We start from the raw sequence: 72,089 nt of genomic DNA, 5'->3' as shown, positions 1-72,089 counted from the left end.
TAACGGTTGAAGGGTGGCCAAATGGTCGCGCAGAAACGTTAGCATATCTTCGTACGTGGGCGCTTCTCGTGAGTTGTGAGCCCGCTCCCAGTGCCTTTGAGTTTCGACATCGAGACGCGTGTAGAGTATGTGAGCCAACAGGTGCGACCACCCCTTCGTAGGAAGCCCGATCTTCCTCAGCTGCAGTAAGTTGCGCTCGTACGAATCGATGAGATTCACTAGGGCATCGTACGATTCCCGCTTAATCGGCTCGGATTCCAAAAAACTGTTCATCAGCGCGCGTGAGATCATCTTCTTATTCTCGAACCGTTGTTCAAGCATTTGCCAAGCCACGTCGAAATTGGTAGCCGTCACTTCGATTGACTCCACCAAAGTTCTAGCTTCCTTGGTGAGCACCGAAAGCAGATAGTTGAACTTGTCGAGCGGCGATAGCGAGACATCTTTGCCGATCGTGTTCTGGAACGCATCGCGAAAGCTTAACCAGTCCTTCACACTACCGTCAAAAGGGGGGATTTTGAAAACCGGGAGGTTAACGCGGGAGTAAGGGGTTTGGCCGGGCGGAGAGGAAGAGGAGGAGGCTGCAGCTGTCGTGTTGCTTCTTTGGGACACCAAAAAATCTTTAACGTCGAAATAACGGTTCTCGAAATCCAACCGCGTCTTTCGGTTAGCGGTATTCATGTCCTTCTTCACTTGCGCATCCTTCTCTGCCTCTCCTGAGCTCGATGCTGCCAGATCTTGCTCTTGCCGTGCTTCAACTTTGGCCCGATTCTCGCGGAACTCCTTAAAAAGGGTTTCCAAGTACTCCAAACGTGAAGCAATTCTCGTCCGATCACGCTGTGGATCGAAATTGGCAACAAAAGATTCCACATTGACGAGGGAATCCAAGTACCCACGCTCAGCCTTGCTTAATTCGCGCAATGTCATACTGGCTAGTAATCGTGATAATTTTCCAAATCAAAATCCAAATCAAAATCCCAAAAACGTAGCCAGGTCAATTTGCCCAAAAAAGGTGTAAATCGCAAACAATTTCCTTATAACTAAAGAAAAACCCGCATGCAATCGTGTATTTTTAGTCGGGTTACCGTACCTTAGCCTCGGTGTACTCACGCTACCAGAGCTACAATAGCTCTATTGTAATCCAATCCGAGCGACGACGCCGCAAACAGAACGACGGTGGTGATGTGCGCTGAAACACACCGATGAAGCTCCGTGCCTGTTGGATGCTGCGTGCCTGGCCTTGACACTGGCCCGTTGAAATTGATTCGATAGCTCGATCGAATCCGCTATCGCCGATTGTTGAACCGACGCCTATAGACCAGCGTGCAAGCGAACAAAGCAACACAATGGTGCTGCTTGTGGTATTCACACACAAAAGATCACTTTTGAGCACTATGAAGCCACGTGTTGGCTACCGAGAACTCACTAATTCCCAAATCCGGATCCTCGAAGGACCATTAAATGTCGCGGAACTTGTTCCCGGATTGTGGGCACTCGCGACGGAACGTGACCTTTTGGAGGGGTTTACCACCGAAACGAAACGCGACCCAACGAAGCAACGTGACACCGTACTGCGGGCACTCGGATTTGTACAGCGAGCGAAAGAAATCGATGTTCACGGTATGGTGGACTGTATTGAACTAAAAAGGTCTACTGATCCTAGTGATCAATAGGGAGAGCTACAGTAGTGTGGAGAGAGTTCTTACAATAGATATTCGAGAGTGAGTTGAGTGTATATGAACAATTCTAGGGGAAATGTATATACAATGACCTATGCCTTAACAGTATTGTTCCGATTTTATCAAGCCCCTTTTCGAAAAAGCTTATAAATATTCTACAAAATCTAAACGCCTTTTCAATATGTTTTAATGTTGCAAAACGTGCCATAAACATTCATCTTAAAGAAGAGGGGAAATCACCTTGGAATGGTGCGTTACGGTGTAAGATTGCCCGTGTAGCTGCCGGCTTAGAATAGCACCACCTGTTCCGGGGGTAAAAGTCCACCAAACAGGTAACCCCAATCCAAGGTGTCAGGCGACCCGTGCTGAAGGATGAATGGTTGAGGAGGTTTAAAAGATGCTCGATCTTTAACGGAGCCCGTAGCGTGGGTAGATCGCCTTTTTGGGTTGCGTTGCGGTGATAGATCTACCAAACCGAAATCTAGTGTCGTCCTATTTTTCAATTTTGGAATATGCGTTCTGGTAATTCAAGGAATTATAGTATTTAGTCCTTACTACTGGCGTTTTGGAGACTTCCAGTTTTTGAATAAAACTGAGTTTATTAACTTTACTTTGCATATAGTTAAAAACCTCACCAACTGAGGCTAAACTCAATGCAAAGGAAATCAAATTGGGTTAGGGATCCATGTATGTACTAACTCTTCGAAGACTGGAAAGTGCTAGTACGCATAGGAGCATACTAGAATCCTTATTACTGAACACATGTTCCATTATTGGAATGATATTGCTGCTAATGTTAAAACCCGGGTCCTAAACTTCCTACTGAGGAGAATTTAGCAGTAAAACAAGGATGATGCTAGGTTTCCGATGCATGGCCTATATCAGTACTCTTGTTTTGTTACCCCCCTCCAACCCCCCAAAAGTCTACGTGGTTTATTAATGGCCCATTACCAATGTGAATCCAGATCTATGTAACTTGCTATCCCTTCCCTTCTAACAAACTTCCTTCCTGTGACAACCGTGGGGATGCGGAAGTACACAAGGTCTCTAGTAGCAACGGATGTCACACCAACATCCCTTCCCTTCCCCGATGACCGTAAGGACGTGGCCGGCGCACAAAGGTCCAATTTTGAGAAAAGCTGGCAGAAACTCAATTTGTAAACATGTCTTATATAGGATACAGTGTATTAAGAATTCATCCATAATACCAGGAGCACTAACTGGCATTTAAAAATTTTGAAAATATTGATTTTGTATCTTGTTACAGCACTGAATAGCTGCTGATGGAAAAAGTGCTAAATTTTAAATAAAGAACACAAACAAGTTCAACCACTACAAAAGTATATTGATATAAGTAATACAATTGCTTTCAAAAGTTTATTTGTAAGTTCGTATGTACATCAGACATCTGCAATGCAGCAAGAGATCAAAATAACACTTTTGGCTTCAAAATTGACTGTACATGTCATTAGTATGAGAAATTCTTACAGTTCGACTTCAAAGTGTCTTTCTAATCGCTCCCCGCTACTCCCCGCGGGGAGATTTCGTTCAAATGCTCGTTTATGTATGCAGAATAGGTTATATGCAACTGCCAAGAGCTTCCAAAACAATATCGCCATGATGATATGTGTATAGTAAAATTGTATGAAAAACATAAATTTTGTTCGAATTCTGTTTCTAGAAATCTAAAAAAAAAGCCTTTTAAATGAAATTGAGCGCTAAATCATGTTCCAATACATTCATATAGGCTAAAACTAGCAGACTACCATGATTTGGCAATTTTTGCCAGGTATTTTCAAATCTGGACCACTGTGCGGTGCCGGTACTAACAATATAAAGTTTTGAACCTTCAAAATTGCACATTGAGGATGGATTGCCCCCCCCCCCCCCTAAGTTGGCGCCTATGCCCAGGCCCCTTCCTTTTGGTTCCCTGTGCAATTTTGACTGTTCTGGTCAGTAACGGAGTAACAACTACGAATTGTACGGTCAACTCATGCTCATGCTCATGCTCTACCCAATAGTGGACCCCAACAATCCAATAGTGGACTCCACAGGGTAGGATAATTTGAGCAAGATTTGAAATGATTATTTTATGAGCAACATAAGGTGTTTTTGTACGGTTTTTGTGTTCAACAAATGTGATTCAGCCCAAAATTCAAGATAACGACGAAAATCCTAGAAGGCAACCCACAATTTAAATAGGTGGGTGTTTTAAGGACCTGGGTAGCATTTTCATGACCAATTAGTCTTGTAGATGTTTTGAGAACCATAATAAAACCCAATACCTTTTATTTTGGTTTTATGATGATTCCAAGAACCTCTTTTAGTCTGTTTTACTTAAAAATATTGCTTGGGTAGTGTGTCGCAAAAGCACTGGGCATAATCGCCCGGCAATTGAGTGAGTTCAGTACCACCCCAGATGACAGCGATGTGTGCATAGACATCAGATAGTACACAGCGTAGCGAACTGTAATATGGAGCATAAACCGATACAAACCGACAAGAACTACAGTTCTGCTTTTGCATGTGAAGTTAATACTAAATGAATTGCATAAATTTATTGATATAACTGCAGAGTGAAGTTATTATGATAATTATTCGTAAAGAGCCGTGAATGTGAGAAATCCAATTGAATTGTTAAACCTAGGCGAATTTCTAAAACACGTTTTTTTTTTCTAATGTGCTATTTAAATTTCAATCCTAAACCTATTTTAGCCAAGTTTATTAGTTCGGTAATAATTAGAACGGCAGTTAGTTATATCTTTATCAGTAGTCCCTACAATTACCAGTTTCATGTAAGTTATGCGTGCCACAAAATATATGTTTAATGAACTTGTTGAACCTAAGGCAAATTACCAACCCAAACGAAACTAATGGGTCTCCAGTTAGCCCAGTGGTTAAAGCTATGGATTGGCAATCCGGAGACGGCGGGTTCGACTCCCGTTTCAGTCGATACGAAAATGTACTCAATAAAGACTAAATTTAATCCTGAATTGTATTACAACTTTGAAACTTTGTGCTAGCTGCTATCGGGATTGTTTTTCCTTCAGTAGGGAAATCGTTTTCCCTTCCCTATCCAAACAGAGTTTATTACATATTGTTACATAATAACAATAGTTATGCTCTAAAACCATGCAATATGAGCATATTTGGTATGAAGAAGATACTCAGAGCCCAGAAATAGGAACCAGAATATCCAGAATGGCGGTCCGAAATCCAAGATGCTGGACCCAAATTCAACATGTAATTCTTCATTACACCAACAAAGCTAGCCATGAAAATGTTTGACACTTCTCAGGTCATTTTGACAGACCACACACATGCACGAAAAAGACGGATCATATATTCTACTTTATCGATATTGTTGCTGTCCTTTTCATGCTCATGTTACATCTGTCAAAATCACCTGTGAATTGTCAGTCATTTTGAGGTTAGGTTCGTTGGTGTAATAAAGAATACCCATTGGGTATATTTGGTAGGAAAGAGATGTCAGGAGTCCAAAAATGGGGACCAACATGTACAACATATCCCAGTTCTTTCATATGGTGAAGCAACTGGAACTTTTTTTTTATCTAAGTTACATTTTTTTTCACAATTTGAAAAAGTTTTGACAGACAGTGCTGGGTATTTTCTATGGAGACAATTGAGGGACCCACATGCTGTAACCGTCGGTTACAAATATCAATTGTAGCTCCACCACAATTACCCAACTCCCACAGTCCTTCCCGGATTCTCCAACCATTAAGCCCTTTTAAAAGAATACCCTCATAAACATTGGAACAGCGGCACTCATTTGTGAGCTTGGCGATGAGTGAGCCTGAACCACTCTCATGTTCCACTGTGTCAGAAGTGACAGGATTTATGTCGAGCAGTTTGAATCGGTAAGGCAAAATATTACCAAGCGCAATCAACAGATGGAGCGCACGTAAACTGATTAGGGTGTGCATCAAATGAACAACATAAATGTCAAATATCATGATATTGAACTTATTGTTACATATCATGATATTCGACATTTAGACCGATCACCTATAAATAACGGGTAGTGAGAATGAAAATTCCTCTTCTTCGCTTGTGACCCCAGACCGATTAGTAGTGCGCGCGATTTTATTTAATTAATCGAACAATGTGACGTTAATGTAATGCCTCCAATATAGTGGAAATACTAAACTTTTGTGTTATTTTATTTTTAGTTGTTTGAAAAAACGTGTTAAAATTGTTAGTAAAACATGCAAAAAAGTGTTAAATATTAGTAAAATAACATTAAAAATGGTTAGCTTTGTTAGTGTTAAAATGTTTCTAAAAATCTAATGTTTCTTGAAATTATATTTAGTGTGACTATATACAACCTAACCTAAAAGTGAAAACGAGTAAGAACTGAAATTAGAAACGAACAAGAAAAAGGTAATTGAAAAACTGTAAAATGTGTAAAACGAACGAAATATTAGTAAAAGTGACGTCACAGGGGAACTAAAAAGTGGTTAGGTCCAAAGATGGCCTTTTTCTTGTATTTGCCAGCAAAATTCGGTGCACAAGTGGTCCAATCGCCCGCCTTTGACAAGCGAGAAGAATTCTAAAACGAGCTCGGGTAGCAAATACGTTTTGCAATGCTACCGACGCTACTAGCCGCCATCTTCAGTAGCAAAGCTCCGTCGAGCGGACCAGCGGCCGCCATTGCTACAAACTCCAGCGAGAGCATCAGCCGATGCACCAATACAGCCACCATCCCAGTTGGGGGCTGTCCATAAACCACGTGGTCATGGGGGGGTTCGGCCAATGATCATTTTGTATGGACAAATAAAAAATTTTGTATGGAGAAATGACCACGCGGGGGGAGGGGTTTAAAAGTCCCAAAAAAATGACCACGTGGTTTATGGACAGCCCCTTGGCGAGAACGTCGCCAACCATAGCAACCATCACTACAGTCAGCATCTCGTCTAGCGAGAACATCGCTCACCATGGCAACACCGCTACAAACAACCTTGATCTGGATCCAACGAAATGCGCAAGTACCCTGTAAATCGTGACGTCACCAATAAATTATGAGGGTATGTGTACCATTCCTTGGCCTAATATGCCAGCCGCCTTGACAATTTTGACCATAACTCGTAAATTAATAGCACTAGAAATGATGTTTTCACCCTATCACGCACTCTAGGCAGTGCATGGCTGTCCAATTGGAAGTAAATTAGCGTAAATATTCAAGAACTTATTTCACTCCGTTGCAAAGATTCGATGCGATGGTATGCAATGTTGATCTACGGTACAAAAATTGGCCTATTAGTGGATACAACTTTGGCCTATTGCTTTCCAAGCGTTAGAACCACTTATTCTCTCATTTTATAATATGTCTGCTAAAGTATTATCACTGTTTGTTCACCAATCTTGCTTTCAAATTACATTTTCGGAGCCAAATTTTCTCATAACTTTAAATAAATCACTTAAACTAAAGTTCTTTCTTAATTGAGTAACGAAAACAACGCAACCCTATTATTGTGTTATATTTTCACAGTCACCGCACACAAAATCTTTTTTCCTGTTCGTTCTTTCTGATTCATTCACAAACAATATTGTTGACGGCACTTTTTCGATGTTGTTGACGTCACTTTACTGATGGGCCAAGATTTGGGTACATAGTGAAAAAAAAAGTCCTCAATATTCGGCCCACATTTAATTTGTAAAGTAGTTATTTTTCGTTGAATACAAATATATGAGTTCAAAATAGCGTCTTTGGCCGTCGCAAAAAATGTTCAGATATCGAAAAGTCAATTCGAAATGTTCCAGAATCATGCCATTTATGATCATGTGTATAGACTACCCACTAAGCCGAAGAATCCTGGCGTCTACAAAAGCTAAACAAAGTGACATTTTCATTCAATTTTAATGCACCAAAGTGCTAAAATTGAAACGAAATGTTACAGTTGTTAGGCACATAGCTTTTCCGATCTCCAGTTCTAAATGTTTGTTTGAGTTTTTGGTTATTGTTAAGATAGGCCGAACGAGGGGACTATGCCAACGAAGCATCCCGATACCCTATGTATTAGTTAGGCCTAAACACATTTGTTGCAACTTTGCATTAGAAAATACCCTGAGTGTTAGTGTTTCCCCTTTGTTTTGTGTTTGTTCCGTTTTGCCGGACCCATAAAGGGGTCTCCAACCCTCGTCGCTCTTGCGGTCCCTCGAAAAGTGGTGAGTTTTAGATTCGAGCACCCATCGGTAGCCGATTTGATGTTTCATTTTATTCCTTTGTGCGTGTACGTCATTTGTTGATATTCGTTCCATTTCGATATGTTCCTGCTCAAGTAAAAGCCTTCTGCTGACCAGGGGAGAGAGAACAAGCAAAAAAAATCCACTTCAACGACCCTGTAGATGAAAACCCTAATCCCTGAGATGGCGAGTTACAATGCAAAGGGATGCAAGTGATCATTTTGTCAATTTTGTGCTGAGCATAAACAAATCTTTATATTTCTAGCTTCCAGGACTTTTTTTTTTAATTATTTTTACGACGATCCGAAAAACTACAATAAATCGGAGAAAATTTGGTCCATTATGAAACTCCATACATTTTATATGGGATGGAAAATTGGCGAAAAACTTTAAACCTTATTTACTCGAAACTGGGTTTTTGTCACTTACACCTCTTCGCTTCTAAACCGCTCAATTGTTTTGTGGTCCTTCCCGCAAGAGGTGTACAAAACTGATTTGCCTAAAATAGACTTTACGTTGTCATGCCTTCTAAATAATGTTACCTCTTATATTTTACAACCACCACAAGTAAAGCTCTCGTGCAAACACGTGTTATTCTAACATAAGCCCGTACTCCACAATATCCTAATACCGTTGAGTGCTTCGCTCTTTGCCATGGCAGTTTGGGCATTATCGCCGCTGAAGTCATAATGGTTACTGTTACGGTTATGCTTATGACAATTTGCCTCGCGATTTACATAGCGGACAAAAACACCACTAACTGGACGGAGGAGTGTAACGATGCTGTACGTTTATTTTCATAATGCCGTACATACTCAAGTTGCACTGTTGCTACCACTGTTTGAGCAAGTTGAATATGATTGATATAATTGGATTCGTATCTGCTTGGTGGAACCTTTTCGGAACATGGAATTGTTGTGCATTTACGGCTAAGTTATATCTACTAAATGATACTGGAGCTGACAGGTGACACATCACATGTGTTTCATTTGCTCGGACACAAGATGCGAAAAAGAAATAATCATTGAAGTATGGTGCCATGACTAAGATAGATGTACGAATGAACTTTTCCTGACAGACATATTTGCTTTGAAAAACGTATGGAAAACATAAATCTCATGAGGACCTTTTAAGCAACTGTGTGAATATGATAAACCATCTTCAACGAAATAGCTGATTTAACTTTGCGCTGCCAAAGCTAAGGATATCATATCCAATCAAAACAGGATCCGTTTCAATTCTAGTAAATTTATATAACAAAGATAGTGCCAATTTTTCTCAACAAACGTTATAATGGCAATAATTAAAAATCATTCAGAAACAGGTGACTTGGTGTCAACTCAAACCAAGATGTAGCTTTTATCTCTAGTATTAATAGATTAATTTTGTCCAGTTTTAAGCTTAGAGAAATAGCAAAACTCGAAAATTATTTTCGTTTAACTTATTTTAGGCGTTTTGAACATCCAAGAAAGTTCAAAGCAATTTTGCAAAACATCATGAATCAAATCTCTTTTTTTAGAATTGGGCTCGCTTCTGAATGCTGAACTTTTTGGCAACAGTTTGATTTTTTTTTCTTTCTCAAACATCTATGCTCATACTTACAAATGTATCCATATCCATATGTCATGGGACTAAGATGTATATAGGCCGTCCCTTATTTTGCAAAAATTGGAAATGTTATAAGTTCGTTAGTGGAAAATGATCATACATGCAAACATACCTACATATATTTGTTCAACATCATTAAGACAAGACATAATCAACAATAGTACGCCACAATACTCGGTTTGTGGCTGCCGCTCTCCATCCTCGGTCGCGCCCCATGCTCGCCAAGTCACGCTCCACCTGGTCCGCCCATCGTGCTCTCTACGCTCCACGCCTTCTTGTGCCAACCAGATCAGTTGCAAACACCGGCTTCGCAGGGTTGTTGTCCGGCATTCTTGATACATGCCCTGCCCACCGTATCCTTCCGGCTTTGGCCACTTTCTGGATGCTGGGTTCGCCGTAAAGTGCAGCGAGCTCGTGGTTCATCCTTCTCCGCCACACACCGTTCTCCTGCACACCGCCGAAGATCGTCCTTAGCACGCGTCGCTCGAAAACTCCGAGTGCTTGTAGGTCCTCCTCGAGCATGGTCCATGTCTCGTGCCCGTAGAGGATCACCGGTCTTATTAGCGTTTTGTACATGGTGCATTTGGTGCGCAGTTCGACCGCAGTTTCTTCTGGAGCCCGTAGTAGGCCCGACTTCCGCTGATGATGCGCCTCCGAATTTCACGGCTAACGTTGTTGTCAGCCGTCAGTAAGGATCCGAGGTAGACAAATTCTTCCACCACCTCGAAAGTCGCAACGCGACACGGACAAAACACTTATCGTTCTTACAAAACATAAAAGGAAATAAACATTTACCTTTTCGTCGACCGGTTTCGGGCTAGATGTTGCCCATCTACAGGACGATGTCCAACTGATCACAAAAATAAAAACAATGTTCTTACGTTAGCACGAAACCAAAATAATGAGTGAAATCAAGGCTACAACCTCGAAAGTATCCCCGTCTTCCGTAACATTACTAACCAGACGGATCCGGTCGTGTTCGGTTCCGCCTACCAGCATGTACTTTGTTTTTGAGGCATTCACCACCAGTCCGACCTTTGCTGCTTCGCGTTTCAGGCGGGTGTACAGCTCTGCCACCGTTCCAAATGTTCTGGCAATATTGTCCATGTCGTCCGTAAAGCACACAAATTGTCCGGATTTTGTGAAAATTGTTCCCCGGCTGTTGAGCCCGGTGTTATGACGGATGTCATCATTGGCTTAGATATGACCGACTCGCTCGGTAGGTTGGTTCAGACTGTTTTATTGTATTTCAAACTATCTTATTCTAATGTATGTACGCGTAAAGGTCCGAGACACTGCGCATATATAAAAATGCTGAGATTGCATGGTTCCCACGGGAAGGTAGGAACGATGCACACGTATTGCATTTCGGGTTACATGCGCGGTGTAACCGAATCCATCACACCTTACCCCTAAAGAAAATCGATTAGTTTATAATCGTAAATACTATATTTTTACCAAATATTACTTTCACATTTTTGTACGATACTTCCTTCCTCCTCAACAAAAATGCTGGAGGCATTGATTTGAATGAAATTACTATTTTATTAATCTAGATATATGTACTTTCATTTTCTTGTTTTGATTGTTAGCAATTGTAGCGTTTGGTTCTGAAAGTTCAATTACTTTATACGGGCCATTATTGGTAGAGTCTAATTTATTTCTGTTTTCTATTTTAAGGTAGACATTGTCGCCTATTCTCAATGGGGTGGCTAATATATTTGCATTGGCTCTTTCGGTTCGTTTAACCTTTTCACTTTTTATTGTGTTCAATACTCTTTCGTGAATTACTTGAAATCTGAATTTAAGCTCTTTTGCATAGGAATCAACATTGTATAATGGATCAGGTATTGTGTTATTTTTATCATAGAAATCGAATTTATTCGCCGGTCTTCCAAATAGTAGTTCAAAAGGTGTAAAGCCATGACTCAAGTTTGGTGTGGTGTTATAGCAGAAGCAGTAAAATGGAAGCCAAGAATCCCAGTCATCTCTCCGCTCATTTGAAAAGATTCGCAAATATTCATTTAAACATCTGTGGTTTCTTTCAAGAGCACCGATGGTCTGGGGGTGATACGCCGTAGAACATATATGATTAATTTTGAGAGAATTGCACACTTCATCAAAGACACCTTTATACTCGGTTCCTTGGTCTGTTTTAATATTTTTCATGGGGCCAAATGGTAAGATGCATTTTTCAATTAGAGCCTTAGCTATGGTTTGTGCGGATTTGTCTGGTATAGGCAGAGCCAATACGTATTTTGAAAAGTCGCATTGTAGGGTTATCGCGTAACGATTTCCATGCTCTGTTAGCGTAAATGGTCCTATTGTATCGATTGATACAACATCGAATGGTTTTACAGGGGTTGTTGTTATAACAGATTTAGTTTTGAGCGGTATGAAATGTTTGTTAAGTTTACAGTGCATGCATGCGTTAACGTAATCCGAAATACTTTTTTTTCATGTTAGTCCAGGTATAAAATGCTTTAAGTTTTTTGTACATCTTGTTTATACCTAAATGACCACCGACGGGTGAGTCGTGGTACAATTTGATAAGATTCATTATGTCATTACTGTTTGATATCAACCTTGGGTTTTCGAATAGTATTAAGGTAACATTCCTAAGAATGTGATTACCCATTTCTTTAAAATTATTAACGTCGACGTATTTAAATAGTATATCATCTTTTGCTATAGCAATGCGCGTTGGAATGTGTATTCCACTTTCATTATTCTTGGGATCCCGTTTATTAAGTGTATTGAAAATTTGCTCTAGTGCAAATTTTCTATTCCTCGGAGCACTAAAATTTAAATTCGATGCTAGCATGTATCCTTTTGAATAATTCTTCTTAAACAGTATCATTGATAGGTTATTATTTGAGCTATTATTTGAAATAAACGATAGTTTGTGCAGTCCAAAAGCATTTTCGATGCCAAACGTTTCAATCACGTTGAGTTGATCAGGCTCTTGGGTTGGAACGCTTGTATCTCTTTGCTTTTGTTGCCGTTTGGACATTGATCTCGTTATAATATACATACTTTTAAGAGATTCTATATCTACTTCTATTCTAGATAGTGCGTCAGCGATTGCATTCGTTGTACCTTTGATGTACTCTATAGAAAAGTCATACTCTTCGAGTTCGAGCCTCATGCGAGACAATTTTGATGTAGGGTTTTTAAGTGAAAATAAGTAAACCAATGGTCGATGATCGGTTTTAACCATAAATCGTCGACCATACAAGTAGGGCCTGAAGTAATTGATCGCCCAGTGTATCGCGGTAAGTTTCTGCTCGATGGTAGATTTGTTAGCTTCGCCTCTTGTGAATGCTCTACTCGCATATGCGACAGGTAGCTCACGATCTCCATGGAGTTGGGCTAATACCGCTCCACAGGCAAGTTTTGACGCATCCGTGGTTAGAATAAATGTTTTTCGATAATCGGGAAATTGGAGAATACGTGGTGAAGTTAATTGTCGTTTCAGTACATCAAATGAATTTTGGCAGTCAATGCTCCATATGAATTTAGTATTTTTTCTCAGAAGCTTGTTCAGCGGGTTTGCTATTGACGCGAAATTGGGAATAAATCGCCGATAATAATTGCACAGAGCAACGAATCGACGTGTTTCATCTGCGTTCTTAGGGACCGGATAGTTGAAGATTATTGAGCATTTTGAAGGGTCTTGTTGGATACCGTTAGCGGATATATGGTGCCCTAAAAATGTAATCTCGCTTTTGAAAAAGTTACATTTGCTTGGGTTTAGTTTAAGGTTGAAATCTCTCATTCGTTGAAATACTTTTTTCAGATTAGCCAGGTGGTGTTTAATGGAGCAACCTGTTACTATTACGTCGTCGATGTACAGGAATGCACATTCGGGTGAAAGACCACTCAGTGCAATCGTCATCATCCGCTGAAAACTATTTGGACTCACGTTCAGTCCAAATGGCAAGCGGTTGAATTCATAATGACCGGTGTCTGTCGAAAAAGCTGTATATTTCTTGCACGCTTCCGCTATTGGGATTTGATGAAATCCGGACCGTAGATCGAGTGTGGAGAAATATCTCGCTCTCCCCAGTTGGTCAAGAATATCGTCAATCCTTGGGAGCGGAAATTTATCGGCCATGATGTTCTTATTTAGTTGTCTAAAGTCGACAACTAATCGCCAGTTGTTTTGGTTATTAGATGCCTTCTTTGGAACAAGAAGGACGGGTGAATTGAAAGGAGATTTTGAATGTTGGATTACATCGTCGCGAAGCATTTTCTCCACCTGCCTATTTATCTCCGACCTTTGGGATTTGGGAGTCCTGTAGTTTTTAATGTAGGTTGGTTTTGTATTTTCCAGAAAGATTTGCTGTTCGTAAAAGTTATTGCATGTAAGCATGTCGTTGTTCAGTGAGAATATGTCGCTGAATTCAGTGCACAAATGTTCGAGATTACTTTTGACTATCGGGACAGGATGCTGTATGTTGAGTTCAGATAGTAGTTGTTTGTTCCTGTCTTTCGTATTTTGGTTGTTTGAATCGGAAACACTTTGAAAATTTTTTAAAGGTTCTAGTTTAGGCATGAAGTTTATGGGAATTACTGCATTAGATTCAGTTGTATTCAGAAATTTCAGATAGGTGTTGTCTTTGTCGATTATTGAGTTGGCGTAGAATATGCCGGGGGTAATTTCCTGCGCAACTGCTACCATTGGTTCCGGGATGGTAGGTATTCTTACTTGTTTTATTATTTCGCAACGGGGCGGGATAATGAATTTTCCGTGAATGTTATCGACAATGGGCAGGGAGGCGTTTGCTGTTCCGATATGAAGTATCCAACTATCATAATTAATTTGGCATTTATACGCGGTGAAGAAGTCTCTTCCAAGAATTCCGTCAGTCGGAATTGGGAAATCGTTTTTCACTATATGTAATTTTTGTGGGAGTTTGTTACCGTCTATCAATATGTTGGAATAGGTACTTGCGATTGTTTTTTCAGATGTGTGTCCAATTCCTGTTATATTACACGTGTCGTTTGGAAATACGGTACGGTTTAAATTTACTTTGTTTGCTTTAATAATCGAGATGTCAGAACCACAGTCGATCATCAATGTGCACTGTGAGTCTGATAAATCGGTCATAAGGTAAACAAAGTTTGTAGCGGCCACGTTTATTGCATAAGCTGTCCTAGCGGTACCCCTAAAAAAGGATGGTTTGCGCTTTGTTGCGGCATTTGTGGGGGCGTTTGGTAATGTTGTTGCATTTGGGGCATCTGTGCATGATGCGCTTGTTGTAAGTGGGGTTGACCTGGTGTCATTTCTTGGGCCAGATACATATTTCTCTGTTGGAAACCTCCTCTTTGGTTTCCATATCTCTGAAAATTGCCTGGGGACCCGCGCCAATTGCGGAAACTTCTGCGGTTTTGTTGGAAATTTTGGCGATTTTGTTGAAAGTTTCCAGATCTGTTTCCTTGAAATTGTCGACCTGTGTTGCCGTTAATAAATCTGCGCCGATTTTGTCTTCCTCTACCGTCCCGAGGATGACCTCGAGAGTAGAACACGTTAGCAGAGGTGGGTTCATTAGCGTCCTGTTGGGGTTCGTTTTCGGTAACCTTTTGGATCGCTTCGTTAAGTGTCGCGAAATTACTAGCTTTCAGAATTAAGCTACTTTCTTTGCATTTTACGCCGGCAGCAAGCGCTTTTACAGCAGCTTTTGTTACCAATTTTGAAGCTGCAGCAGCTGGGATTTGTTCGCTTAGGTATGATTTTACTAGATCAAGGGCCAATTTTTCCACTTGGTCCGTGAATGAGTTTAAATCTTTTGTTTGTTTTGTTGCATTAAGTTTGGCTAGCACAACTTTTGGAGGTTGTTCCTCCTTGCAGTTATCTTTCAAGGCGTCGATGATGGCTTGAATACTGGCGGGATTTTGGCCAACTGCGGCTCGTGCTCTCCCATCCAATTTGGATTGTATTACAGCAATAGCTCCTGCGCGGTTTACGTCGGTTTCGAGCAGGGCTAGTGCACTGAGTGCTGATAATACTTTATTAAGTTTTCCTCCGGTACCGTCATATTCGGGTACCGTTTGGCTAGCTGTCATAATCATATCTTTCAAAGAAGCCATTATAACGTTTCTGTAATGTCTACGCTTTAGTTTTATAAAAAAGATGAATGCTAACGCTATTGTTTTAACGCACAAGGTAGACTCTTTTGCATAAACTAGTTTATGGTTGATTATTAGAATAATATTGTCGTATTTTTGTCTGGCACCTTTTATATAAAAAGTAAGTTCAGCAGATGTGAACTTATTTTCATATTGTCTAAGCAAATTGCTTAAATGGTTTAGCGTTTGAAAAGCTTGATGCTTTTTATTTGTTAAAAAACTTTTATTATAGTTTCTGTTTGGTGCTTTATTAAAATTAGTTAGAATAGTGTTAAGAACGGCGATATGGGTATCAATTCCCAGCTTTAATGTTTCGATATCCATTTATGGCTACGAACTTCACCATTATTGCTTATGTTAATTCGTGAAGGCTAATAGATTGGTTAAAAGTCGATGAAAGTGGTTATTTTTTTTTTTTTGCTTCATAACAAAGTTTTGTTGGAAGAATGGCGACGAAGAAATTCGATTTAAATTGTTTTATTAAATCGGTGAAATTATTCGAACCAAAACTAGACAATCACAATTATATTTAGGGTGTCAATGGCCTACCTTTTCTTCTGTTCTTTTCCACACTAAATGTAACAAATAGATGCTTCTGAACCGCAGTGTGCCGCATCCAGGGGCAGCTGATCGTCGAGTATCAGGGTTTTCATCGAGCTGACTAGGATCCGTAGCTGCACTTCATAGTCGTCTTCGGTTTCAGGTTCACTGTCTTCATCAAAGCGAATGCTGTGCCTTGCAAGTTAAATCCGCGAGAAGCGATTGTCTTCTTCTGTTTAATCCAGTTGTCAAAATACGAGCGCACCACTGTGAGCGGTCTTCAATCCATTTCATCACTCTGATCACTTATTGGAATTATTAACAGCTTTCGGGTTCAGCTTAAAAACCAAAAGAACTACTGTTTTCGCTGTTTGATTTTTCGGTCACTTTTATCGTCCGGTTTCGGCGATGAGCTTAGTTTGCCACTATTCACTCGTTTCAACTAGTCGCGCTGCACTGTAACTTCAGCCAGGTTGGCTACGGATTTTGCCATTCTCTGGGCGGCTTTTCTCCTCTCACGCTTTGCAACGAATTTGTAAATTGTTATCACTAGTTGCAGCGATACGATTGCAATAATTATTAATAGTTTCGTTTCATGACCAATATGGAACTCGGTATGAATGTCTTGATTGTTGATTATTGTCACTTCTCCGTCACCGCTTTGCTTCACTGCGGGACTGGATTTTTGGTTTCCCATTTTTTTCACAGGTTCACTGTCACTGTCACGGTCGCCATGTTATGACGGATGTCATCATTGGCTTAGATATGACCGACTCGCTCGGTAGGTTGGTTCAGACTGTTTTATTGTATTTCAAACTATCTTATTCTAATGTATGTACGCGTAAAGGTCCGAGACACTGCGCATATATAAAAATGCTGAGATTGCATGGTTCCCACGGGAAGGTAGGAACGATGCACACGTATTGCATTTCGGGTTACATGCGCGGTGTAACCGAATCCATCACACCGGCTCGTCGCATCACACCTTCCAGAGCGATGTTGAAGAGTAGGCATGAGAGTCCGTCACCTTGTCGCAGTCCCCGGCGAGATTCGAATGAACTAGATAGTTCACCCGAAACCCTTACGCAGTTTTGCATACCGTCCATCGTTGCTTTAATCAGTCTAGTCAGCTTCCCAGGAAAGCCGTTTTCGTCCATGATTCTCCATACACACTTAATTCAGATTGCCGGGATATCAGCATTTTTCCATTCTTTTGCCGAGATTTGCACAGCCGAGTAATCAGCAAACAACAATTTTGCTGAGATCTCAGCAATTTTGACAGTTCATTGCTGAGCTTCGGCAATCGTTTTGCTGAGAGTCAGCTAACAAATGTCGCTTTTTGCTGGGATATCAGCGAATAGTTTTACTGAGCAGACGGCTGTGCGCATTTTTGCCGAGCCCGCAAATCTGTTTTGAGTGTGTAGCTCTGCGCGGTCGATACTATCGTATGCCGCTTTGAAGTCGATGAACAGGTGATGCGTTGGGACCTGGTATTCACGGCATTTCTGGAGGATTTGCCGTACGGTGAAGATCTGGTCCATTGTCGACGGGCCATCGATGAAGCCGGCTTGATAACTTCCCACGTACTCATTCGTTTTAGGTGACAGACGACGGAAGATGATCTGGGATAGCACTTTGTAGGCAGCATTCAAAATAGTGATCGCCCTGAAGTTCTCACATTCCAAATGGTCGCCTTTCTTGCGAATGGGGCAGATTACCCCTTCCTTCCACTCCTCCGGTAGCTGTTCGGTTTCCCAGATCCTGACTATCAGCCGATGCAGACAGGTGGCCAACTTTTGTGGGCCCATCTTGATGAGTTCAGCTGCGATACCATCCTTACCAGCTGCTTTGTTGGTTTTGAGCTGGTGAATGGCATCCTTAACTTCCCTCAGCGTGGGAATTGGTTCATTTCCGTCCTTCACTGCACTGGCGTCGTTTCTTCCGTTGCCGTGGGCTCGCGTGCCTACATTCTTCACGCCATTCAGGTGCTGATCGGAGTGCTGCTTCCACCTTCCGATCACCTCACGCCGTCCGTCAAGAGGCCTCCGTACTTTTCCGTGCATATTTCGGCTCGCGGCACGAAGCCATTGCGGGATGTGTTGAGCTTCTGGTTCCGTGTTCCTTGGTAACGGCACAGCAGTTCCATTTCTTCGCACTCCGCCTTTTCCAGGCGGTGTTTTTTTTCTCCCGAAAGAGGCGAGTCTGCTGTTTCCGTTTCTCTTTGTAATGTTCCACGTTCTGTCGGGTCTATTGCTGCAGCATCACCGCCCGTGCTGCATTCTTCTCCTCTAAAATTATTCTGCACTCTTCGCCAAACTATTATTTTCATTGATTCCGCTCCACGTACCCGATGCTGTTCTCGGCTGCGTCGTTGATGACTGCTTTCACCGTACTCCAGCAGTTCTAGAGGGGCCTCATCGAGTTCGCCCTCGTCTGGCAACGCGGCTTCGAGATATTGCGCTTATGCTTATGAGGCGACATCCGGTTGCATCAGCCGCTCAAGGTTGTATCGTGGCGGTCGTCGATACCGTACATTATTGATGACGGAAAATTTTGGGCGCAGTTTGACCATTACCAGATAGTGGTCGGAGTCGATGTTAGCGCCACGATAGGTCCGTACGTCGATAACGTTGGATAAGTGCCGTCCGTCAATCAGAACGTGGTCGATTTGCGATTCTGTCTGCTGGGGTGATCTCCAGGTGCAACGATAAGAGAGGCTGTGTTGGAAAAAGGTGCTACGTATGGTCATATTGTTGGAGGCAGCGAAATGAAAGAGTCGTAGGGCGTTTTCGTTTGTTTGCAATTCGTCTATTGGTATTCAATTTGATGCAGAATATGTTGGTTCCACAAAACCTGCATTGAGTATTGCTGCAGGTATGGTGCCACAAAAGTTCAGCCTATTGGACGCAGTGGCTTAATTTCCCCAACAGGGGAGGAAAAAAAATTGCTGCAGGTAAAAGCACAAAGGGTTCAGAGGTGCTTTGGGCAGTTTGCGCAACAATGCTAGGGTATATGTCCTCATGGTAATTTTAATTCAAAACGGACAATTTAGGCACCAATTGTTTCCGTTCTTTTTGTTATCATACATCTTCTTCTTCTGTATGGCTCTACGTACCCACTGGGACTTGGCCGACCCACTTCAACTTGGTGTTCTTTGAGCACTTCCACAATTATTAATTGAAGGGCTTTCTTTGCCTGCCCGGATGAAAATGGGATCACTGTGCTGCTGGGTTTCGTTCCCTTACTTAACAACGAAAAGCTGTTCATTCTAATAAGGCCTATAAATTATATACAATGAAATATTCATACTCCTAGAATTAATCGGCGACCACATTGAATTTGTGTCATTTTACCAAGATACACCCTAAACGCATGTTATGCTACCACCCAGGAGTCCTTTTCAACAAACAGCCACGCTCCACCGAGCCCACACCCAAAGAGCGGCAAAGGTATCACATTTCACCGAGCTTATTCTCCACCGGGTAATAAATTTCATTGTCAACTCAGATCCTGCTCCGACGGTGGAAGATTAAAAGAAAACGACAACACGTACACGTGAGCCTCTTATGTCGGCCTCTCACGATATAAGATCTGCCCAAATTGGTCTCGGCTGCACGTGTGATGCGTGGCTCAATTTCTGAGAAGTCAATATAGACAATTCCTACAGCGATTAAATTTAGGCTAGGGTCTGGGACCATTTGGGCAGGAGCACCTATTTTGGGCACTTGCTGCTGTAGCTCAGTCAATTTTTAGCCAATTAACTTAATTTTTGGAATAGGGTAAGATACGGACAGTATCTAGCCATAAACAGAATTTCATATCAATTGGTTTGAAATTGACTCAGTTACAGAAGCAAGTGCCCAAAATAGGTGCTCCTGCCCAAATGGTCCCAGACCCTACATGGTAAAGTTGAATGACGGCAAATCGACCAGCAAAATGTTTTTAGTTATTCACGTAAATTGAATTCCTTTGTCGTCTGATTCAATTTACACAATGGTGCCGTTTGTTTTTTAATGGCCTTATTGGTGCTGGCTTACAGATTTCTGCACTGATTATTTATTACTACACAGACTCCAGCAGTCAACTTTGACTACAGTATTTTGAATTACAAATGTTGAATTTCCCAAGTTATTATTATTATTGTTATTTATTTAAGATGTTTTAACAAAAAGTCATTCTCCTCCTGAATTTCCCTAGCATTAAGTGAATTGAAATGTAAATTATGCATTTTGTCAATTTCAGTGCTATGTGAATAGTATCCTTCCTTGTGAATAGTAGCGTTTTAAACAGTTCAGCTTACCGAAAAGTTGAACAGCATTCGTGTATTGTCACCTAAATGATTATAATCGATCTCATCCAATGCAATTTGAATGATGCAATGTACACTTCGAGAACGTACATAAGTGAGGGGTTTAAGGGTTGATTTGATTGATTGATTTATCTTTATTTGAGAGACTTTCAGCCCTTGGCTGGTTCGTCTCTTTGGGGTTTAAGGGGTTAAACCCCTCCCATTTCCGATATTCCATACATAAGGTGCCCCTTCGCCAAAATGAGGAAAAACCCTCCCTTGTCGCTTTTTTCTGTATGCGTTCCTAAATTTAATCCGTACGATAACGAAAGTGGTGCATTTTAAAAATCAATTGTGGGAGTCTTATCAATAAATTACTCATTCTCAACGTCCCTCTTCACCTCTTTCTGCTTCGATTATTTCTTTTTGGACAGCATTTTCCGTGTTAGAAGACATACACATGTATTCAATTGAATACGAAGAAAATATGTTGAATAATCAAATATCAATTTCATGGGAAGACAAGCATCTTCAGACGCCACTCGGATTGGACGGTCTTACATCAATACACGTAGTCCATACAACACTCGCTTCTATAAAGACACCAATGGCGGGAAAGTTCTGTTATTATTCGTCTTGGCAGTCTCCCTCAAGAAAATGAAGTTGGATATTGATTGCAATCGTCCACCTATTATGTAATATAGAATATATGGTGGCTCCAAGAGGATGGAAGAAATAACAAAATTAAGAAGACGCTATGTGAGGTAGAACTGATTCTGGGAGCTTCTTCAGTCTCATGTAACCAAACGGAAAACATTCTACCCAGGAAATTGATGCAACGTAATGGAACCTATGATGACGATAGCGATCAATACGAGCGAACGAATAGCTTCATCGTTTCTTGCGTTTCAGTGTCGGTTGAGTTGAGATAGCGTGCTAAGATAGCATGTTTCATTTTGATTTATCTATGTCAATCGAGATCAGTCGTTGGTAAGTGTGCTTTCTATTTCAATATGTGGCGAAAGAAGTGGCGTGTTATTGTAGTGCGCAGTTCAAGAACTGCTGTTTATCGATTATTAATCAATCCATTAGTCGAACACCAAATGATAGCCTATTCACACAGCGTGAAACTCACATACAGATTACGCATGCAAAATAACAGAGATAGATCAGGCAGCAGTTTTGATGCTGATATGTGGCTGTTGTTCCCCTTCAGTCCGATTGAGGGTCCGTTATGGAGTTGCCTTCGCCGATATCTAAAAATACGGATCCGCTACAGTCAGGGGCTCTGAAAAGGGGCAGGGGCAGTCACTCTCGGGACAGGGAGGGAGGTGGTAGAACAACTGACGAAAAATTACAAATGCCGGGGCTGGGGATCATGGATGACACACATCTCTGTTTTGCAATAACCCCCTTCAAATGACAACAAAAACGTGCTGCTGTCACAAATCATCATAAAACTGAAGACGTTTCCAAAAACCTTTCGGCTTTTATGAATCCTGACAGGTTTATTGTCGCCAACCGAGGCAATAAAAGTGCACCACAGAGGAGAGTTCCAATAGCAGATTCGCCATTGGCCACCTAAGTAACGGTTATTGTGCGTTCGTGACCGGTTGCTAGAATCCTTCCTTCGGGTCGGCTCTATTGAGAAAATTTGTATTGCTATACCGCAATAAAAGTATATCATAAAACGTGGAGAAGTTTAATCTGCTAGGACGGATGCGTTCAACCAAAGAAAAGTTATACCTTTTGATGATTTCCACAACCAACTGAGATAACTGCTAAGTATTCTGATATCAACTAATGTATGTGTTTCCTAATAAATTTGTCCCCTTTTATCCCAATGAATCCGAACAGCTGATGGGAGTTGTTCCATCATTAAAATAGAGCTACAGGGAATAACATTCAACTTCAATGTTAGCTATTAAATTTTACCTACATACGAAAAAAAAATAATTATGTAAAGCCAATTATATTTTAGTTTCTTGTTTTTATGGTTTTGCTTCCTAATTCACCATGGAAGCACCTACACTTTTCAGTTGGGATGAGATTAGTAGACGCGAGAGGGACTCTGATGACAGAGAGCCCTTACGAAAAAATGAAAAGAGTTTTGAAATCATGTCAACGTGTGCTTCGGGCAGTATTGTGTTGTTAAGGAGAAACTTCAGAGAGTACCAATATGGCTGCCACAATGGCCGACTTGGACTCCTACTCACGTTTTCAAGAGCACAAATCTTAAAAATTCGTAAACAAATGCGGTCGATTTGGAAAAGCTGCCTCTTTTTGCAAGTGAGCAAAGCCAGGATAATCAAGTGCGACTTGGTTCGATGCTTCGTTCATCAGATTTGTGCCTCTAAAGTTTGTATGCAAAATGCCAATGGGCTTTCATGATGTTTCGCCTTAAGCGCTCCTGTAAGGGTGAGTTTGTAGAAGATTAATAAAGTAGGCGACCCTGACGATGTTACATCAAGTAGGCGATTAAGTATCCCAGAGCTGACTTTAGAGTAATATAAATACAGGAGGAGCTAATAAATCTAGTCATTCGATATTTTACCACTAAACTAGTAACAAGTCTTTTATTCAGATCGTTTCGTGGAATTGTCGTTAAGGTTCCTCATCAACTGTGAGGTGCAAAATTAATTGGTAATTGAAAATTTTGAAAAGCTGATCGAACGAATTCATCTACTCGTACATGACTCTGGAGGTTCACCCTTCATTGAATGTTCCCAACCGCGATTGCTTCCCAGACTTCTCCAATTCCACTATAGGTTTTGATCTGTCCATGTTGCAAGAAATCCGTGGAATTCCAGATCCGCTCCGATCGGAGCACATTCCAAAAATGTTTACAAGCAAGATTGGTCAGGTCAGAAGGTTTTTCACTGACGGGTCAAAAACAAATGATTCCACTGGATTAGGTGTATTTAATGAGCTTCATAGCGCCGCCCATAAACTTCAAAGTCCTTGCTCGGTATTCGTCGCAGAATTGGCGGCTATACACTACGCATTAGAGCGAATTGCCTCTCTTCCCTCTGATCAATATTTCATTTTTACGGATAGTCTCAGCTCAATTGAGGCTATTCGCTCAATGAGGCCGGTGAAGCACTCCCCGTATTTCCTGAGCGAAATTCGATCAATTCTGAGTGCTTTATCGCATAAAGCGTATAACATCACCTTGGTTTGGGTCCCTTCACATTGCTCGATCCCGGGCAATGAGAAAGCGGACTCACTCGCCAAGGTGGGCGCTATGGAAGGCGATATTTATGACAGTCATATCGCCTTCAATGATTTTTTTTTTCAATTGCTCGTCAGCATGCCTTGGTCAGTTGGCAACAAAAATGGGATGCAGGAGAGTTGGGCAGGTGGTTACATTCAATCCTCCCACAGGTATCGAAAACGGCGTGGTTCAAGGGGTTGGATATGGGTCGAGATTTTATCAAGATAATGTGTCGACTTATGTCCAATCACTACTCTCTGGGCTCGCATTTCTATCGAATAGGGCTCACAGATAGCAATCGTTGTAGCTGTGGTGCAGGCTATCAAGATATCAACCATGTTGTGTGGGAATGCCCCGAATACGGTATTGCCAGATCCGATTTATGTGCATCCCTCAGGGCCCGAGGGAAACCAGAAAAGGAAGACATTAGAGTTGTGTTGGGTAAACTTGATCTTGAGTACATGAAGCTTGTGTACGACTTCTTGAAGCAAGCTGAAGTCTTCGTTTGATAATTTCGTCTAGTTATTCCACTTGTCTACCTTGTGTCTTTGTTTGATATCTCATTCTTGTTGCTCCACTTGTCCACCTCGTGCCTCGGAACAAGCGCCCGTGCTGGTGACCGCCGATTGCAAATCCGGAGATGACCGGGCAAGGGCAACCATAGCGTTATTCGTGGAAGACAGTCAACACTCAATCATCATGAACTGCAAGACCGCTAAAGAATCTTGGGAAGTTCTGAAGCAACGTCATCGAAATGCGTCATTATCGTCGAAGGTCACTGGATCCGCCACTGATGGTAGCCATGGTTTTGAGGAGTCTGCCTGACTCATACGACACTTTGACGACGGCATTGGAGACGCGGTCCGACAACGAGCTTAGGGGCCGTTCATAAACCACGTAGACTTTTTGGGGGGAGGGGGGGGTCTGGTCAAAGTCTACGCTCCATACAAATTTAAAAATTTTTGTATGGACAAAAGTCTATGAGGGGGGAGGGGGGTCTGAGATGGCCAAAATTTGGTCTACGTGGTTTATGAACAGTCCCTTACGATGGAACTTGTGAAAGCGAAGCTGATAGACGAATCCTTGAAACGTTCCGGAACGCACAACGTCGGAGAATCAATTTTGAAGATTGGAGCTGGAAGAAAGCAGATCTTGTGCCATTCCTGTAACAAGCCTGGACACAAAATGAAAGATTGCCCGTTTTCAAGCCGTCAGCGTCGACAGGAGAATCAAGGATTTCGTCCGAAGAATGAATTTCGTCAGCCATCATCGAAACCAAAACCGAAAGCCCGTGTGGTACGCGAGGAGAATGAAGATCAACCGTATTGTTTCACCGTCAACAAACAAATCAAGCCCAGGAATATGTGGGTCGTCGATTCTGGAGCCAGCTGCCATATGTGTGGAGAACAAGATTTTTTTCGAAAACTACTCAGAGCTATCCGAAATGACCATTACGTTGGCGGATGGTAACGAAGCAGCAGTTGCTGGGAAAGGCAGTTGCACGTTGATGTGTCTGGATGACGTTCGTAATCATCATGAAGTGAAGCTTACCGATGTTTTGCACGTGCCAAATTTGGATGCTCATTTGGTGTCAGTAGGAAGATTCACTGAAAAGGGTGCAGATGTCCTGTTCACTCAAAACACCTGCAAGATTATGAAGAATGGCAAGGTCGTTGCTACTGCAGACAAAAGCGAAGGCTTGTATCGTTTGAATCTCCTGAGGAACAAGTCACTGATGGCTGAAACGAAACACCCGAAAAATTGCATTCACATGTGGCACAAGAAACTTGGACATCGGGACCCGGATGCTATACAGTAGCTCGTGCAAGAGGACCTAGCAACCGGGATTCGGATCGAGAAATGCGCTGTGGACGAAGATTGTGAATGCTGCCTCGAAGGAAAACTGTCCAGGTTACCGTTCCCCAAGCAAACCGGAGAACAGTCCAAGAAGATGCTCGACTTGGTGCATACTGATGTATGTGGACGATCACTCCCGACGGAATACGATATTTCATGACTATGATTGATGATTTCACGAGATTCACGAGATCCAGGAGTTTGTTCAAATGGCGGAGACACGATTTGGCAAAACCCCGGCCATCATTCACTCGGATTCAGGAGGAGAGTACAAATCCAAACATCTTGGTCGTTTCTATCGCAATAAAGGGATCACCCCGCAATATACAGCAACATACAGTCCCGAGCAAAATGGCATTGCAGAACGGAAAAACAGAACACTCGTTGAAATGGCTCGCTGTATGTTAATTGAAGCAAACATGGATGTACGTTTTTGGGCTGAAGCTATCAATACTGCAGCACACATACAAAATTTGCTCCCGACAAGATCAATCAAATCAACCCCCTACGAAGCATGGTTTGGAAGGAAACCTGACTGAAGCATGTTCAAATGTTTGGAAGTCAAGCGTTTGTTCACATACCGGACCAGAAAAGGACAAAACTAGTCTCAAAGGCAGTGAAACTTACCTTTGTTGGATACGCGGACTCCCAAAAAGCTTATCGTTTCGTGGACCAATCAACAAACAAGCTGACATGCAGCAGGGATGCTCGTTTCATCAACGAAAAACGACATCTTCAAATCCAAGCACTGGAGCGGCCTGGAAATATTGAAATCGATTTGAGCACACCAAATGAGAATGGCAGTAACAATCCTGCACCAACGTTTGATGATGATGGAAATTCTTTCGTGGACGCTAGTGAAGGGGAAACCAGCTCCAGTGCCGAAAGCGAGGACGATGTTGTAGAGATCAATACTTTAAGAAGATCCAACAGAAGCACGAAAGGAGTGGTTCCAAGTCGTTTCAAGGTCGGTATGGCTAAATCAGTTTTGGTTGCGACTGTGATGGAATGTATCTTGAAAATGGCTTTTTCAGTCTCGACAAAATTCAAATACTATTCAAATACTATTTAATTTCGTCCAACGTTTCGGTCGCATATAGGACCAAACCAACTTCCGGAGCCTCGCTCGTTCAAAAAAGCCGTGGAAGGACCGGAAAGTGAACTTTGGAAAAGTGCCATCAAGGAGGAGCTGATGTCGCACCAAGAGAATAAAACGTGGGATCTAGTACTACTCCCACCTGGACGAAAAACCGTAGGATGTAAATGGATTTTCAAGCGTAAGTTAGACGAACACGGAAATGTGGCCCGCTATAAAGCCAGACTGGTTGCTCAAGGCTTTACTCAAAAATTTGGAACCGATTATGATGAAGTCTATGCCCCGTCGTTAAAATGGTAACGTTCAGAACACTTTTGTCTGTGGCGACCCAACGGAACATGCTTATCAAACATGCGGATGTTAAAACTGCATACCTGAACGGAGAACTAGAAGAATTGGTCTACATGCGTCAGCCAGCCGGCTGTGAAATCGGCGACAAGAATTTAGTTTGCAAGCTTCGCAAAGGACTATATTGACTAAAACAATCTGCAAGAATTTGGAACAAAACGTTGGACAAAGTACTTGCCAGTTTGAAGTTCAAGCCATCCGTCAATGATCCCTGTTTGTATGTGCGAAACGAAAAAGGAAGAACTGCATATTTGGCTGTATACGTAGACGATTTTGTTGTGGCATGTAAAACCGAAAAAGAATATCAAGAAATCATCGATGCCCTGAATCGTAACTTCCAAATAACGTCGCTGGGCAATATGAAGCACTTCCTTGGAATCCAGGTTTCTCGTTCGGAAAATGGCGTTGCTCTCAATCAAAAGGCGTATATCCAGAAGCTACTTGGACGATTTTACATGGACGAAGCCAAACAGTCAAAAATTCCCTTGGATCCTGGCCACCTACTACCAAAGGAAGAGGAACCAGAGCTACCAAACAACAACCAGCATGCTAGCCTGAAAGGAGGATTGCTGTATGTGGCCGTCAATACCCGCCCCGATATCGCAGTAGCTGTTTCAATCCTAGGAAGGAAGACCAGTTGTCCAACACAGTCGGATTGGGTTGAAGCAAAAAGGATTTTACGTTATCTGACAGGAACCATGGATTACGAATTGCAACTTGGCGCCAATTCTTCCCCGCTTGAAGTCTACGTGGATGCTGACTGGGCAGGCGATGCTAAGGACAGAAAATCAACCACAGGATATTTGTTCCAATACGCAGGAGGAATGATTTCATGGTGCTCGAGGAAACAGGAAACAGGACATTGCAATTCATCAAGCTTTCACGTTTCCAACAAGCTGCTGGGATTCTTCCATCGAGGAGGAGTCTCTCTCTCTTCTTGGCGTAACGTCCTCATTGGGACAAAGCCTGCTTCTCAGCTTAGTGTTCTATGAGCACTTCCACAGTTATTAACTGAGAGCTTCCTCTGCCAATGACCATTTTGCATGCGTATATCGTGTGGCAGGCACGAAGATACTCTATGCCCAAGGAAGTCAAGGAAATTTCCTTTACGAAAAGATCCTGGACCGACCGGGAATCGAACCCGTCACCCTCAGCATGGTCATGCTGAATACCCGTGCGTTTACCACCTCGGCTATATGGGCCCTATCGAGGAGGAGTGTAGAAGATTAATCAAGTAGGCGACCCTGGCGATCTTACATCAAGTAGGCGATTAAGTATCCCAGAGCTGACATTAGAGTAATATAAATACAGGAGGAGCTAATAAATCTAATCATTCGATATTTTACCACTGAACTAGTAACAAGTCTTTTATTCGATCTACGACAACTCTCCCATTCAAGAGAGTTTAGGAAGCATAATTGTTCGCGGTCGAATTTTTTTTAAGTACTGTTTTGTTCCTTGCATGCGTTGTTGTTGTGCATGCAAGTGTCGAAAAATAATGTCGCACGATCGTATTGTTTTCAGCGAAAAACGTATCGCTTTGCTCAAGTGAATGATCGATGATCGGTGAGCTCGTTCCTTGTTCTTCTTTGAAAAATGCAGTAAATGTATCTATAAGTTTAAAATCATCTTTCGTTTATTAACTCAACAAGAACTGCAAAGTTCGTCACTTGAAATGTCTTTCATTATTTTGTTTTATTTTTAATAAATTCTCCTATATTTTTGTACACTCCGATACCTTAAAGTGTTGGCCACACTGGTTTGATCCGTAATTATGCGTCAGTATTTTGCCTGAGTTTGTGCGGTCCGTCACTGTTAGTGTCGGCACAAAGTTTTGTGTTGATATATCGAGTTCATGGCAAGTAGCAATGCATATTGGTTCACCAGTCCTGCCAATTGCGAAGTGACGAAAATAAATAAATTTTCATTTAAAATTTCCATGGTCTCATCATTCTTCCACATTGTGAGGTGACATATTTGTGTATGGTTGCTTACCATAGTGAATCCTTGATCTGTGCATCCATACCAATCCCTCCTTACTAACAAAACTCCTTCCCGTGACAACTGTGGAGGGTCAAGTAGTACTTGCAACCTTTAGTAGCAATAGTTGTCGAACTAACATTTCTTCCCTTTCCCGTTTAACTGTAAGGACGTGGCCAGCGCCGTTATTCACCCAATAAAGTTTGTGCTCTCGAAACGTGTACATTGAGGACGGTGGAAAATCCCTAGCCCCAAGCCTATTGGATCTCTGTGCAAATTCGCTCGCTCAAGTCAAACACGGAGTAGCATCTACGAAGTGTGCGGTCACCAATGCTCATGTGATGACAACTTGTTCTTCAGCTGAATGGAAATCAATGCCTGAGTTGTAAAAGATAAAACATTTCCATGGAACTATATGGCAATGTTGATTTTAAGGAAGCGCCCATACTGTATTTTTTACGAATAACCAGACTTTGGCGACGAAATTGAACTCGCCCTAATATGGTACTAACCTAACATTTATGACACATTTTCGCCTTCTTTCCCCGATTCAGGCGAAACCAGCTGATTTTGTTATGAAAACATAAACAGCTGGTAGCCAAGAACAATAAGGATGGACGTAAACATCGGTGAAAGAGCTGGTTTTGTTGTGTAAACATGACCAGCTGGTTAGGGTTACCAGACGTACTCTTTTAAGAGTACATGTACTCTTTTTCAGCAAAAAAATAGGCGTACTATTCTTTTTTGTAAAATAGCCAAATTGTACTCTTTTTACAAACATACATTTTCATGATAGAACATTTCAGTAAAACTATCGATTTTAATGAAAAAAAAGTCCTTTAGTGAGATGCAATTTCGTTTGTAAATATAAATAAAATCTTTACTTTCACGTCTTATTAAATAAACGGAAGAGAGAGCGAACAAAGTATGCGTCTTATTTTTAGATGGGGCCTTCGGAAAGGTTTAACCAGCAATCAGCTCTCAAAAGCAGGTTGATTTTCCAATTTTTAAAAATAAGGTGTGTTTAAAAAACCGCTGCTAATAATTAGTCCTCGATGTATTGCGATTTTTTTTTCGACTTAGACTTTGATGCGATAAATTTCGTCGTACTCATATTTCGCTTTCGATTTCGCTGCCAATCTCAGTCGCAGGGTTTTTCCAACTCGCCCGATAATGTGACAGTTTTCGCCGGCCGTCTCAATGTTTACCATTAAGGAGAAACTTCAAAGAATACAAACATGGCTGCCACAATGGCCGACTTGATCCCCTACTCACGTTTTCAAGAGCACCAATCTTGAACATTCGTAAACAAATGCTCTCGATTTGTAAAAGCTGCCTCTTTTTGCAAGTGAGCAAAGCCAGGAAAAACAAGTGCGGCTTGATTCGATGCTTTGTTCGTCAGATTTGTGCCTCTAAAGTTTGTATGAAAAATTGCAATGGGATTTCTTGATGTTTCACCTTAAGGCGAAACTGGAAGCATTTTCTCATTTTTTTGGTGTTTGATTTTTTATTAAATAACGAAGCAATATTTTCAAAATCGGTTTTCGTGCACATGTAGAGCATGGATCAAGGTATCTTCTGAATTTTTTTGTGGTGGAAAAAGTTTTCCATTTTTGCAAAAACCATTTTTTTGTGAAATTTTATTCAAAAATGGTTTCTGCAAAAACGAAAAACATTTTTCACCACGAAAAAAAATCAAGAGATACCTTGATCCATACTCTACATGTGTACGAAAACCGATTTTGAAAATATTGCTTCGTTATTTTATAAAAAATCAAAAATCAAAAAGTGAGGAAATGGATCCAGTTTCGCCTTAAGGTCTTTTGTTCTCGGTCCACCTGCAGGTCATGTTTACACAACAAAATCAGCTGGTTCACCGATGTTTACGTTCATCCTTATTGTTCTCGGCTACCAGCTGTTTATGTTTTCATAACAATATCAGCTGGTTTCGCCTGAATCGGGGAAAGAAGGCGAAAATGTGTCATAAATGTTAGGTTAGTACCATATTAGGGCGAGTTCAATTTCGTCGCCAAAGTCTGATTATTCGTAAAAAATACAATAAATGTTTATAACTTTTTTATACGTCAATCAAAAACGCTGAAATTTTGACCAATTATAACCCATATATTAAAGCTTCATTGGTAAAATTTTGAGCGAGATCGAATAAGTTTTCTGAAAGTTATAGAACGTTTAGTAAAACTTATTAGATTTTTGAACACATTTTCAAAACATTATATCTCAATATGTACTTGATGAAACTTTTTCATTTTTTTTTTGTGTTACAGCTTATACCTAAGGCTTTCATATGCAGCTTCGTTTGAGGTTTTATATTCACTACAAAAAATATGAAAAAATCTGTATATGTTCAGAGTGTCATTTGGAAATTTATCATATTTTGATCAATAAAAGTGCCAAGTGTTTTCAACTTTTTTAAACTCTCTTAATGTAATATTTTTAAACAGGACCTACTAAACTACATATGAAGAGTAGGTCCTATGGATTTTTCGTTCAGTCAATGCACTTTTATTGGTGGAAAACGTTTGGCAGATTATATGTGCAAAATATAGTAAATTTTTAAACATCGTCAGCTACATAAGCACATTTTTCATATTTTTTGTAGTGATTATAAAACCTCAAACATAGCTGCATGTGAAAGCCTTAGGTATAAGATGTAACACATAAAAAATTGAAAAAATTTCATCGAGTACATATTGAGATATAATGTTTTGAAAATGTGTTCAAAAATCTTATAAGTTTTACTAAAAGTTCTATAACTTTCAGAAAACTTATTCGATCTCGCTCAAAATTTTACTTTAATATTTGGGTCATGATTGGTCAAAATTTCAGCGTTTTTGATTGACGCATAAAAAAGTTATAAACATTTGAATGAAAAATGATTTTGACAAAAAATTTGCTGTACGGACAATTCTGGAGCTCGATTTGAATAGGTCCTATGTGCTTTTGTCGATTAAAAATTCGATCAGTTGGATTCACTTATTATAGCAAAAACCGTTGAAATAGAACAAAGTACATACATACAGCAGAATCCTCACAAAACAGGCTTTTCGTTCCATCATTAAAAGTCTCCAAAATATCTTCCAGATGGCTACAATAACTAAAATAAACTGATTGAATTTTACATCGACAAAAGCACATACGACCTATTCAAATCGAGCTCCAGAATTGTTTGATACACTGTATGTTTAGCAACATGGTATTCTCAAGCGTCGGTAGTCGTGTGGATTAAACACGAGCTCAGTGATCCCGACGTTCATGGATCGAATCCAGTCTGCGTCATTTTAAGATTTTTTTGCTCTTTTCATAAGTATACCTTATGAAATTTGTCATAACAAGAACGATCAATTTTCATAAGGTATTCTTATGGTATCCATAAGAATCCATCCATGTTATATCAAATTTTCATTAGGTATTTTGATGAATTTCGTTAGTTTTTTTCGCTGAGTATACTCTTTGCATCGACCAATGTGGCGCATTGCATGAAAAATCACTAAAAAGTAAATCGCAAAATTATTGTATGGCGAATAAGGGCATCTAAGGGCGAATATCTCGCAGTGGAACACATAAGTCGAAACAATATTTGGTAGCGGTGGTGCATAATGATGACTGCGGATAATCTAATGATAGAATTGTAAAAAATATATAAAAATGGTAAGTTCGCTCATTATCTTGGCGTTAGAATTATTTTTCGTTAGGCCAACGATGGGTATAAAACAAGGTTGAGCAGGAAACAAATTCTTTTAACACTCATGTGTTCTCCCTTGAAAATAACCTGCCTCCAGGTGTCATTGTTTACAGCTTTCCTAATATCAAAAATTTCCAAAAATTCACGGCTTCTAAAGTTTAGTATAAAACTATAGTTTTCTAAATTGAATTCAAAACTTGTAAAGCAATTCTTGTGATTGTCCAAAATGCAACTTTTAATTGTAAACAATAACAACTTCAGAAACTGTACTTTTTTGTACTCTTTTCAAGTATGACAAATATGGTAACCCTACAGCTGGTGGACCGAGAACAAAAGACCTTAATGGTAAACATTGAGACGGCCGGCGAAAACTGTCACATTATCGGGCGAGTTGCAAAAACCCTGCGACTGAGATTGACAGCGAAATCGAAATCGAAATATGAGTACGACGAAATTTATCGCATCAAAGTCTAAGTAGAAAAAAAAAATCGCAATAATTGACGTAGCATTTTAGGGGAAGCGGGAGGGAGTAAAAAAATATGCTACATCATTTATGGACGCTCCCTTAGTGAGATTTTGTATTAATTCAGTCAATTTTTTTTTTCCGAGCTCCAAAAAACAATCCGTTAGTTACCTTCTAGCGCTTGGCATTACTCGAAAATGTACTCCGTTTCGTTAATATGTTGTCAATATTGATGGCATACTAAGTGCCGTGTATAAAACAAAACAAGCTTCACTGATGTAATGTGCTTTTCACCCCAATTCTAGTTGCAATTCAAAGATTACAACGCCTACATTATGAATCCCCCTTGTTGCATCAGTATTCATCTTATATTTACATTCTAGATGCATATCAGGCCAAACATGTCTAAAGGTCCTATCTGCAGAAGAGAGGCTCTCTTTGGTTTCCCTCTCTTTCGTTAATATCTCAGCTGTTTATTTGTATTATCATTATCTCCTTGCATTGAACGATGGTCAAAACAATCGTCTTTTGATTTGTACTGCAAAAATAGTTAAAAAGTGAACAAAGAGAGCCTCTCAAATGCAGATAGGACCTATTGAAATGTTTGGCCTGATATATCTATGCCAACCGACAACGATGGTAAAACTGTATCCCCACAGAGAGTAGTCGAGAAATGAATCCGGTGACGGATGTATTTTTACACATCAGGAGCTCAGCGAATGGGAGAACCTTGACACAATAGCTGCAATGATGAAGACAGATGCGACTTGCCTTGTTATCCAAGGCTAGCAAGAAGTATAGGCAAGGGTTTATTTGTTCTATTCATCCGGTTGTTGGTTTTGTGGGTTGTGCGGTTGTTTGTGTGCTCAATTGTGATTGATGTCATGGTAGGATGATTCAGGTGGAGTCGTATTTGTCTTGACGGTCGAGCACAGTTCCTAGTAACAGCCTGTTCTACTTGAACTGGAGTTGAGACATTACAATATATTTGGAAATTGGAGTAACAATTTAGAATGGAGGAAGAATGATTGTTTGGGTTGCATGTTGTGGTAAAAGTAAAACGAAGCAGTCTCTCTGCATCAGTGATGTATGGTATACACCCGATTATTTTTTGCACGGGTCGTTTTTTGGCCCATAATTCAGGCAGTGTTGCGAAATGAGCGAGTACTCACACAACTAGTCAAACTCACGAGTGAGTATGAGCAGTACACCTAAAACTCACCGTGAGTATTACTCACATTTGAGTAAGCGCTGTACAACTCACACTCATTCGTGAGTATTGACGTGCAGATACTCACTCACGAGTATGCTTTACTCATATTCATACGGTAATCTAAAATTTATCTAAAGGCTTGGAATCCTATCAAACATTAAAATGGTATGTTTTATTGGGGCGAATGTATTGAATCAGTAAACATGGTTGCTTGTCAATAATTCTATTGTTTTTTTTTTATTCTAGTGAATTGTATCTTACTGGTAGTTCTAAGCGCTCCGTTAAGGGCGGTCCTGAAGAGGACCCCTTTGAGCACCTCTTGTAGACAGAGATCAATCCCCCTAAATTGCTGTCATCCACATATAACTGGCGTGAAGTCAAAAACTTGGTGCAGGACGTGGTGCCGATTTGAATGGGCGGTTGCATTAAGCTGAAAATAGTGATTTTTTTCTGTTAGTGCAGGCGTGACATTCACATATAATTGAGATCAGCGTTGTTTTAAATGGACGAAATGTATTTGCATGCTTGTGCGTCTTGTAAATTTAATAAAGAACACTAAACGCATTGAACAAATGTGTAAACGATCGTTTCTCAAATGCACGATAATTCGTACGACAAAGTTCGTTTCCGCACGTAGCAGATTGAAAGGCAGGCTGAAATTTCGTAAACGAGCCCGTTCGAGCCGGCTTCAAGAACTAACGCTTTCTTCAGGGGGTTGGCAGAGATAGCAATTAAGAAAAAGTAATTTTACGGAATCGTGTGGTGTGCTCGATTGGTAGATTTGACAGTTCGATAGCAGCAGACCTGCTGTAAAGGCGCATATAGTGCTGAGTTAATGCAATATTGGCTGCTTATTGGTTACCTGGGTGTGATTACTGGCCATGTTACTGGTAGTAATTTGCTCGGCAGTTTTTTTTTTCTATATGAAAAAAAAAACCAAATTAATCCACCTAGTGGTGATAGTGCCTTTCTCGTCGTATATGTTGTTCCTTCAGAATTTGTTCCTTTTTTTCATTCTTCAATCACTTTACCTAATTTACAGCTCTTTTGTCCACCAGGGCACTGCGTGAGCAATTCCAATTGGAAGCTGTACTTACACTTTGTACAGCTCCCAAATGTATTCTATAGTAATTCTACTAGATCGAACTGGATTCCGTTGCGCTGCTTTCACATCATGGTAGAATGATGAGCACGAGGATGTTGATGAGTGGCTCTTGTTCCTTTTCCAGTACGATTGGGGGTCCATTATGAGTTGCCGTTAGCCGATATCCAGGTGTCCGGGTCCGTTGGAGCATATGCTCTGAAGAGGGTCAGGTGCCATCTGCTCTCGGGGGGAAAAGCAACTGACGAAAAATTGCAAGTTCCGGGCTGGGATCAAATCCATGACCATCCACTTATGAAGTGAACGTGTAGCCACTACGCAACGGGCCCTGGAAATTTGTTCCTTTTGTCACCCATAAGTTCCAATAAGGTTTTCTTTCAATTCTATCAAGTCTAAGCACTTTTTTATGAAACATCCAGCAATTTGTGCTGATAGGGCACAAAGTTGTATCGGATTCTAGCGAAAAATTGCTTAAAAATCAACTATTCGTTTTGCTGGTTTTTGCTTTGCTGGATGCGTTTAGTGTGTAAGTTTCATGTTCGAAAGTTGAGTACTCAAGTAAATTCACTATTTTTTGTAAATTTGAAATTACAAACTGAAGTGTTTAGTATGAGGAAAAACGTTACTTTTCCTTACGGAATAATAGAACGGACTATTTTTCCGCGCAGAAAAAACTACAGCTCTTTTAGATTTACAAGGGAGGCGTTACCAGTGTAAAACTTTTTGCCTTTCTCGTACACTAAGTGTACTGGAAAGGCTATATGTTCACTCCAAAAATGACTTTTTGATAGAAGCCCCGGAGGGTCGAGTCATATATAAAGGGTGATACGGTCAAAATTTGGTCACACATTTTTTTTCATAACTTCAGACTGCGTACACCAAAACAGCTAATTTTTGGACCAGTAATGCTACATTATATGTAGTTTATACCATAAAATTTTCATCAAAATCGAATAAGTATTGGTTGATATATAGATAAAACCATCAACCTACCTTTTTAAAATTTTGTACAAAGGCGCTCCATAGTAAATTTTCGGAAATTTAAGATCAGTCAAGCACAATTTTGATTATAGAACTACCAATAATGCTCCGATTTTTATCAAAATTTTACAGTATAATACCATTATGAAAATATGTTCGTAGTAAAATTTTGAGCTATTTTGTATGAATACTTTCAAAGTTTTAGCAGTTTGAATATGAAAAAAACTGATCGGGTGCCACTTAAGCAAATATAACTTTGTAACAGCTGGATCAAATTGAATGAAATTTTTACTCAACATTTTGATATGCATACTTCACATACAGAAAAATTTTCATTGAAATCTGTTACGTATTTCTGGCTCTATAAATAAAACAGTAAAAATGTGTTCTTATTTGTGAAAAATAAAATAAAATTGCGGATCTCAGAGCTCAACAATATCTTCGCAAATACAAGACCGATTTTGATGAAAATTTTATGGTACAAGCTACATATAATGGACCATTACTGATCCAAAATTCAGCTGTTTTGGTGTACGCAGTCTAAAGTTATGAAAAAAAATGTGTGACCAAAATTTGACTTGACTTGACAAAATTTGACAAAATTTGACCACCTAAACAAATATAACTTCTGAATGGCTGGATCAAATTGAATAAAATTTTTACACAACATTTTGATATGCATACTTAACATACAAGAAAATTTTCATTGAAATTGGTTCAGTATTTCTGGCTCTATAAATAAAAGAGTAAAAATGTGTTCTTATTTTTTAATCCTCTTTGTACAACATTTTAAAATTGCAGTTTTCAGGATTCACAATATCTCCGCACATACTAAACCGATTTTGATGAAAATTTTATGGTACAAGCTACATATAATGTACCATTACTGGTCAAAAAATTAGCTGTTTTGGTATACGCATTCTAAAGTTATGAAAAAAATTGTGTGACCAAATTTTGACCGTATCACCCTTTACCAATCAACTCAGCTCGACGAATTGAGGTGATGTCTGTGTGTGTGTATGTGTGTGTGTGTGTATGTGTGTGCGTGTGTGTGTGCGTTTGTGTGAGTGTGTACAAAAAAAACTCACATCACTTTTTGGCAGTAAACCTTAACCGATTTCAACGACCGACGGTTCATTCGACGCGGAATCTGGTCCCATTGTTTCCTATTGAAAATGGTTCGGATCGCTCTAGCTGTTCCGGAGATATGGCCATTTAGGTGTTCCGGAACGGTACCCCAGGAAGGGACCAGATATGAAAATGCATCAAACCTATGCATGCGCCACATCAAACCATGGCATTTTCGATAACCTGATGAGCGGTAAGCAGAAAAATAGTCTCAGACCATATCTGAATCGGTAGTGTTCCCGAACCGGTTCTGGGTGTCCCGCTGGAAGTGGCCAAATATACAATTGAACCAAACCCATGCATGCGACACATCCAACCACGGCATTTTCGATAACCTGATGAGCGGTATGCAGGAAAATAGTCTCAGACCATATGTGAACCGGTAGTGTCCATAGTGCTGGAAGTGGCCAAATAAACAATTAAACCAAACCCATACATGCGACACATCAAACCACGGCTTTTTCAATGACCCGATGGACAATGATCAGGAAAATCATCTCAGACCATATCTGAACCGGTAGTGTTCCGGAACCGATTCTAGGCGTCCAGCTGGAAGTGGACAAATATACAATTGAACCAAACCCATACATGCGACACTACAAACCACGGTATTTTCGATGACCCGATGGATGATGAGCAGGAAAATCATCTCAGACCATATCTGAACCGGTAGTGTTCCGGAACCGGTTCTAGGCGTCCCGCCGAAGTGGTCAAATCTGAAAGCGAAGCAAACCCGTGCATGCATCACATCAAATAGCGGCTTTTTAGATTACCTAATGAACGGCCAGCAAGTGTTTCGGAATCGGTTTTGAGTGGCCGGAAGAGGCCAAATGTAAAAGTAAACCAAATCCAGGCATGTGACACATCAAATCGTGGCTTTTGCGATAACCTGATGAACAGTTAGCAAGAAAATAGCCTTAGATCACACTAGAGATAATTGGTAGTGTTCCGGAATTGGTTCCGAGAGTCCCGTCGAAATTGTCAAACCCTGCATGTGACACCTTCAATTTGCAACGTTTTTGGTTAAACGATCAACAGTTAACAAGACAATAGTGTCAGACCATATTTGGTTCAGCCGGTAGTTACCCGGTATCAGATCTGGGTAGTAACATGTAAAATTTAACCAAACCCATGGATGTGGTACATCAAATCATGACCAGTCTTGTAAACATTCGACACTTTTTACTACCTTCATTTCGCTACCGCAGTCGGGTGTCAGCTTGCTTCGTTACATTCGTGCGCTACCGTTACCTCTTACACACAACACGAGCAGTAGAACGATGATTAATAAACATAAGAAAGGGTCAAATTAATCTCATCTGACACGATGACATTTGTCTAATTCTAGCTTTACGCATATATTTTCAGCCAATTCCGATTATGCATGTTAATATTAGTTTATTCTTGCATGTTGCATTGAATACGACACACAGATGGGCAATATAGCTCTTATTATGGAAGAGGACAGGAATGACAAAAGCCGAACCGTCTCCCGAAGCCGCTATCGTCGTGAAGTGCATTCGTTTGACATTTTTGTTTCGAACAGTAGTTTGATTGCTTGTGTTGCGAATGTCGGAGACAAAGGAGGCCGAATATCGACGAAAAGGTTCAAATGACTGTGATCTCTAACAAGACTGTTCACGACTTATCGACAACCTGATGGAAACATAGGGTCAGACCACATTAGATTCCCGGTAGTGTTGCGGATTCAGCTGTGGCTTCGAAAGTAGTTAAAAGTAAAAGTGAATCAAACCCATACATGCGATATATCAAATCACGCTGATCAGGGAAAGGTGAAGAACTAGCAATTAAATTATCTCAGACCACAATTGGGACAAACGGTAGTGTCATGCAATCAGATCCGGGTATACCACCGGAAATTACCAAATATATAAATGAACCAAACTTATACATACGACACATCAGATCGCAGATTTTTTGATAATCTAATGAACAGTTAGCAAGAAAATAGCCTTAGATCACATTACAGACTAGCTGTTGTGTAGCAGAACCAACGTTCATGTGGAAAAGTAAATCGTGGCTTTATTTAATGGCCTGATAAACGTTAGGTATGAACAACAGTGACGAATAGGTCTAAGTTCTTATATATGAAAGAGAACAAAATATAGACACAACTAAAGCGATCTAATCAAATCGTACCATTCCAGATTCCTAAGGTGTAAATTTATAGCAGGATGGGTCAATGTTGAATGGAAAAGTAAGAATTTGATCGCGTCAACAGAAAATGGCGGCTGTTTTAATGAATTTTGAGCTCTAAAACTATGTAAAACTAGCTGACCCCGGCAAACTTTGTCTTGCCTACTGCGCCTTTTTACGTTTCAAGACCAAGTCCCCGTAGTCAAATTGCAAAAAAAAAATCGATTTTCAAAAACTCACATTTTTTTATATTTTATGCCTTATAAACCTTCCTTGGGTGAAAACTAACAGAATAAAACTAAGATTACCCAAATCGGACCTTCCGTTCGCAAGTTATGCGCGGTCCCACGCATGCCACTGCATTTATATATATATAAGTGCATTTGGTATGGGAAATATGTTCGGAGTCCACCAGAGTATCCAAGATAGCGGTCCAAAATCCAAGATAATGGCCCAATATTCAAGTTAGCGCCTATTTGATAGGATTTTAAATTCTTGCATTATGGGCATATTTTGTATGGAAATATGTCCAGAACTCAAAATTTGTAATCAGAAAACCCAAGCTGGGCGCTGTTTTACAAGGTCTGCAATATGACTATAGTTTGAATGGGGAAGAATGCCGGTCTTCGCCCAAAACTGGTAACCAGGAAATCATAAACGACATGCCAAAATTCAATACGATGACTATTTTATGTAATTTTAGGTGCAGAGTCCAAAAATGAATACCAGAACATCCAAGATGGTGTCTCAATCTGCAAGATGGCGCTTAGTTTAGTTGGGGTAGATATCCAGAGTCATAAAATGATGACCGGAAAATCTAAAATGACTTTCCGAAATTTTACGGCTTCATAACACTTGTTTGGTTTGAATTTTGGATCGATGTCTTATATTTTCTGAATATTGGATGTTATTCTAATATAAAATGTATCCATATTGAATAGATTTAGCAAGCAGTTTTCATTTTGTATTTATGTCAATGTCATCACACGTCGCTTGAGTTTTGTTGAAAGGATAAGGAGTGTATCGTAAAGTAGTTGAAAATGTTTACAATAGCCTCAAAAATAGTTTAAAACAACTTTTAAGTAAATTTTTTTTGGAGATACTGTATAAATCCTTGAAAAAAGAAATGGCTTTTATTATTTTCTAAAAATGTTCTTTTAACTAGGTTTTTAACCTAGATTACTGAACGCATGTTTTTAAATTTTTGCACACCTTCTAAAAAATTGAAATTGCCAAAAATGTTCGATAATGTTCGAAAATTGTTAACTTTTTTGTGCAAATATAATAAGCTCCAGAATCCGCATGATATAGGCAAATTACTTTTTTCAAGTAAAATCTCCACTGCATTTAAGCGCAATTCTTATAAATGAAAAAAGGCCATTTTTGAGGAACCCCTTTTTTCGATACTCCTCCAAATCATGTTTACGCAAATAAAAAATATATAAAATGAAAAATTCGCATTTTTTTAAATGGGGTATGTTTTTTAATTTATGGACGAGTAAGTTAGAGCAAAAAATAGAATTTTATAATCTTTTAAGATATTAAAAGCAGGACTTCAAAGTTTGACCAAGAAATAGACGTTTTTTGGAGTGGACCATTTTTTAGATAAAGGAGATTTTTCTATCGAAAATATGAATTTTGAAAGTCGGTGTTAAATGATATGTAATGTGTACATAACTGTTAACAAGCTTCAACATTTTCCAGAATTTCTATCGTACAAATTTTATTCGCTACAGATTTTTGAAATGTTGAAAAATCTTAACAAAATTGCATTTTGTGCAGATTTTTATTTTGTGAGGTGTATTCATTTAACCATATTTTGAATAATACTAAACATTTTCCAAATTTTTCCAAGCTGTTCTAAATATAACTATATTGTGAAGATTTCATAGAAGAACCGAAATGAAAAGACCAACCTAGCTTCGAGATAGAGCATCCTGAACATTTTCAACTACTTTCCGATACACTCCTTATTTTAAAGCACGAGAAAGGCACCATCACCGCTAGGTGGATTAATTAGGGTTTTTTTCCTTACTTGCCTACTCAAGTAATTTTGAAGCGAAACTACTATTTCTCGGATACTTATTCAAAACGACGTATCAACATAGGATGTGCGTGTATTATACGTCGTTTTGAAAAAGTATCCGAGATTTGTCCATTATATGCCCTGCCTTTTGGCACAGTAATAGAAACTAGCCATATGGAAAAAAAACGATCAAATGCAGAAAAGAAAAGTTTTAAATGTTTCGACCTAGGAGATGCTGTAATTGACCCTACCATTTAAAATTTGAAGGTAGGTAAATATATGCCAAACATCTTTATTGAATACCGTAAAGTGACCCGACGTATGCGAAAAAAGTTTTACCATTGACAAAGTGTGGTGAAATATAGAGATTTCCTAATTGATGATATTACTTTGCATGCGTAGGTAAACAATAAGAGTTTTTGACCTATGGTGCCAAAGTTCTCGAGCAGATCCACCTTTCCTCGAAAACTATGCCTTGTATATAAATAATCACCATTGCATTACAGAACAAACGAAAACATCATTTCAAACCAACAAAAATAACTTACTCACTAAACTCACCGTGAGTAAAATGAGTAACTCACGCGTGAGTAATGACGTCATACTCTCGCGTGAGTATTACTCACAAGTGAGTAATACTCACGCGAGAGTATGACGTCATTACTCACGCGTGAGTATACTCATACGCGAGTAACTCACAGCGTGAGCATTACTCGCAAATGAGTAAGGTGAGTGAGTATTTTTTACTCGTGAGCATGAGTTTCGCAACACTGAATTCAGGTCCATGATACAGGAAGACAAGGGCGGTACTATCCGTGTACAAAAAATCAAATCAATAGGTTCAAAATTGACTGATTTATGACATGAAACCAAATCGTGCAAAAAACGAAAAAAAATCGGGTAAAAAAAAAGGTTTTTCTTTCGAAACCCACTCCATGTCCATATACCTAGATTATATTTTACTTGCAATATTTTTTCTCAGTGTATGAAACACTCACGAAACTAATGCATTTTCATAGATATTACCGATTTAAAAGTAAAACGGAAGCAACGCAAAAAGGCTCTCTGTCATGGGGTAAGTAAAATGCCGCTTAGCATGGATACCATGGGCACCAAACACCATGCGCCTCCACCATGTGTTTCTCAATCTCCATGAAAACACATGGCTGATAATAACCAGTTATAACACTAAATTAGACTATATGTACAATTGAAATTGGCACGGTAAAGGCTGGGTATGCTGCGCAATTCAGATCCCATGGTGATCCACTAGCCTATGCCCAGCAACTCTTATCCCTACCTCCTCGTGGTACCGGCCGGAAACTATGAGCAACCTTAGGGAAGATCGGGTAACCAACCCCGGTGGGAACTTTGGTCATAGCCTGACAGGGAAGGGGGGGGGGGGGTTTGCTTGGGCAAACCTGAGCGTCTGTTTTCCAGGAGGAGCGGCTCACAACAGCGTCTGATCCAAATGTTAGGGGCGGCTGATCTACGTCCGAGTGCCAGGGAATGACTCTTAGCTCAATTGTGCACTATGATCCTCCGGAAAGTAGGGGGTTGGTGTCAGGCTGGCTCATCAGCCGTAAAAAAAACCATTGTAACGGAAAATCAGCAACAGAATAATACGAACCGAGGCCAACGGCAACAACCCCAGTGAACAAAAATGACACCCGCATACTCGCCGATCTACTGAAGGACCGCGGGTTCGGCATCGTAGCGCTGCAGGAGGTGTGTTGGACAGGATCAATGGTGCGAACGTTTAGAGGTAATCATACCATCTACTTACCAGAGCTGCGGCAACACACGCGAGCTGGGAACAGCTTTCATCGTGATGGGTGATATGCAGAGGCGCGTGATCGGTTGGTGGCCGATCGACGAAAGAATGTGCAGGTTGAGGATCAAAGGCCGATTCTTCAACTTCAGCATAATAAACGTGCACAGTCCACACTCCGGAAGCACTGATGATGACAAGGACGCATTTTACGCGCAGCACGAGCACGAGTACGATCGCTGCCCAAGCCACGACGTCACGATAATCATAGGAGATTTGAACGCTCAGGTAGGCCAGGAGGAGGAATTCATACCGATGATTGGTAAGTTCAGCGCCCAGCAGCAGACGAACGAAAACGGCCTACGACTCATTGATTTCGCCGCCTCCAAAAATATGGCCATACGTAGCACCTTTTTCCAATACAGCCTCCCTTATCGTTACACCTGGAGATCACCACAGCAGACGGAATCTCAAATCGCCCACGTTCTGATTGACGGACGGCACTTCTCCGACATAATCGACGTCAGGACCTATCGTGGCGCCAACATCGACTCCGACTACTATCTGGTGATGGTCAAACTGCGCTCAAAACTCTCCGTCATCAACAATGTACGGTACCGGCGACCGCCACGGTACAACCTAGAGCGACTGAAGCAATCGGATGTCGCCTCAGCATACGCGCAGAATCTCGAAGCCGCGTTGCCAGACGAGGGCGAGCTCGATGAGGCCCCTGCTGGACTGCTGGAGTACAGTGAAAGCAGCCATCAACGACGCAGCCGAGAGCACCATCGGGTACGTGGAACGGAATCGACGGAACGAATGGTTCGACGAAGAGTGCAGAACGGTTTTGGAGGAGAAGAACGCAGCGTGGGCGGTAATGCTGCAGCAAGGGACTCGACAGAACGTAGAACGTTATAAACAGAAGCGGAAACAGCAGACCCGCCTTTTTCGGGAGAAAAAGCGCCGCCTGGAAGAAGCAGAGTGTGAAGAAATGGAACTGCTGTGCAAAGTTCTATCAGAAGCTCATCGCATCCCGCAACGGCCTCGTGCCGCGAGCCGAAATATGCAGGGATAAAGACGAAGGCCTCTTGACGGACGGACGTGAGGTGATCGAAAGGTGGAAGCAGCACTTCGATCAGCACCTGAACGGCGTGAAGCACGGGAGCCCACGGCAACGGAGGAAACGACGACGCCAGTGCAGCGGAGGACGGAAATGAACCAACTTCCACGCTGAGTTAAGATAGGGATGCCATTCACCAGCTCAAAACCAACAAGGTAGCTGGTAAGGATGGAATCGCAGCTGAACTCATCAAAATGGGCCCAGAAAAGTTGGCAATCTGTTTGCATCGGCTGATAGTCAGGATCTGGGAAACCGAACAGCTACCAGAGGAGTGGAAGGAAGGGGTAATCTGTCCCATTCACGAAAGGCGACCATTTGAAATGTGAGAACTTCAGGGCGATCACTATTTTGAATGCTGCTTACAAAGTGCTATCCCAGAACATCTTCCGTCGTCTGTCACCTAAAACGAATGAATTCGTGGGAAGTTATCAAGCCGGCTTCATCGTCGGCCGGTCGACAACGGACCAGATCTTTATCGTGCGGCAAATCCTCCAGACATGCCGTGAATACTAGGTCCCAACGCATCACCTGTTCATCGACTTCAAAGCGGCATACGACAGTATCGACCGCGCAGAGCTATGGAGAATCATGGACGAAAACGGCTCTCCTGGGAAGCTGACTAGACTGATTAAAGCAACGATGGACGGTGTGCAAAACTGCGTAAGGATTTCGGGTGAACTATCCAGTTCATTCGAATCTCGCCGGGGACTGCGACAAGGTGACGGACTCTCATGCCTACTCTTCAACATCGCTCTGGAAGGTGTGATGCGCCAAGCCGGGAAACGATTTTCACAAAATCCAAACAATTTGCGTGCTTTGCGGATGGCATGGACATTATTGCCAGAACATTTGGAACGGTGGCAGAGAAGTACACCCGCCTGAAACGCGAAGCAGCAAAGGTCGGACTGGTGGTGAATGCCTCAAAAACAAAGTACATGCTGGTAGGCGGAACCGAAAACGACCGGATCCGTCTGGGTAGTAATGTTACGATAGACGGGGATACTTTCGAGGTGGTGGAGGAATTCGTCACCTCGGATCCTTACTGACGGCTGACAACAACGTGAGCCGTGAAATTCGAAGTCGCATCATCAGCGGAAGTCGGGCCTAAAAAGATTCACCCATGCTCCAAATGCACCATGTACAAAACGCTAATAAGACCGGTGGTCCTCTACCGGCACGAGACATGGACCATGCTCGAGGAGGACCTGCAAGCACTCGGAGTTCTTGAGCGACGCGTTCTAAGGACGATCTTCGGCGGTGTGCAGGAGAACGGTGTGTGGCGGAGAAGAATGAACCACAAGCTCGCTGCACTTTACGGCGAACCCAGCATCCAGAAGGTGGCCAAAGCCGGAAGGATACGGTGGGCAGGGCATGTTGCAAGAATGCCTGACAACAACCCTGCTAAGCTTGTGTTTTCAACTGATCCGGTTGGCATAAGAAGGCATGGAGCGCAGAGAGCACGATGGGCGGACCAGGTGGAGCGCGACCTGGCGAGCATTGGGCGCGACCGAGGATGGAGAGCGGCAGCAAAAAACCGTGTATTGTGGCGTACTATAGTTGAATATGTCTTGTCTTAATGATGTTGAATAAATAAATGTAATGTATGTGTTTCGTCCAGCGGTTGATTAAGGCCCCACGTTGTGTATAATTTCTCCCGGGGGACACGGGGAATAACGAACTACTTCTTCACTACTTCAGGTACTGTTTATTGCGCACCACAGAGAGGCAGTGCTCCTGCTCTGTGGTGGTACGATTCTTACAACTAACTACATATGGAACACACTGCCGCTTTTATAGGCGACAGTGATAGTACGGACAGACAATTATAAAACATACGCACAAAAGTGTGATGCGCTGAAGGCTAGCAACACGCAGCCCAGTTCGACTGTTACAATAGTCGCCTAGTCGCTTGCTGCTAGCAGTGCAATAAAGGGAAGGCAAAACTATACAAATTGAATGAGCACCGCCGCGCTGCTGCTGCGGCTGAGCGTGCCTAGAAGACGCCGTTCATGTGCTGCGCCAACAGTATGTAATGTAAATGTATGTACAATTAAAGATGAATTAAATTGGGAAAGCCCCCAACATTCGGGCTCTTTTTCGCTTAAATTTTATTTCATTTGTACATACAATAATGTAATGCTTGCTCGATATGAATCGTATTTGCATGCATACATGGTTTCTTGGGTATCGTCTTGATAAGTTCTGGTTTATTAAAGAATTTTGAAATTGCCTCCCTAACAGTGAAATAATTCTAGAATTTCCTTTTATGTACTTGTTAGTTGGTTTTTGCTAAATTTCAAATCGATTTATTTCAATCTGATTTAACTCAGAATAGCAGTGGTGTTTGAAGATGTAACATCTGCATAATCATCATCATCAATATTTTTATTTAATGTCATTACAACCTAGATGTTCCAACAAAGTTTATTTCGGCAAACTAAAGATGAAACCAATTTCTACATTGATGCGGGTCATCAGCGGATCCACCTTGGGCCATTCTATGTTCGTTATTCCTGTCCAACAAATGGCACACAATATGCAAAAGCAGTATAACCTTCCCTGAACATGTTTAACAAGAGGCAATTGTGGGAACTTAATGAACGCAGTTCATACTGTGTTTCTTTTTCGTGGGAAGCCCATTATTATCTTATAATTTGAACAGAACTTTGCTTCTGTTCAATCAAGTATGGACATCAACATTTCAAATTTCAAATAAATGTACATACAGTTGTATTTTATTCTCCACTGAAATGTGTCTCCAATCAACATTTCTGAGGCTATCATTGAACTGAATTATAAATAACAGCTTTCATTGAACCGTTGCTTTGGTTCCGGCAATTATACGCAGATCTTCACATGTGCCACAGAAGTTACACTACCGCACACACAACCAGCCGGATGCAAATTACACGGTGACACCATGGAAGGGGTCTCCAGTTAGCCTAGTGGTTAAGGCTATGGATTGCCAAACCGGAGACGATGGGTTCGATTGCCGTTCCAGTCGGGAAAATTTTCTCGTCTCCCTAAGCATAGTGTATCATTGTCCTTGTCCCACAATGTACAAATTCATGCAATGGCAGGTAAAGAAAGTCCTCCAATTAATAACTGTGGAAGTGCTCAAAAAACACTAAGTTGGAGAGAGGCAGGTCAAGTTCCAGTGGAAACGTAGAGCTATACAGAAGAATAAGAAGACCATGGAAGGGTACCTGAGTGGAACATCCATAGGGCTCCGGGTGCCAGGATACCTAAAAGGATGCAAATAAATTCAGTCAAAGCAAGTGCGAAACACTTTCCCAGAAGACATTATGTGTTCTCTTCTGCCTCGTTCAACTCCAACACAAGAGGGAGAAAGTGCGATTAGGAGTCACCGGCAGACTACACCTTATGTAGGTAAACCGTTAGTGCTGGTCGTACTCGTAATCGATTCCGGTTGTGTCGGTCCATTTATTCCGTGTGTGGTCTCGAACAGGATGATTTCATTCTGTATTACAATTGAATTTAATGGAGTAAGGAAATAATAAATTGAATAATGAAGGCGCTAGTGCAGATGAAGTTAGTGATGTCGACATTAGAATAAGTTGTTGGTGGAATAACTATTGCAGTAATAAAATACAAATTTTATTAGCAGTATCACCACATTTGTTTGACATATTGTTGCTTCCAGTTTATATACGCTTAATAAGTAGAACTCATTCTCTTTCACTTTATTTTTTTCTTAATCAAACACATATACCTATGCAAATGCTCAATTTTCTTTACTAAAATCACTTCAACTCCTACTTTCTTCAGTATAAAATCTTATCCAATAGGGTAAATGTACCAATTATGGCTATAGTACCAACTATTCGCCATAGCTGATTTTCACCCTTTAACGATATATATCAACAATAAAAAAAAATGTGAACACCAAATCACGTTCACAAAAGATGGTTGCACTCATTTCAAGTTCACATTTTGCTCAAATTATGGTAGAAATAAATCATTTTCCTTAAAATTTCAGCTTCCTTGCACCCCTTTTTGCCATAGTGTACCAATTATGGCTAATCCCATAAGAAATGCATGCAAATAGTGCGAAAAGGAACCGAAATTAAAAAATGTAGCCATAACTGGTACAGGGTTCCTATCATTGGCACACGCTGGTAGTAAATACTAAAAGTAGATTTGAGTCCGTTATTATATTTTTCCTGTAAAGTATGGAAACTAAACTATCTTTTAACATATTGGTGACATGACATTCGTTGGTCTTCTCGTTATTTTTATACAAATAGTTTTCCTTAGGTAGTGCCATAATTGGTACACGTACCCTATTAATGAACAAACAAGTTAACAAATAACTTATTTTAATAAATGTAATCTTGTTTAATCTTCTTCATCATATACGAATTCGAGCTTCTTGGACACTGTGTCTGTAATAATTTCTAATTTACCGGTAAATGATGACGACTGCTAAATATTAGAAAATCTGAAGGGATTTGATTCAGTGTCCAAAATTTTCTCTATGCATTGAGACCTCGCTTTTCCGAGTAACTCGCATAGTTTCTCCTTGAAAACTCAAATCGCTGCTTGCTCTTTCATAGGTAACAATCCAATCTTTCAAGGTAGTGCAAAATAGTTAAAATCAAATTCAGCAATTAACGTCATGTTAGTGAAACTATAATCAATGGCCATCTTAGTAGTACTACAATACAAATCATAATACATGCTGCTTTAGGCAGAGCATGGAGGCACATTCGAAAGAAGCTGTACCCTACCAAGTATTAGTATACTGTATGGCCCACCAAGTGAGCCCGAGACCGAACAACACACACTTCTGTACCGCAGGTCCTTTTGCTCCTTTAAACAGGACAACAAACGACCACACTTGACTGCACATAACTAGCACGGAGCGAAGCTTCGCATGCCACCGACTGAGCCTAATCTCAAAGGGGCAATAAATTGCACAGTCTCGGTAGGTCCTTGCGTGATGCAAGATTAAAAGCAGACGACAACGCTCATATGAGCACATATATGAAGATATGAAGAATACCACAGCAAGGAGTGCACACTTTAATGCATCAGAATTTAGTAGGAAAGCAACAAAAAGCTTTTGATGTTTACTTTTTTTGAAAGAATTTTCTCCAACTAGATTTACTTAAAGTCGTTAGCAATGTTGAAATTCAAGCGAGCACGCCAAACAATTCAACGCTAAATTGAGAGATAATTGCCCATGTATCTATTGATCAATTCCAAACAAGAAAAAAACTGAAAAAGAACACATTTGCAAAATAAAATCTCACTGCTCTCTGAATGTTTACTAAATTTGCTGGTCCACGGACGTGACTTGTAAAACAAAGTAGGGTATTGGTTCCCTTATTCAACATGTGGCTCCTATTTTCATCCTACGAATAACGAAGGATTGAAGCGCTGTTTGTTTTGATTCTTATTTTTAAAGTTTTTGTTGGAAGTGAGCACGCATGAAAACAAAAAGAACGGTATCAATTGGTGTCGTAATCGCTTGTTTTCTAATAGGATGAATATTGGAGTGTGAGTTTACTGATGGCACTTGAACCCTGGATTGTCGAGACAAAATTACTGCAAACTGGGCTATCCCGGCGAACGTTGTACTGCCTACCTACTACGTTTTTCGACATGCAGTTCTGTAGAGAAATGGGCCGCAAAATGGAAGTCCAAAAGTTTCTGATGCATACGCAATAGATGATTCTGTGAATGTTTAACTCTTCAATATGCAGACAAAATGTTCCAAACTTCCAAGTGTATAAAAAATTGGGTAATCTACCCATAACACACTTTCATTCCACGCCTAGGTCCTTACTATTGCTAAACTTTGCTATTGGCCTGGGTCTCGCGGACTGACTCAATATGCTCTCTCAGTGGGAGCCTAAATCGGGAGCCAAACATTGCAGATTGAGGTTAAGTTCAACCTGCGTGATCGATTGGGAAGTATTGTATTAAATTAGGATTAAAAAAATTATATATTTTCAATTTCGATTTTTTTTATCAAACTGTATCTTACATATGACCAAACCATTTTCCATCTACCATTTTGATCAGAGACACATCCGCCGAGAAACAATAAAACACTTACGTGACCTTTCACCGAGCATTGCATTCTTCATTACACCAACAAAGCTAGCCAAAAAAATGTTTGACACTTTATTTTGACAGATCACACACATGCACGAAATAAATGGATAATATATTCTACTTTATCGATCTTGTTGCCGTTCTTTTCATGCTCATGTTACATCTGTCAGAATGACCTGAGAGTTAGGTCCGTTGGTGTAATAAAGAATTGCAACCCACGTCTACATAATTCTAACAAAACAAGTCCGTATTGAAGCTGTGTAAATCGTGAATAAGCGATAAATGTGAACAAACTTTGTAAAAGTCATGTGAATAGATTCAAGCTTGAACATGGCTTACCTCTTTTGAGTGAGCGCAGAGAGTATAAAATCCAGAGAAAAACGAAACCCGAATGACAGTTGTGACCAAAGCAATTTAAAACATGAAACGTGTTTCAAGCAAAAAGGGGTTGAGTCCGCGTTGCTCAGCTATTGACTAGCTAAAAATAAGGTGAGAATATAACGCTAAACAGGGTAAACCGTGAATGACCAGAATGACAGATGTAACATGAGCATGAAAAGGACGACAACAAGATCGATAAAGTAGAATATATGATCCGTCTTTTTCGTGCATGTGCGTGATCTGTCAAAATTACCTGAGAAGTGTAGCCATGGTGTAATGAAGAATTTATGTGTGTTCTTCAGCTATAAGCGAACAGATTAGAGACTTCGTAATTCTTGCATTCTGTAAGGCACCTACACGGCTTGAAGAAAGGGTGAGCGAAGCATTGTTACAACTAAAGAATAATCCTAAATAACTCATTTTTAAACAAGTACCTACGTCTAAACAGAAACTATATCCAAACTATGTTACATGGGTACTGTGCCTAGATGAGACCTTATACCCAAATCAAAATCGGAACTGAAATAATAAATTAAATCGTATAGGTTGATGGAGCTACGAGTGTAAACCCTCAAGAAATGTGTAGACTATACACAACAAAATACCACTAAAAGTAAGCCTTATATGACGAACACACAATCTAAGTCTAATTAAACTATATTCCTTAGAAATTTTATAATCTTTTGCACCGGTATAAATATATGATTTTGTGCAGAATGTTCATGAAATGGGATTCATCCTCACTGTGCACAACATACATTATGCGCCATTTCCATGAACCAAGCGAACATCTGAGAGGCATCCAAAATGTGGGTATCGTGCCATAAAAGCTGCATTACGGTAACATTTATTGAAACTGAATTCAATCATAAAACAAATAGGGCAATAAATAAGACATGCTGCGACGCCCCGAACCGGAAGGCATATTGAATAATGATAATAAATTTTTATTATTTTCTGACTGCTGTTGGGAAAAACCGCCCAGTATGTGTGTAGCTGCCGGTGGCGTTTGTGCACAGTTGGCAGCGAAGATTTTCGTACGAAATTGGAACGAACGGTTATGGGATGTTCTTTTCTTGGTTTTTTGAAATCAAAACGGTGGCTGTTTTTACTTTAGATGTCTCATATACTGTGATGCATAATTGTTCGGGAAAATAAAATTGTCAATTTAGATCACATAACAATATGAAAAGTTGAAAATTCAGATTAATCCACCAAACGGTAAAAGTCAATTACTTGTAATATCCATCGACATAAGCTCAAATTCTTAATATTTAGTTATATTCCGATTATAATGTGGCTCTTTAGTAGATGAAGTTTTGAAACTCCACTCTTCCTCTTCTTTTTAGCGTATCGTCTCAAGCCTGTTTTTCAGCTTAGAATTCTATTAGCACTTCGACAGTTTTTAACAGAGTGCTTCTATAGTGTGGCAGGCACTCTCTTCATACCCAAGAAAATCAAGGAGATTTCCTATACGAAAAGATCCTCGACCAACTGAGAATCGAACCCATCACTCTCTACATGGCTATGCTGAATACTCGTGCGCTTACCGCATCGGCTATTTGACCCTTGAGATGGTGTCCTATTTGCAATTAAATGAAAAACTTCACAAACTAACGGAAAAATAGAAAAGTTTTCGCAGCTATCAAACCAACAACGATTTTTTATCCTACACTCAGGCAAATAAACCTAAGATTATCATAAGGTCTCACTTATGAAATGGTCTTTAAACAATTCATAACGGCTAGAATGAATTTCATAAGGTTGGTTTATGACGCAGAATCGACTCACAGTTTGGCTTTTATACACATTTAGCATCACGATATTCTCAAGCGTCGATAGCCGCGTGGGTTGGGCACGAGCTCAGTGATCTCGACGTTCATGGATTGAATCCAGTCTGCATCATTTTACGATTTTTCTGCTCTTTTCATAAGTTTATCTTATGTAATTAGGTCATTTTAAGCATGTTGAATTTTCATAAGGTATTCTTATGGCATCTATACTTTACAGTTATGGCTAAATTTCATAAGGTATTTTGATAAATTTCGGAAGTTTACTTCGCTGAGTGTAGGATTGTTTGGTTTTATTTTGGAATATTTTGCAGATGCTTCGAAGAATGTGAAACCGTTCAGTTTCCACTAAACACTTGTGTGACACAAATAAAAATAAATTCATAAATATATACTTCTGAACCTAGCCATGAAAATAGGTAAACGAAAAACTCATAAATTTCCAGGAGCTTACCTATGAGCTAGAACACACACCCTGTAATAAATTTAAGACAGCAAGGAATCCTACATTCCGTGGCAAACTGTGCGGCTAGACTTGCGGTCCATGCATGCCACAACATATTTTGCCTTATTCCGGGTAGAACTAGCTTGTTTTTCGGTGTTGAAAGAAACTGTACGTACACAGTGCCCGTGTTAACAAGTGCTAAAATCGTCAATCACTCGGGGTTATGTGAGTTTTATAGAAATTTCAACATTACCTTATGGTATGTACTTGCAACTGCCCGACTACAATTTTTTTTCTCAAATTCAAGTTTATTGTTTCTAGTGATTTCTAGTTACTTCTGAGATATCTTCTTTCTTGGATCGATACAGGAGATGTTTTCTGGATTCCACCAAAAATTTCTACCGGGATTTTTTCATTAACTCTTATCGAGATTCCTCCAGAAACACCTTCTTTAGGATTTTCAAAAGGAACTCCTTGAAAAATCCGAGAAAACTCTTGAACAAATTGTGAAAGGAGGGGACCGGAATACCGGAAGAAATCACCGTTGAAATTCCCAGAAGGAGAAATCTTTGAAGGAATTCTTAAATAAAACCCAGAAGCAACTCCTGATGAATCTTAGAAATCTTGGAGGAATACCAGAAATGATGGCGAAACAAAATGAGTGTAGTGGCGGTATATCATTAGTATCACATTTTGAACTTCTTTCTAGGGATATGAGCAGTTGATATTGGTGGATAAATGCTTTAAATAATAATTTTCAAAAAACTTCAAAATTATTACCTAGGTTATTTTTACTCTTCCTGGTATCTTGCGTATTTTACTCAATGACAGTTGCTTTGATTGAAGGACATGATATATTCAGTCATTCCACAATGATTCCTTCTAGAGTAGGTGATTTGCAGCTGCCAGAAAATTTCTGGGTGCTGGATACACCTAAATGGATGATAGGAGAATTTTCTTACCAGGAAGCAAGAGAATTCACACCATATGAACAGATTCGCCATAAGAGCAAGGATAATGCTGTTTGAAGTATGTCACGATTCAGCAATAACAGTTACTTATGGCGCCAATAAGGAACCGGAGCTCCGTGATTCGGTGTCGCTCTGAATTTTGGCTGAGTTGATAAAAGATGGTGGTAGCGACAATCATAAAAACTTTCAAATCCACCAGTATTAAAGCGGTTTTATTACCTACATGTTTTATTACGTTCGCTAACGTTTTTAACCTTCTTCATCTGTATGGCTTCAAATCTCAACTAAGTGAAATCATTTTAATAAGGTAAATGTTAAATAAAAAGAAAATCGGGTTAAGTACGGTTCCTTTGAATTTCACTAAGAATTTGCATCCTTTGACAGATACGTATTTCGACCTCAACTGTAAAGTCGTCTTCAGTGTCTTGTACTTGACTCGAGTCTTGTACCTGAGTCGAGTCAAGTACAAGACACTGAAGACGACCTTACAGTTGAGGTCGAAATACGTATCTGTCAAAGGATGCAAATTCTTAGTGGAATTCAAAGGAACCGTACTAAACCCGATTTTCTTTTTATTTACAGATATTCCCCTAACAAGCCCAGGTTAATCATCATCAAGGTAAATGTTTTTATGTCCACTTCCACGGTGAATTACTGTAAACTTCTTTCAAACTTCTTTGAGTTTTCTGTTAAAACTCAACAGTTAAACGATTGGAAAAATATATATGACAATTTTTTTGAGCACAAAAACCTTTCGATCAAAATGGTGCCCCGATTGCAGGGCTTTCGCCTAATTTCGGCAAAAGGCGGAGGGGCGCGTTGGTAATGGGGGGGGGGGTGGGTTAACACCCATAACCCCCCCCCCCCCTTGTGCACGGGCTTGGTCTACGTCGTTTGAGACCTTGGATGGATTGAAGCAGGAAGATGCTCTTTCAAATTTATTGTTCAATATTGCACTCAAAGGAGCGATGAAGAGGTTAGGCGTGCAGATGAATGGCTCTATCGTCACACGGTCGCACATGCTCCTCGGTTTTGCGGACGATAATGATCTCATCGGCATCGATCATAGGGCAGTGAAGGAAGCTTATGCTCCTCTGAAGAGAGAGAGAGTGAGGATAGTCTTGACGATTAACTCTACCAGGACGAAGTACATGATAGCGGGTAGAGACAGAAGCAGGCCTAGTGGTGTTAGTGCTGAGGTAGTGATTGATGGGGATGTGTTTGAAGTTGTTGAAGAATTTATTTGTCTTGGAGCACCTGTGACATGTGACAATGACGTTTCCCGTGAAGTGAAAAGGCGTACTGCAGCTGTGAATAGAGCATTTTATGGATTGCGTAGCCAGCTTAGGAACCGTAACTTGCAAACGCTAACAATATTGGCTCTGTATAAGATGCTGATCCTTCCGGTTGCCCTCTAGGGTCACGAAGCGTGGATGTTAAAAGAGGTAAACAGAAAAACTTTTGGAGTTTTTGAGCGCAAAGTCCTGCGGACAATGCTTATTTTTTGAAGGGTCAAGATCGCCGTATCATTCGGTGGCGGGTAGACCACGTTGTCCGCGTCATTTATCTTCGAGCCGAGCTTCGTAATGTCGCAGGTGTGGATGTGTTTTTTTTCAGAAAAAATGATTTTTTTTCGGATCGCCAACTTTTTTTTACAAGTTTTACGTCTTTATTTTTATTTATTTTATTTATTTTTTATAAATTGAGATGTTTTGTTGTTGTTGTTGAGCGCGATTTTTTTTTTCATTTCATTTATTTTGTCATTTCTCGAGTCGGCATTTTTTCCCTCGCATTTTGAACATTTATTGCACAGCTTCGATTACCCTGGAGGGATCGGTTCTGCTTGTGCCTCGCACTGAGCGGAAACATACTTATTTATGCAATAAATAAAAAAAAATATCTTTTGATTTTATTTTCGTTCAACTTCGTGTTTTTTAAATGTAAATTGAGGGTTTTTTTTCTCGGATCGCCCACTTTTTTTTTCACGCGTTTCAAACATTTATTGTAATGTTCCGATGACCCTGAAGGGATCGGTTCTGCTTGGGCCTTTCACTGAGCAGAAACATAAATATTTAAACAATAAATAGGAAAAAAACTCTTTTGATTGCCAGCTTTCAAAAGGTTCAATTTTAACCAAGTAAATAACTAATGCCTTGGGTCCATCGCCAGCTTTTCAGGCGACTCCTTGACCTACATAATACATCTCCCAATCAACCACTCCGTAGTACTTATGGGAGTCGGAGGCCTCTTAAATAAGTGCTACAACAACATGTCCTTCCCCTATCCCAAGTTACAGTAAATACGGGCGTGGCCGGGAATAATGACATTTGTGCTTTCAGTATTCTTGCATAAGATTGGAACAAAGCTAACTCCCCGGCCTTGTTCCGAAAAGCAATCCGAGCAAGATTAGCAAAAGGTACATGAATGTTGATAGTATCCAATCTACGAAGTATACCGTAACTACGCTAACGCTAACGCAAAGTGCTGCGGGCAATTCTCGATGGGAAACAAGAAAATGTGTGGCGTAGACGCATGAATCACGAGTTGAACCAAGTGTACGAAGATGCGAATATTTTGAAATGTATCAAATACGGCAGACTTGAGTGTGCTGGACACGTAGTGCGAATGTCGGAAGAAAGAATAGCAAAAACAATATTCAGCAGAGAACCCGGTAGTGGTAGGTGACTTCGTGGGCGGCCGCGAACTCGCTGGCTGCACGCGATTGAAGAAGATCCACGATCCCTACACGTTCGGGAAAACCGGAGGAACATCGCCCAAGACCGACGAAGATGGTGCTCTACCATACGCTCGCCGTTGGAGTAAAGTTACTTTGTAGCCAACAAGGTATCAAGGTAGGTAACGCATTTTCTTATGCTGTTGTTATTCTTTTCTGCTCGGGAAACATCGATTTGAAATCATCAGCCGTGTACCGGAAAAAAAGCCGCTCTACTGTAGTTTTTTTTTCTTCGCGTTTTAAAACACAGGGCATGATTCTACATTAAAAATGATCATCAGTTTACCGAGTTCAAAAATGCTTTAAACTAGTGTTATTGGTATGGAAGATATTTTTTTCATCTCATGGTAAATGTTTGTGGTTATTCCGACTCGCCAGTAAAAATGTCGCGGCTCCCGTCGATTCGAAACGTCGCTTTTGGTGTTGCCGTTCACAATCTGAAAATGGAATACGAGGAAAAACAACCACTGATAGTATCAGTTGAATTAATTTTGTTCGCATACCAACCATTTAGTTTCGTCCAATGGCTCATTGATTGCGTGTTAGATGCTATCGAAGCTGAGATTCAATTTGAAAATGGTACAAATCGCATATAAATTGTTGGATCTGTTGGCAGACCATCTGCTTGAGATACAAATCCGACATAAATGTTGAGCTGTTTTTTTTTTTAATGAGATAGAGAATCTGCTCGTAAATATCAGAGGTCATGCCCACAATCCACAATCATCGAAGATTTTCAATCTGGCAACGTGCGGTCCGGCATTCGGAAAACGGGAATTATCGTACAGGGAGTGCCAAAAAGTTTGGGATAGGCAACATTGTTTTTTTCCGGCAGACAATTAAGCGTTCCATAATAAAAACAATTTCCCATAAATAATTCGAAAAGTCCCTGTGAAGAAACAGGGGTGTAAGCAGTAATAAATAACAAAAGTTCCATAAACAATTAAAAAAATGCATAAAAAAATCAAAAGTTTCCTTAAATTATTAATTTTTGAGCAATTAAAAACGACAAAATGCAATAAATAAATCAACTGTTGCAATAAAAAAAAGCCATTTTTCCCACCAAATAACTTCGAATTTTTCATAAATAAATCCGATTTTTCCATAATAAATTTGAAAATTCACAATAAAAAAAATATCGAAAAAGCAAATGCAATGAAAAAATGACGAAATACCCATGAAAAACAAATGCAGGAAAGTATGAGACAGTGAAATGCTGAGTCGCACTTATATGATTGAAACGACTGAAAAGCTTGCGTAACTATGATTGCAATTTACCGAGCAATTGCTTGCTGTCCGAACTCACTATCGCTCGTCGGACCTAAAAAAGGGATAACATCTATGTTTGCATTATACCGGGCAAATTCTTGGATCTGTGGTTTGCCTAGAACCGAAACGATGCAGTTGCGGTGCATCGGATATCGGAAACTTCGGTGACTTTCTGCCGCCTCAGTTCCTCAATTTTCTATGCGGCTTCGCCGCATGGTCTGCGTAATTTTTTGGCTCAAAATGCATTTACGTTTATTGCTCGTTTTTTGACATTTATTGATAATTTATTCTTTCGTTTATTGCACTTTTTGAATTTTTTATTGCTTTTTCTATATTTTTTTTATTGTGAATTTTCTAATTTTTTATTGAAAAATCGGATTTATTTATGGAAAATTCGAAGTTTTTTGGTGGGAAAATTGGCTTTTTTATTGCAACAGTTGAATTATTCATTGCATTTTCGACATTTTTAATTGCTCAAAAATCAATTATTTATTGAAAGTTTTTATTTATTTATGCATTTTTTTATTTGTTTATGGAAATTTTTTTATTTATTACTGCTTACACCTCTGTTTCTTCACTGGGACTTTTCTAGTTATTTATGAAGAATGATCACTTTGCTATGAGTCGTTTATATTTTAACCGTTTTCTTACACAAAAAAGTTCAACAAGCTCTAACTTTTTAAAGAGTGTATCAAAAATTCTCAGTTTGACTGTTGGTCAATCTATTATTTTAAGGAGCGCAGCGGTGTTAAACATATTCTTTAATGTTTTCTCATTCTGGTAGCAAAATGGCAAGACATGTATGTCATGTTTAGTGGAGAAGTGGGTCTAGAAAGGCTTCTGCGTTGCACGTCCAACAAGTGCCTCTGTGTTTTGGCCCACACAGACGTGCAGTAGTTCTTTAGAACATTTTTTAGAAGATAGGTAGTCAAACTTTACTGGGAAACAGAAATCAATTGACCAAGATAAAACTCTACAAAATGCTATCTCTACTGCAGTATTCTGCCAATCCACTATGAATTGCTCTATTTGACAATGCCGAATAGCTTACGAAGGGTGTTAATACTGGGATATGTTGGTACCATTCACTCTCATTCATCTTCCGCCCTCATCGCCCCGTAGATAACGTGATTGGCATACCTTATTGCCTTGCTACCTGTTTCCTTACCCTACTAAACCTTTTCACCTTGGTTATCTGACTGGAAAAATATGTGCGAATATCATGTTTCATATACACTCCCGTTCAAAAGTTTGGGGTCACCCCCTCAAAAACATGTCATTTTTTCAGGCCCATATCTCCGCCAATTTGCATCCGATTTCAAAACACTAGGTTTGATTCAAAAGATTATAAGTCAAAGAAACTTTGAACATGATATAAAAGAAACTTTTTCAAGAAAATTTGTATGTAAACTTAACCCAAAGTTGCCAAATTTTCTAAAAAATGAATATAAACTTACGGCAGTGTCGCTGGAAGTTGGGTCGACCAAATTTTAAGATGAGAGCGGTAATATGACCCCTTTTCTATTAGCTTTCAACTGCTTTTTACAGATCTTAGCTAAAAAATCTAGAAAAAAAGTTATTAAGTAAATTAATCCTTGATGTCATCGACCAAAAGTTTGGGGTCACCCCTCAATATGATGCATCGGCCAAAAGTTTGGGGTCACTTTCGTAAAACATGGAAAAGTGATTTGATGATATCTTCGTCATCTATAGTTCAATTTTAATTATTTTTGGCTCATTTCAAAGATAATTAACTAAATTTACGTTTGATGAATTCAACTTAACGTATCTAACGATTTTTGTATATAAAAATGTTATGTAAAGTTAGCACATTTTACCACGCTTCAAAAAATGAGGCAACTTTACGTTAAGTTTTAGTATTCAAATTTCAACAAATATGTGTGGTTCAATGTCTATGCAGTAAGTATCATTCATTTTGTTTCAAATAAGCCAAGAAGAATTAAAATTGAATGAAAGATGACAAAGATATCAACAAATCACTTTTCCATGTTTTACGATAGTGACCCCAAACTTTTGGCCGATACAGCATTTTGAGGGGTGACCCCAAACTTTTGGTCGATGACATCAAGGATTAATTTACTTAATAACTTTTTTTCTAGATTTTTTAGCTAAATTCTGTAAAAAGCAGTTGAAAGCTAATAGAAAATGGGTCATATTACCGCTCTCATCTTAAAATTTGGTCGACCCAACTTCCAGCGACACTGCCGTAAGTTTATATTCATTTTTTAGAAAATTTGGCAACTTTGGGTTAAGTTTACATACAAAAATTTTTGAAAAAGTTTCTTTGACTTATTATCTTTTGAATGAAGCCTACACAGCAAAAAGTAATGAAATTTAAATGGCATGTAAAACATACTGATTGTAAATGTACATCACTTGAAGCGAAACGGTGATTTAAATTTCAATAGATATCTATGCACATAACAAGAGCATTGATAAACATTGATTTTTAAATTTAATTCACTGTAAAATTCAATCAACATATAAACACAACAGCGCTCTGGTGTTGACGAAAGTATGGCCGTCGCGTAAGGCCTTGGTGCGGCTGTTGAGCTGCTTCAAAATTTGATTTAATTTATATACCAAACGTCTGAAAGTGTAACAAACGCGTGAACCAGCATTGTAAAAATCATTAGCAGGTAAGAAGTGCATACTTTTACATTCGGCAGTGATAACTTATGAAATATCATCCGTAATGTTGCTAATTTTCAGAGGCGCTCTCGTTATCGGTCACCACCAACAAGCAGCAAAACGACCTGCACCGAGTTCCGAGAACTTTCTGTTGGATGCGGTATTTGCTTCGACATTCTCGGGAAAAAACATTGTGTTCTTTCACAGTTTGCAACCTATAATGTGAAAATATGTTATAAAATTAAATTTTGACAACTATTTTTGACTTTTACTGCTTCTTCCGACAATCTGGGCGGGGAGAGGTGTGTTCATAAATGAAACAAACGAAATAAAACAAACCACCGGTAAAGCGCGTGCGGCGGAGTGCGCCGTTGAACTTTCAACGACGTTTAAAATTACACGTCGAGCTCATGTTTTCAATCAATGTAAATTCCAAACGTGATGTAGCTTTGAGTTTATTTTCATGCTCCAAATATGTGCATGAAAATAAGTTTAAATTTACATTTTTATTTTAACTGTGTAGGGTTTTGAAATCGGACGCAAATTGGCGGAGATATGGGCCTAAAAAAATGACATGTTTTTTAGGGGGTGACCCCAAACTTTTGAACGGGAGTGTAAATACACAGCAAAAAAATATGAAAGTTAAACAGCACGTAAATTGAAGACCAACTGAAATTTGCGGCAGAAAAATGTAAATCGCCAACATTCAACGTCAGCCGAGCAGTCCGCTGCTGGTCAGACGGCTTGTTTACAGATTTTAAAGCATATTCGCTTTAAATTTACATGCATCTGCTATAAACCATGCCAACCACTCTCCGTCGTCAGCTAAAGATCGGCTGCTCGCAGCTGTGGCGGTTTCCCCGTTGTCTCTCTCAGTACTCTCTGCAGCAGCCGGAGCATGTCGGGAATGCATGCATTATGGTAGAAGCAGTTTAACTTTGACTGTCTGCTCTTTAACAAGCTGAGATAGCCGAGAGAGCTCGGGCGTGCTACTCACACCCCAAGGATCTGAGTTCAATTCTCGCTCGGAGTTCAATTTTTCTTTATATTTTCTAACAGACATCTGCAATGTAATTTTAAGATCGCACAAAAAAATCCATCATATATAACGGGGTCCTTTTGTTACATTCGATCCGTCATAATTTTACAGGTTTTTTTCGAACTGTGTACACGTATTTGTATTTACGCACATCTATCTCACAAGCTTATATAAAATCTGACAGATTTCAACACGTCCATCGCACGTGGCAGCACCAGCTGTAGAGATAGGTGTGCATGCTTATACCCACAACGAAGGAGTCCTCAAGGCCTTCTCAGAAACAACCAAGCATTTTCGGAAAAGCGCCAGGAATGTGCACCAAGAACCAGAACTGTTGCTTTTCTCATCCTTCAGCCCTCTGATACTCCTGTTAGCAGAAAGTGAGTTTTACGCTTCCGCTTTTCTCAAGGTTCTACTACCACTTCTAAAGAAAGCGTTGCCTTACTCACGGTGTCTATGGTAGAAGAAATTAAGAAGTAAAAAATCAGTATCCCCAAGTCACCCACCAAAAGAAAGCTATAAGGGTCTATGCTTTCATTTGGTGCTAAGAGCGAAATGTTCTATCGGGGATCATTTTCCCATACGCATTTTGGGAAAAAGTACCCAAAAAATGAGTATTTTTCGGAAATTTGTTCTAGAAATCACGAAAAAATATTAAAATTGTTCTAGACCCAAATTGTTCCTGTTTCCAATCCGATTGGGGGTCCATTATGGGTTGCCGTTCGCCGATGTCCAAGTATCCGGGTTCATTTGAGCCATGGGCTCAGAAGAGGGTCAGTATCAGTTGCTATCAGGGAGAAAGAGCAACTGACGAAAGTGCCGGGGCTGGGATCGAACCCATGACCATCTGCTTATGAAGCAAACGTGTAGCCACTACGCCACGGGCCCCGGCTTATTTAATTATATCACAGTAAATTTGCTCTGATAATATGAATACATTTAATATACACATTATTTATAATAAATAATATATGTGTTTAATACAATTAAATATACAATATATGAAAGATCCTATCGAACCTAACAACCCCCTCCCCCCTCTTCCATCATAATGCTACGATCGCGCATGGAGGCGGATCATGGTTCAAACTAAAATCCACTCTGACAACAACGCAAAAAAGTTTTTTTACTCTCCATTATGCGAGCAGTAAACTGGTGTCTTTTACAACTTTTTCGCTTCGTTACAGCACTTTTTGTCATATTCATCCAACGATTTTTTTTGTCCCAATTCTCCTGTTAACATTTTTTCCAAACCGCACTTTGATGTTCCATCCCAGCGGCTTTTGCCCCCTATGAACTGTCAACGGTGATATAAAGTTTTCGCTCATTGTAAAAGTGAAGCGACGAGATATATCTAGATATGCTATAGTGTACGTTACAATATATAAGACAGCAAACTAAACAATTAATAGTTGTCGATGGTGGTTTTACTCTTTAGCTAAAGTTTAATTTTTTAGTGCCGATTATGACGAATTTGATTTGAATATTAGTAGAATATAATTTAAAAATAGGGTTACTTCTATTGTTTTTTTTTTAACCAAACCTACTTACTTTCAGTCCTGAATACATGGTAGTGCCGAGACCTACAGTCGCTGAGTGTTCTCAAATGATACACACCAAGTTTCACCGGCGTACAGTAGCACAAATTTCACGTTCGAATTTAAAATTCGGATTTTTGTGCTAGTCGTCGCATCTGATTGTTTTTCTAAACATTTGTCAAACTCGCAAAGGCAGCCCTCGCCTTCTCGATCCGTGCACCTATGTCGTGCTGGGAAGCGCTGGTTCGAGTCCCACCGCCAGCTGTCAGGAAATGTTTTCGGCTGTGCTACTGGGCGTTGCATTGTTGCATGCTAGTGTGCACTATGGGGCGACTCCATACAAACATGTGGCCAAAAATATTTTCGCGTCGTTTTATAATGTCTTGCTCCTATTCGTAGGATTTATGCCTGAAAAATATGAAAAACATGTTGAACAGGTTGTTTCAACACGACAGTTTCAAACAGCATGAAATTACAAGGGTATTACATACTTTTAGGCGTTTAAGGATTTCTGTTCCTATTTACAAAATGGATTCCAATTCGTAAAAACACGCTTCGCCAAGAGATCCAAGACCAGATTTAGACTGCACTATGATTGATCTACCGATAAAAGTGGCCATGACGACCAAATTTTTCGTCAGAAGTATTTAATGGCCAATAGGGTGATTTTATATAGCAATATCTCAATCATCGCCAACAACATGATTGGAATTGCAGAATAGCAGCTAGTAGCAGCCATACTTGATTTCAATGCCTCCCAGTGATCCTAAACAAAGACATAGAAGTAGTCCCGAAGCGAAACTCAGCGAAACTTTTTTTTGTATAAAACGGTTTGTATGGGAAAAATTTGAATTTTTTGATGTGGCATTATTTAATAGTTTTACAATCAATATTTTTACGTCTGATACATCATTCGAAAGGATTATATGCAAGCTTTTAGAAAATACTTTAAAAGTTTAACATTTTCCATTTAAACCGAAGATATGCGAAGTTGAATATTTCATTAATTTTATCAAAAATTGGCAATGGTCTCATTCTGCTGTCAATATCTCGATAAGTGAAGAATTAGCAAACTAATATTCTAGGGTTTACTGGTCCAAGTGGTCTACTTCCAACTACCGAATCTGAATCTCAAATTGAATAAAGTCAATTTTCGATTTTTGGCCACCTGAATCCCCTTAGTGGTGTGGTGTGGTGACAGACTTGTTTCAAAGAGCGAATTGCTCACTGGAGGCATTAAATGCGTTCGTGTTTTTTAATGCTTGCCCAGCTATCGTGAAGCAGGAAGGGTTGTCCGTGTTTACATCTAACGATTTGGTCTTGTTGACGTTGATGGTAAGACCTGCCGCCGAGGAGCGATCGGCTAGATCATCGAGCTTTTTAAACTAAAGATGTAAAATAAATACGGCTACGAGACAACTATACCAGTTATATTCCAAACATTTATGGCTTTATCGATCATTGGCTACTCAAAGACCAAATAAATAGAATAATTAACTTACCTAATACGTTACGTTCAGGACAGGTATCAGGTATCACCACAATACAATTTGGTTTACCGACATGACTCCAAACTATTCCAGTATTGTCTGTGTTGAGTAGCAGCCCAGATGTGAATTTGAAGCTTTACAAAACACTTCGGTATCGGAATAGCTGGCTCAGGGCCAATGAAGTCATGTGATGCTCCAGTGCGAGCTAACTCATCAGCAAGTTCATATTCCAGCGATGGAAGAATGGCCAGGCACCCATACAAGGTGAACAGCGTCTGCTAAATTCAGCTCATCGATTTGAGTTCGACAAGCGATAACTACCTTCGACCTAGAGTTGGCCGAAGCAAGGCTATCTGAACAGAAGTATATTACTTTGCCCATTACGTGCTGCTGAAGTGCTGATTGCACTCCACACATAAGAGCCAATATTTCGGCCTGAAAAACGGTGCAGTGTCTACCAAGTGAGTAATGGAAACCATGGAAACATTTGCACAAAGGTTTTTCCAGCCGAATCGTTCAGCAGACCGGAGAGCTTTCCTGTAGCGAGCCGACCTGAAAGCCTCCGAACCAGCCGAACGTCGTCTGTTCCAACTCTTTCTACATTGTTTAATGAGTTTCGCCAGATCAGAGTTTCACCAATGACACGCGAGTTTGCCATTTCATGTTTACTGAAAGTAGCAAACATCGGGTTCACAAGGTTTCCTAGATAGAAATTTCCCTTACGAAAGTTAGGTTCTTGGACCAAGGCCACTTGGGCTGTATCATTTTGCATAAGTCTGCAAAGATTGATTGTTGCTGTTCTTTTATGCTGAAGATTGATCTGAGCTATCCTAACCGTAGCCACTACCCAAACTAGGCAAGATTTAACTCTTCGCAATAACAGCACAACAAAGAACAGCAGCAACAAAACCAGATCGGTATCGTTTGGAAAACGCCAAAGGCGAGGACACAGACTACACTGTGTAAATCGCATAATGCGAAACCATATAGGTGAAAATTTAAGGTTTTTATAAGACCCCCCTAACCAATAATTTCCAGCCACGGTAAGCATAAAGCCGCATCACACCATGAATTAGGGGTGACCTGTTGGTGGATTTTTACCACCGGAACAGGCGACCCGTAGTGTTATTCTTAGCCAACTGAGACAATCGCTACCGACACTACACAGCTATCAAGGCTGTGAAAAGAAGTTATTATGGATGATCAATTTCATACGGGAACGATTTAGTTATGCAGTAGCAGAGTTATGGAAAAATATGTATTTGTTTTGATGTAATTTTGAACCTCTTGGAATAAGAATTTGTAATGACTGAAAGAAGAAGAACTACATAACCTATCGATGTCGAAGAATCGTCATTCCACAGTGGTTCGAGAGGTGCACTCGAATAAACAAAAATCTTCTAGTGCTTCTTGTAGGAAAGAACACTGTTAAAGCCTCGATAGTGGGGCAAAAGTTCACACTCATTTCTGAATCTAGAGCATACATATAGTTACAAAGTATATGAAGCAATGACGATTTCTTATAGAAACTACTATATCATGTATAATATGTGAAGTGTGCATCCTTAAATCGTTCTGACAGAGGATTTGAACTTAGTTTAGGAAGAAGATCGACTATAAGGCAATCATTGTGTTCGCCTATTTGAAGCAACATCAGTGTTAGTTCTGTCGCCACTGCGTCGCAACCAACGGCTACTATGAAAGCTGGCTAGCACTGGATGCACTTCGCCGCAAGCCAGTCCTAGTGTAAGCTATATCCATTTACTCAACACTCAGCGTATGAAAGCACTCCATGCGCTTCTTGACCCAAAACACGTGGTTGTCATCAACGCACTCTTTGCATCACTCGCCTGTGGTGCTATTCTGTATGCATGCAACCGTGCGTTTTGTATATCCATCTATCCAGCCAATATTCATCCAGCAAACGAACCCTTGAAAGACTATTTTCCGAACTTGGGAGCACTTTTCTGTTGGCTATCCAGCGCCACCGCCATGTTACTCAGGTTAAAGCGAGTGGAATGAAAAAATAATTAACAACTCCACTGTCGTTATAGGAATGACTGACAAAAAATCCAGTTAACATTTCTGAGACTAAATGATCCTGTCGACTAGCGGGAAACCGCCGGATGAATCATAAGCGGATAAGCTTGCATAGGGTTTTCATCCTAAAAAAGGCTGGACTGCTCACACTGCCAATAAATTTCAGATTACATAGAAGTTGATACTGAGGTATGGGGGAATGAAGAATAAATCATCTTCGTATCACTTTAAGTACCACGTGTATACACTTCATGGACAACGGCGGATGTGTTGTTTTTTTTTTCCAAAATTCAGTACTGAGATTTTTCTCTGTACAATGTTGGTGACGATATCAGATAACTGGTAAACACATTTCTGAGGTTTGTTCGTAATCGTTATATAAAAATCCAAACAGTTTTGTTAAATGTTGCTTACAGCCGACCAGTTTCAAATTACTGGGTGCTGCAGTACACAAAGTTCATAAAGTACAACTATTCGGCTCTAGTTTTCACCTAGTAGATTTTTACATAAAGATTATGTTAATCATCTTCGAAATCTTTGTCGGCTGGTGTCGGTACCGTACACTGTTTATAACGGCAAGTGTTGGAAACAGTGACCAAAGTCAATGTTAGTGACCTTACATTGATAAGGTCGCGGTAGTATGTCGACAACAAAACAATCTAGTTCTTATTATAAAATAGTAATTTTGTATCGATGTTACATTTGAGTTTGTTTTGTAAAAGTTAAGCCATCAAGAAAACATTGTTACCCTAAATAAGTCATTAAGCACACTGCTCCGCACATCGCAACTGGAAAACCCCTGAATACGTTCCACACTCCACCCTTCAACCGAAGCAGCAGCTTGACATAGCAACCAACGATCGCGAGAAAAACAACACATGCTCAAATAGCCGCGTCACATCTCCGCACGATAGAGCGTCGACAGCGAAGCAGAAGGAGAAATTGAAGTACATAAGGAGACTGCTGCCATCAGTAAATAACATCCACGCTATACTGCAGCCATACATTGTCACCTCCGAGAGAGGATTTTGTTTACCCTCGGCGCAGCGCGTCATCACGCACACAATCAGGGCTCGGCGGTGAAACGATCGAACGATTGCGCTGCATTCAGTATCGTCTAGCCCACTTCATCGTCCACACGTAGCAGCTCGAAGCTGTCGCGGGATCCAGCCGAACAAAACTGCTTGCAATAAAATTGCAAAAGTGCGCGGGTGCAAAAAGTAAAATTCAGATCAATCCGAGTGCGGTACGGCAAATTTCTCTGCTGGAAGTGAGCAGCCAGTTTCCCAGATAAAGGTATACGCAATTTGACGGTGAAATTGTAATGAGCTAATGGCCATCTTGATGACAGGTTAATTTCCCGGACGGCAAGACGCTGGTCGCAGCTATTGTAAGCGTCGCCATTTTGAAACCGCGAGCGTAGGACCAAAACGTGAGCTTCGACAAATGTAAGTAAACTGCAGATCTTGTGCGGAATGAAAGTTTAAACAGTTTTTCGTCTAGACGGACGACTAGTGGCCAGATTGCGGTAAACTTATTTGCAAGCGATACGTTTCACGGTCGCACGGAATACCGGTGCAAGTGCATCTCATTCTGGCATCGCCAGCCAAGAAGCTAGTCGAGAAGAAGAAGACCACAAAAGCCTTCCATTGGAAGAAAGTCGATCTCCCGTTCCACGTGACATGCAGGGAGCTAATAGCCTGGTACCATAGGGCTTTTGTTTCCCATTTTGCAGTTCCGTCGTCCAGCACAGCAAACGTCGTCGGTCCAAACAGGGCGATCGAATCCCATCGCCACGCGTCCAGAAGAGAGGGCTGCTGAGCCGAATGGGTCAGCAACGTCGGTGCGTCACATTGGTCGTTGGAGGCGCGGCCACAGTGCAGTGTAGTAAGGCGAGGCAACATCCTCGGTGGTAACCGAGATACGACGTAAGAGCGTCGATAAGAGCAGGTCAGTCAAGCCGGTGTGAGCATCGACGAAGCCAGGATGGTGAGTCAGCAGGACGTCAGTGGGATAGCGGTGGAAGGCAGGGCGCGCCCTGCAGTGCAGTGAGTAAAGCAATGCAACTGTAGTTATTAAGCTATCAAGAGAGATCTTAAGGGCTTTGAGGATAGGAGGACCAGTCAGGAGTAGGAGAATGATGGCCAGTTAATAAATTTGTTAACTATGATCAGTTTGTGTTGGGATTTATTTGTTGTGTGCGCATTCCCTTAAGAGCTTTCCGGGGCTCATCGAGGCTGTGTTATTCCCCTCGATAGTCATTCACAACATTGGCGCCAAACAAAACGAACCATTTTAGTTTGTGGTTTGTAGATTTTAGAATTTGTGTTTTGTTTGTAGCACAATTCTGTTATTGTGCAGCACATTTGTAGAACCTACCACATTTTTAGTTTTGTCTAGTTGGCTAATTAAGACCTTTTGGATCATGGATCCAGCAAGCCTGTTAGAAGAAGAGATCAGTTACGAACTGGCCTTGCGCCACGTAAACAATCTCGGAGCACTTCCTCGCAGGGCTAGAGCCGTTCGCTTGCGTGCTCTTATGCAGGAAGATGAGATAAAAGGAATACTTTACGACAATTCCTCCCACGTTATGGATGTGGGGGACAATATCAGTCAATGTCAATCTCGCGTGCGCGAATTAATACCCGAAGTGGAAGCAGCAAGGTGATCTCCCAGCAGTTCGTTTACTACGGCCGCGGTTAGTGCACTATCGGAACAGACTATCCATCGTGGATCCACCGGTAGCTTTCCTCGACACACACGCAGCCGTGGCGCTTTTGGTGCAGCTTTCCCTGGAAGATGTGGACGATGCGCTAGGAAGAACGAAGAAAAGTGCCAGACCAGTGAACAGTGACAGTGCCAACAGAAGCAGTACCGGTGCAGTTCCAAAAGGGACCACACAATCTTCAACCGTGACTGAAGGAGACTTCCTAGGATTCGACGAGAATGGAAATCCAGTCAACCATTCGGGTACATCGAATCAAGCGTCCATCATCCACGCTGAGCGACAACAGCGACATACAGCATCGCCAGTGACCGATCCGACAGCAGCTAGACCTCAACGCGACAGCTCAACACTCCACGACAACGAGAGAGGCGCTGCATCATTGGAAGCCATGCGTACCACGCGAGGAAGAGGTTGGAGCGCGGTTGGTCAGCGAGTCGTCCCGAACAACAGGTTTGAAGCGCAGAAAAACTCCAGCTGGCGAGAACCAACAATGGGCAGCACCATTCCACCACCGCCATATGAACCGATAAGAACCGAAGCGGGCGAAGCTGATGCGAGAGGTGACTACAACCAACTGCGGGCCGATCTACTGCGACAGCTGAACTACAGGCCGCAAGAACACGTTCCAAGACCGCTGTTAGAAGAAAGAAGAACGTTGAAGGCCATCCATAACTGGCCGTTCAGATATAAGGGCGAGAAGGATGGGTCGTCGCTGAACACCTTTCTGCAACGTGTGGAAATTTTCGCTGCATCGGAAGAAGTAACGGAGGATGTGCTGCTAAGGAACGTCAAACATCTGCTTCTGGACGACGCGCTCAACTGGTACAGCAGTGTTTACGTGTCGGGAGAGTTGGTAACCTGGGACGATTTCAAGCGGTTGATCAGGCAAGAATTCTTGCCGGCGAGCTACGCCTACATTCTGCGGGCCGAAGCATACCACCGCTTGCAGGGCGAAGAAGAGCCGTTCTCCAAATTCTACCAGGATATATCCACTCTCTTCCAATACGTGGATCCGCCGGTGACAGATCAAGAGAAGCTGTTCATCATCAAGAAGAACATGAACTCCACGTACGCTCCGATTGCCGCATCACACCACTCCATACGTCTGCTGGTGAAGGCGTGCAAGGAACTAGACGAACTCCGGAAGCTACAGCATCATCAGCGACGCATCTCGCTACCGTATGGGGCACTGATTGAACCAGCGCTGGCTACACCGAATTCTTCGCTACGCTCATCGAAGCCACAACAGCCGCTCCAAAGGTTTGGAAAGGTCCACGCTTTGGAAACGGAAAGCTTTCACAGCTATGGAGAGAGCAGTTCGCAAACAGCCTACGGTGCAGAAGCAGAACAGGTAGCGCAGGACGAAGATAAGATGGACCAGCGGATGGAAGCCCTGTTACAGCAGGTGAATGCGTTGAAGCTGAGATTCGACCGTCGAGAAGCCGTAGGAAGGCAGTCACCCAACCAACAGTTCCCACAAATGTCAGCGAGCAATCCTAACAAACATCGCCAAGTTCCTGAGGCAAACAACGCTCGAGATCCACCGGCGGCGATGATCTGCTGGAACTGTGACGAAGGGGGACACCGGTTTATGGACTGCGCCAAACCCCACCCAAGTAACAACATTAATTTTATAATGCTTTTGAAGAATTCTTCAACACCTGTTCTTTAAAACTGAATATAAACCCAATTGCTCTGCAACACTACATCAACTCAATCATAAACCCGCCATAAGACCAAAGAGGCCCATCCTATGGTAGTCTTGGAGAGTTGATTATAAGATTTTCTTAAAACCTGTTGTACTTCACAAGATGTCTTCAAGGCGAATTGATCTCTGCTTGCAGAGCACTTCAAGTGCACGATAAAACGATCATAAAATTATCTGTTTCTGTTGCTGCTGCACTGCTGCAGCTTTCATGATGGATGATTCGTTTATTTGAGTCGGTAAAAACATCATGAAAATGATACAATATTATTATTGGGATTAATTTCTAACACAAATTGGAAATATTTCCCTATTATAACTAGGTTGTCCACTGCCAAGCGAAAATCATCGTATATATGTTGCATGATACTTCCAAAAATTGCAACGCGCTGCGATAATAATGGAGTAACAAAATTATGAAAACTATTATTTCAGGTCAGGAGAGCAATATTAATGAGTTTTCTCAACATGGCTTCCGTCGAAATCGTCGAAGACGTCCATAATTATCGGTGGTTTTATTCAACAGCACCATAAGATTGTCTCAAATTACTTTCAACTTACGCAAGAGTGAAAAGGGTAACTCAAGAATACTCTGATTTATAACGTTCTCAAT

The 72,089-nt window shown here is 40.6% G+C and overlaps 1 protein-coding gene across 1 annotated transcript in view; it reads right to left on the bottom strand.

Moving 5' to 3' along the window:
* The window catches only part of LOC134290651 (uncharacterized), a 5,649-nt gene extending 4,725 nt beyond the window's left edge, over positions 1 to 924 (bottom strand). The window contains exon 1 of the mRNA XM_062857830.1: positions 1 to 924. This exon is cut by the window's left edge and continues 205 nt beyond it. Within this exon, the coding sequence (XP_062713814.1) occupies positions 1 to 924 (924 nt within the window).
* Between the last annotated feature and the right edge of the window lie 71,165 nt (positions 925 to 72,089).

Source organism: Aedes albopictus, chromosome 3, assembly GCF_035046485.1.
Source record: "Aedes albopictus strain Foshan chromosome 3, AalbF5, whole genome shotgun sequence".
Classification (NCBI taxonomy): Eukaryota; Metazoa; Arthropoda; class Insecta; order Diptera; family Culicidae; genus Aedes; species Aedes albopictus.
This window is presented reverse-complemented; position numbering and strand designations above follow the sequence as displayed.